The sequence below is a fragment of the Staurois parvus genome, unplaced genomic scaffold, assembly GCF_062004578.1.
Source record: "Staurois parvus isolate SC_StPar_1 unplaced genomic scaffold, SC_StPar_1.0 ptg001076l, whole genome shotgun sequence".
Classification (NCBI taxonomy): domain Eukaryota; kingdom Metazoa; phylum Chordata; class Amphibia; order Anura; family Ranidae; genus Staurois; species Staurois parvus.
Genome location: NW_028318872.1, coordinates 98246 through 170334, shown reverse-complemented (window position 1 = coordinate 170334; position 72089 = coordinate 98246). Strand labels below are relative to the sequence as shown.

At 50.3% G+C, this 72089-nt stretch overlaps 2 protein-coding genes and 1 pseudogene across 2 annotated transcripts; all 3 read left to right on the top strand.

The window, feature by feature from the left end:
- Window positions 1-2286: 2286 nt before the first annotated feature.
- Window positions 2287-5432, top strand: LOC149440529 (E3 ubiquitin/ISG15 ligase TRIM25-like). The gene has a single exon (XM_089658493.1). The coding sequence runs from the start codon at window positions 2287-2289 to the stop codon at window positions 4036-4038; it is 1752 nt and encodes a 583-aa protein (XP_089514619.1). The 3' UTR covers window positions 4039-5432.
- Window positions 5433-29511: 24079 nt separating this feature from the next.
- LOC149440528 (E3 ubiquitin-protein ligase MID1-like) lies at window positions 29512-30488 on the top strand. The gene has a single exon (XM_089658490.1). It carries the CDS (start codon window positions 29512-29514, stop codon window positions 30484-30486), a length of 975 nt encoding a protein of 324 aa, XP_089514616.1. The 3' UTR covers window positions 30487-30488.
- Window positions 30489-50503: 20015 nt separating this feature from the next.
- On the top strand, window positions 50504-62896 carry LOC149440527 (E3 ubiquitin-protein ligase TRIM39-like; annotated as a pseudogene).
- Window positions 62897-72089: the final 9193 nt, after the last annotated feature.

Genomic DNA, 72089 nt, shown 5'->3' with positions numbered 1-72089 from the left:
GCCGCCCCTCCCGGGGGCCCGATGCCTGTTGCCCCGCCTGGGGGCCCGATGCCTGTCGCCCCTCCCGGGGGCCCGATGCCTGTCGCCCCGCCTGGGGGCACGGTGCCTGTCGCCCCGCCTGGGGGCCCGGTGCCTGTCGCCCCGCCTGGGGGCCCGGTGCCTGTCGCCCCGCCCGGGGGCCCGGTGCCTGTCGCCCCGCCCGGGGGCCCGGTGCCTGCCGCCCCGCCCGGGGGCCCGGTGCCTGCTGATCCGCCCGGGGGCCCGGTGCCTGCTGCTCCGCCCGGTGGCCCGCTGCCTGCTGCTTCGCCTGGTAATCCGATGTGCCTCTGCCCGGAGTCCTGCCCGATGTGCCTCTGCCCGGAATCCTGCCCGATGTGCCTCTGCCCGGAATCCTGCCCGATGTGCCTCTGCCCGGAGTCCTGCCCGATGTGCCTCTGCCTGGAGTCCTGCCCGATGTGCCTCTGCCCGGAGTCCTGCCCGCTGTGCCTCTGCCTGGAGTCCTGCCCGATGTGCCTCTGCCCGGAGTCCTGCCCGCTGTGCCTCTGCCCGATGTGCCTCTGCCCGGAGTCCTGCCCGATGTGCCTCTGCTCGATGTGCCTCTGCCCGGAGTCCTGCCCGGTGTGCCAGTCTTTGATATCCCGCCAGTTGCCAGACCCGGGCGGTGGAACATTTTGCCCAGCTAGGACTGTTTGGAGCGTCCTGAGGCCGCTCCTTGAGGGGGGGGTACTGTTAGGAATGGACTGGCCAGCAATGGTGGGACTCACCTGCCTTTTGATCTGCAGTACCAGGGCTGGCCAGCGGGTGCTCCCAGCAATCAGAGACTCAACCTCTCAGCCAGCTAACACCTGGAACTGATGATACTGGGGTATTTAAGGGATGGCCAGACTTGCAGACTCTGCCTTGGTGTTGTGTTTGTCCTGGGCCCTGTATCTGTCCTGCATCCTGTTTCTGTTCCTTTGCTGACTTCTCCTGCTCTGATCCTGGCTTGTGACCCTGACCATCCCTCTGTCTGACCCTCTGTACTACGCTGCTTGCTACCTGTTCTGATCCCTGGCTTGTGACCCTGACCATCCCTCTGTCTGACCCTCTGTACTACGCTGCTTGCTACCTGTTCTGATCCCTGGCTTGTGACCCGGACCATCCCTCTGCCTGACCCTCTGTACTATGCTGCTTGCTACCTGCTGAACCTGGCCTGTGACCCCGACCATTCTCCGCTTGCTCCCCCTGTACCTACCTGCCCAATTGATATTGACCCGGCCTGCCTGACGACGCTTGCTTGAATATACTGTTATCTGTGGGTGGTTTGGTTTGGTTTGTTTGCACTGTGTTATGTTTTAGTATTGCACTGCGTTTATGTTTGTATTGTTAGTGTTAATAAATTATATTGTTTATAACATATCTGAGGTCTGCGTTTCCCTGCATCAGTCACACACTTCTGGTCATACCTGGGAGCCCTGACATACACCCACTGGGCCAGATACGGAGATAGAGCATTCTGGTGGAAAACCTGATTGGCTCCTCCTCTGGGACTGCTTTCATATAAAGTAGCAGCTTCTGGGTCCCCTTGCCCAGGAATTCCCTTGGGCAGCTGGTTGAAGTGGAGGATTCATCTGGGGTCTGAGGTGGCACTTCAGGAGGGCTGGGGAGCTTTCCAACAAAGAGACTTTGCTGTCTAATGGACTTGCACATGGTTGCTAAGGAGTTTGTCCTCAGTTCACAGTTTCCTTGGGCATCCCATATATACTTCATCTCCATCCAATTGCAATACCCCTAAGAAAACCTAAAAAGAAGATCAAGGACTGTTTACTGTCACTAAAATGCAAGTCTGGAAGGAAATGCCTGTTGCGTGGCTGTGCAGGACTATAGGGGGGCCCATTACTTCAGCAACTCCTAAGGGGGTAGTGCTACAAATGTATATCAGAAATGTGAACTAAGTCACACGATTGGACATGCACATGCATGTTTGTATCTTTGAAAGTTCACAAGTTGAATGTTCGTATGTAGAGGATTCACTGTACTAGACTTTGTACATTGCTTTCCATCCTAATAAATAAGCCAGATGGGCTATACTTCTCACGTTTCTCTTCTGCTCTCACTGATGGTCTCTTCTCATTGGAAAGAGGGTCTGAAATGTTCCGTATGTCTGAACATTTAAATGTGGCCATATTCCTATGACTACGTGTCTCAGTCTCAGCCTCGCCTTGAGGCGGAGTATACAGAACTGGCCACACTGGTTAATAAATGTTAGGGACTTATTGCCGTCATTTCTCTCTTCTGCTCTCAGCGATGGCGTCTGCTGATCTGAGGAAGGATTTGGAATGTTCTGTCTGTCTGAATATTTATACAGATCCCGTAACCCTGAAATGTGGACACAACTTCTGCCGGATCTGTATTGATCGTGTGCTGGAAACACAGGAGGAGACTGGAGGTTATTCCTGTCCTGAATGCAGAGTAACATTCAGGAGACGTCCTGTCCTTCAGAAGAACATTACTCTGTGTAAGATATCAGAGAACCTCCAGACTACACAGGGTGCTCAGGCCAAAACCAGAGTCTTCTGCACTTACTGTATTCACACTCCCGTACCGGCTGTGAAATCCTGTCTGCTGTGTGAAGCTTCTCTGTGTGACAACCACCTGAAAGTCCACAGCAAGTCACCAGAACACATCTTATGTGATCCCACCACTTCCCTGAAGGACAGGAAATGCTCCGTCCATAAGAAGACCCTGGAGTATTACTGCACTGAGGACTCCACCTGTATCTGTATGTCCTGCAGTCTGGTTGGAGAACATCGGGGACACCAGATGGAGACTCTGGAGGAGGCCTCTGAGAAGAGGAAGAAGAAACAGAGGAATGTTCTGCAGAAACTTATGACAGAGAGAGAGGAGACAGAGAAAAGAGTCCAGAGTCTGCGGGAACACAGGAGGAAAGTACAAAGAGATTTAGATTTTAAAAAGTCAGAAGTCACTGTCCTGTTCAGAGACCTCTGGAGACAGCTGAAAGACCTGGAGAAGAAAGTCCTGAGGGAGCTCTCCGGGAAGGCAGAGCGGGTCTCTCTCTCTCTGCTCGATGTGATCCGGGAGTTGGAAATAAAGAAGGAAGAGCTGTCCAGGAAGATGAGGGACATTGAGGAGCTGTGTAACATGACGGATCCACTGACTGTCCTACAGGAATCAGACACAGGTGACTTGTGTGATACTGAGAATGGAGATGATGAGGACAGAGAGAGACATGAGAACCTCCTCCATGATGGAGGGGATGTGGATGTGGTGGGGATCTCACACACATTATACACAATATTTGATGTAATGTCTGGGGTCAATGTACAGAAATCTACAGACGCACATGTCTCTCCACATTCTACTACAAAGGACAAAATTCACAAGCATGCTGAACCATCCAGGAGACATCTCCAACCCTCCCCCACCATACAACACTCACACCGCCAGGCTGGAGGACCAAATATTGGATCTGTACAGCAAACATGGGGGGTGTCGGGGGTTACAGACATATTATTGGATGTGAGGACAGCTGGTCATCATCTACACATATCAGGTGACAGGAAAACTGTATTATATTTATATTATAGCCAGAATTACCCAGAAACCCCAGAGAGATTTCAGGGTCCTCAGGTGATGAGCAGTCAGAGTTTCTCCTCCGGTAGACATTACTGGGAAGTGGATGTTGAGCGGTCAGGAAACTGTAGAGTCGGGATGTGTTACCCCAATATGCTCCAGAGTGGAGGTCAGTCAATGATTGGAGACAATAAGAAGTCCTGGTGTTTGCGGAGGAGGTGGGGGGGTAATCAGTACTCAGTGATACATGACAGTAATAAGACCCCATTACCCAGCAATGTCTCCAGTAACAGAGTCAGGATAGATCTGGATTATGAGGCCGGGCGGATCTCCTTCTATGATCTGTGTGACCCGATCCGACACCTCCACACCTTCACCACCACCTTCACTCAGCCCCTCCATGCCGGGGTATGGGTAGGGAAAGGGGGAGGTTGTGTAAAGATATGTGGGAGGGGCCATATGTGATAAATCTGCCTACAAACCGATGACATCACAGAGCGCAGAATCTGATGGGGACAATTCTTGGCAAATAAGATGAAACAATAGACAAGCAACATGACTGATTTATTTTTAAAGCTGAAGATTCCGGGGCCGTCATCTTCATCCTAAACCTCACTTCATTACCTAGCGTGTCACTGACCAGGGACAAGCATGCTTGAATTCAGATTTTTCAGGCTTCACTAGCTGCATGCTTGTTCCAGTTCACTGAAATGTTAGGTATTGTAGGTAGGATGGGGGATGGTATCCCTATAACTTGCACCTTTAAAGTGGATCCATAGGATTAGAACTATTGTCAGCTTTTCACTGCTATCTGGGGCTCTTAGAGATTCCCCCACTTCTGGTCTGGTAAGAAGAACTGGAACACCAACAGAAACACAGAGAAATATCAATGAATTCCTTTATTAGAGAGAGCACGCAGGGCCAGGACAAGGGGTGGGCAGGAGGGGCGGCTGCCCCGGGGCGCAATGGTTTACTATAGGATAGGGGTGATTTCCTTCTGTTACATGGCTGACAGGGGCAATGAGTTTGATGAGAGAGTGACTTCTGGGTGACAAGAAAGTGACTTCTGGGCGATGAGAGGGTGACTTCCCCTAAGCCTGCACATCATAAATGGGGGGAGGTGCAGTTTGGCATCTTTGCCCTGGGCACCGGATGACCTGTTCCTGGCACTGCCAGCACCCTACTGAAGTTTGGATGCCAACTCAGAGGGAACTGAATCTTAGAAGCCAATTCTGGCCATTTTCCAACCCATGGACATCCACACCGAGGCCCATGGGCCACATCTGGCCCGCTTCTATGTCTTCTCCAGCCCCATTCATCTGATAAAGAGAAATCATTCTGATGTGATTACTAATGATGGAATGACAGGACTAAGTGCTTATATGCTAATGTTGGGTTCTGTCTATAATAACAGCTTCTCTGTCTAGAATGACTTTACAGAAAGATGTTATTAGAACAAATTGCTGATCTCCGGATCCTTGGAAGGTCTTGTTGTGGAACATAGAGACAGTTGGTCTCCTTCTTCTACAATGAGGGATTTGGGAGTCTGGAGGTGGGACAAGCTGATCAGGTGTTCAGAGAGAACACAAATGAATGTCTCTTGTGATGAATGATGAGCTGCTTGTACAAATTCTTCACTGAATGATTTCATCTGTAAAATGTTGATGTTTGGGACGCTCCTCCATGACAACTGTCCAGGATTGGAGGGGCCTCGCCTCCGGTTGGATGAAGAGGTCAGATCCTTGGTCCACCTGCCATGTCTAAGGATCTCCGCACACCTTCATCTCTCTACTTTCTAATCTTGACTTTTACTTTGTAACTCTTCTCTTCTCAATAAACTTCCAGAACCTTCCCCGTCATCAGAGTTTGTTGTTTCTTTTTCACTAGCGATGATCTGGACTGCCCTGGGTCTGATGTGGTACAGATTCAGAAAACTTCAAATACAGTCAGGTCCATAAATATTGGGACATGGACACAATTCTAACATTTTTGGCTCTATACACCACCACAATGGATTTGAAATGAAACGAACAAGATGTGCTTTAACTGCAGACTGTCAGCTTTAATTTGAGGGTATTTACATCCAAATCAGGTGAACGGTGTAGGAATGACAACAGTTTGCATATGTGCCTCCCACTTGTTAAGGGACCAAAAGTAATGGGACAATTGGCTTCCCAGCTGTTCCATGGCCAGGTGTGTGTTATTCCCTCATTATCCCAATTACAATGAGCAGATAAAAGGTCCAGAGTTCATTTCAAGTGTGCTATTTGCATTTGGAATCTGTTGCTGTCAACTCTCAAGATGAGATCCAAAGAGCTGTCACTATCAGTGAAGCCATCATTAGGCTGAAAAAACAAAACAAACCCATCAGAGAGATAGCAAAAACATTAGGCGTGGCCAAAACAACTGTTTGGAACATTCTTAAAAAGAAGGAACGCACCGGTGAGCTCAGCAACACCAAAAGACACCAACACCACTGTGACCTCCAGCAAGGGGAAAAAGGGTGACCTGATTGCCAAAGGTCAAACCAGGAGGTGGTAAAAAGAAAAATGAAAGAGGCTCGAGGGAAAAAGAGAGCAGGAAAGAAATAGGAAGGAATTGAGACTAGTCTAGATGAAGGACCACCCTGTTGGGGTATCCAGTTTGGGTACCTGATGTCAAATATGGACTCTTGTGAAAGGACTTTCTTATCCAGAAGGTATGAACTGGTCGGCCTAAGCTAGGATGAACTAAGCTACGTATGGAAGGATCTTGTGAGAGATTGTGTCATATCAGTTCTATAGCTGCTAGAATTCCAAGGAAAAGTTCTCAAAGTTATCAAGTGCCTGGTCTGCCGTTTCTACTAAAGGGGTGCATGTATGGTGTATGAATGGAGAGGGCTTTGTACTAAAAGGGGATGAAGGGGAGAGTCATCAAGAAAGGGTTAATCGTGCTGTGGAGTTGGTGGGAGATGCTGTTGCCATGGGTAACTAGTGAAGTGGTGAAGAATGTTACAGCAGCCAGCCAGCAGAACATTAGTGCCTTGGCATGAGAGATGGTAACCCTGGTAGAGGTTGGTGAGCCTGACCCCCTTCCTTGCATTTGGTACCCCATACTCTGGATGGATATTGTGGCACAGGTGGACCTAGCCTGGAGGTACGAGAGGAGAGAGAGAAGTGGATCTAAACAAGGTAAGACTTGAGGACTGCGCTGTGAATGGCCTGATCCTAATGTAGCACCCTCCTAGTTACACTAACCTGATGGCTAGTGAGGAGCTGATTAGCAGCTCATGTGACATAGTCAGAGGGGTCACATTTTGGTCAGGAATGAGAGACTCTGCAGGCCAGCCCCTCTTGAATTTCCCCCTGTTCTGAGGCTTTCAGAGCAGGGCCTTGGAGGCAGTGGGTTGATCTGAGGAGTGGTTGGATGCACCTTTGAGGGACCTCAGCCAATCCCCAACAGGAGGCTTGGCAAGGGGCTGGACTCCCTTAAAGGTGTTAGGGTCTGCTCAGTAGCAGGAGTAGGAGTGGAGGAGAGGAGAGGATTTGGAGAGGAGTGTGGAGCAGGAAGATGTGAGGCTGGAGGAAGAAGGCTTCTAGGAGGCCTGCTGGGATGGGACCTTCATGTGAGCCTGGAGTCAGAGAGGAGGAAAGCTCAGGACTTACTGGTTCCCTGAAAAAGGACCACCTGTATGACAGGGAAGGATCTGCCCAGCTGATAGGTCTGGAAGCAGCAACCATTCCACAAGCTGTACAGGAAAGGATCTGAGTGAGTACACCTACACCCCCTGGCCGGATAGGGGAAGGGGCACTCTGGTGGGAAACCAGATTAGCCCCCTACTAGTGACTGTGCACATTCATTGAAGGTACAGGAGCCAGATCCCTTGCTCAGGAAGGAAAACCTACAGATTGCTGGGTGAAGAGGAGTTCATCTGGGGTCTGGGGTACTACAACATGAGTTGCTGGCTAGCACTCCAACAGAGACTGTGTGTCAGAGAAAAGAAGCTGGTTCTGGAAATTGTCCTCAGATTTTATTTCCCTTGGGCATCCTATACCCCCCTTACCCCATCCAAGTTCTAATCCCCTCAATAAAACAACAAAACAAATGCACAAGGACTGTTTTCTGCCTATGAATGAGAGCTTGTATGGGAAAATGCTAATGACTGGCTGTGTAGGACTATAAGGGGACCCAACTCAACAGCAACCCCTAAGAGGGTAGTGCTACACTAACATTGTCCCTGGGAGCGAGGTGGCAATTATGGCTGTGCTGGGGAGGCTCCATGGTGTCCCCCCTTCGGTAGAAGGTGTACAGTTAGACGGGATGAGTGCTTAACAAGTGAAGTTCTCAATGTACAAAGTGAACTGTGCGATAGCTCGCCTCTAAATTGGGGTTGCTGATTTTTGCATGACCGTGCCTTCTGTGTCTGTGCCCCGGGCATTACTGAGCACATTCTTGAGGGACTCCATTTGGGCACATGAAGCCCCACCCACATGCTTCCCCAGAGTCTTTCCATAGGCTCATGTAATAGGCTCTGTAGGCTGCCACGACTGTAGATACATCACTTCCTTGAATGATATAATTGGTGCCTTATTGGTGTGTGTGTGGGGGGGGGACATTAATCATAATAAAAGGCATATTAAGGAAGTCAAAGAGCGATGATGATAAGCAAAGTCTAGAATATGCAGGTGCAAATCATCTTCCCAAAGCATGAAGACCGCCCACTCAGGTCTCTCGTATTTTGGTTGGAACATTGAGGAACATTGTAAGAAATGCGGATCCATGGATGATATTTGTATTTCCAAAATATCTGTTTTTAGGAAAAGGTAGGCCCAGAGCAAAAAAAATAAAAAAAATAGGCACAGGGACGACATGACTGGGGGAATAGAGGGACAACATATAGGGTTAAAATAAGGGTTGGAAGGTTTGGGATTATGGCTTACATGATTGGATGGGAATGTTGGGGAGGGTCCACAGGAAGGAAAAAGAGGGTCCGGCCTCAGGAAGTCCAGTGGGGAAGTTGGAAGAAGAAGAAGCTTCCCACCCTCCCTCCCCTTTGTGCTTTGGTTTGGATTGTCACGGCAGCCTTGGCGGTGGTTGGAGACGGAAAAAATTCTGTATGGAGACAGGTTCAGGATCCACCAGTGGTATGGGGACCTCGGTATATTCCGGTTAACAAGAGGTTAACTCGGAATAGGTAGAATGGTGGTCACTGCGGATAAGTAGGATTGTCCCAGAGCCAGTGGGTTGCGGCTGTGGATAAGTAGGATTGTCCCCGAGCCGGAAGGTTGCGGCTGTGGATAAGTAGGATTGTCCCCGAGCTGGTGGATTGCGGCTGTGGATAAGTAGGATTGTCCCCGTGCCTGTGGGTTGCGGCTGGGGATAAGTAGGATTGTCCCTGAGCCGGTGGGTTGCGGCTAGAGATAAGTAGGATTGTCCCCGAGTCGGTGAGTTACGGCTGGGGATAAGTAGGATTGTCCCTGAGCCGGTGGGTTGCGGCTAGAGATAAGTAGGATTGTCCCCGAGTCGGTGAGTTACGGCTGGGGATAAGTAGGATTGTCCCCGAGCCGGTGGGTTGCGGCTGGGGGGCCTAAGTTGAAGGAATACCCTCCACAAAAGTGAAGTTAGATTTATGGCCCTCAAATGACCACATTTTTCCTATGTTTATAATTTGGAATGTTATGTTATTTATGTTGAAATAATTTATTGGTTAATAAAACCTGCTATGGCCATTTTGACTCCAGAAACTTGGTTGGAATATTTTGTATAACTGGGACGGTGGAGGGTATGGGACGGTGGAGGGGATGGAATAGTGGAGGGGATGGAATGGTGGAGGGTATGGGACGGTGGAGGGTATGGGACGGTAGAGGGTATGGAATGGTGAAGGTTATGGGACGGTGGAGGGTATGGGATGGTGGAGGGTATGGGACAGTGGAGGGTATGGGATGGTGGAGGGTATGGGACAGTGGAGGGTATGGAATGGTGGAGGGTATGGGACGGTAGAGGGTATGGAATGGTGAAGGTTATGGGACGGTGGAGGGTATGGGATGGTGGAGGGTATGGGACAGTGGAGGGTATGGGATGGTGGAGGGTATGGGATGGTGGAGGGTATGGGACAGTGGAGGGTATGGAATGGTGGAGGGTATGGGACGGTGGAGGGTATGGAAAGGTGTAGGGTATGGGACGGTGGAGGGTATGGAATGGTGGAGGGGATGGAATGGTGGAGGGTATGGGACAGTGGAGGCTATGGAATGGTGGAGGGTATGGAATGGTGGAGGGTATGGGACGGTGGAGGGTATGGAATGGTGGAGGGGATGGAATGGTGGAGGGTATGGGACAGTGGAGGGTATGGAATGGTGGAGGGTATGGAATGGTGGAGGGTATGGGACGGTGGAGGGTATGGAATGGTGGAGGGTATGGGACAGTGGAGGGTATGGAATGGTGGAGGGTATGGAATGGTGGAGGGTATGGGACGGTGGAGGGTATGGAATGGTGGAGTTGATGGAATGGTGGAGGGTATGGGACAGTGGAGGGTATGGAATGGTGGAGGGTATGGAATGGTGGAGTTGATGGAATGGTGGAGGGTATGGGACAGTGGAGGGGATGGAATGGTGGAGGGTATGGAATGGTGGAGGGTATGGAATGGTGGAGTTGATGGAATGGTGGAGGGTATGGGACAGTGGAGGGGATGGAATGGTGGAGGGTATGGAATGGTGGAGGGTATGGGACGGTGGAGGGTATGGAATGGTGGAGGGGATGGAATGGTGGAGGGTATGGGACAGTGGAGGGTATGGAATGGTGGAGGGTATGGGACAGTGGAGGGTATGGAATGGTGGAGGGTATGGAATGGTGGAGGGTATGGGACGGTGGAGGGTATGGGATGGTAGAGGGGATGGCCTAGCAGGCTTGGTGAGGTTGGAAGGCGTATATTCTACCCTTGTCATGTATTTTATGAACTTTGCAGTGTGTACTGAGAGCTTTGTTGGTGCTTGTGACAGTTTATGACAGCTTGTGACAGTTTGTGACAGTTGGTGAATGCCTATGACAGTTGGTGACAGCTGGTGACAGTTGGTGACAGCTTGTGACAGTTTATGACAGTGTATGACAGTTGGTGACAGTTGGTGACAGTTGGTCACAGTTTGTGACAGCTTGTGACAGCAGTATGGGGAAAGAGAGTACAGTTTGTGGCAGCTTGAGACAGTGGGTGACAGTTTGTGACAGCTTGTGACAGTTTATGACAGTTTGTGACAGTTGGTGACAGTTTGTGACAGTTTGTGACATCTTGTGACAGTTTGTGACAGTTGGTGACAGTTTATGACAGTTGGTGACAGTTGGTGACAGTTCGCGACAGTTTGTGACATCTTGTGACATCTTGAGACAGTTTGTGACATCTGGTGACATCTTGTGACAGTTGGTGACAGTTTATGACAGTTTGTGACAGTTGGTGGCAGTTTGTGACAGTTTATGACAGTTTGTGACATCTTGTGACAGTTGGTGACAGTTTATGACAGTTTGTGACATCTTGTGACAGTTGGTGACAGTTTGTGACAGTTTGTGACATCTTGTGACAGTTTGTGACAGTTGGTGACAGTTTATGACAGTTGGTGACAGTTGGTGACAGTTCGCGACAGTTTGTGACATCTTGTGACATCTTGAGACAGTTTGTGACATCTGGTGACATCTTGTGACAGTTGGTGACAGTTTATGACAGTTTGTGACAGTTGGTGGCAGTTTGTGACAGTTTATGACAGTTTATGACAGTTTGTGACATCTTGTGACAGTTGGTGACAGTTTATGACAGTTTGTGACAGTTGGTGACAGTTTGTGACAGTTTGTGACATCTTGTGACATCCTGAGACAGTTTGTGATATCTGGTGACATCTTGTGACAGGTGGTGACATCTTGTGACAGGTGGTGACATCTTGTGACAGTTGGTGACAGTTGGTGACATCTTGTGACAGTTGGTGACATCTTGTGACAGTTGGTGACAGTTGGTGACATCTTGTGACAGTTGGTGACAGTTGGTGACAGTAGGTTCAGCCAGTTGTTGGAGAAAGCACAAGCCATAAAAAATAAGTATTACACGAGATCAGAGAGCGATGATGATAAGCTGAGTGTAGAGATTGTAGATATAATAATAAAGTTTTCTCTTCCTTTATTTCCAGCAGCCTGTAGATCAATGGGGACACCTGATGTAAAGGGGGACTCTAATGGGGACACCTGATGTAAGGGGGGACTCTGATGGGGACACCTGATGTAAGGGGGGACTCTAATGGGGACACCTGATGTAAGGGGGGACTCTAATGGGGACACCTGATGTAAGGGGGGACTCTGATGGGGACACCTGATGTAAGGGGGGACCCTGATGGGGACACCTGATGTAAGGGGGGACCCTGATGGGGACACCTGATGTAAAGGGGGACCCTGATGGGGACACCTGATGTAAAGGGGGACTCTGATGGGGACACCTGATGTAAAGGGGGACCCTGATGGGGACACCTGATGTAAAGGGGGGACTCTGATGGGGACACCTGATGTAAAGGGGGACCCTGATGGGGACACTTATTTTCCTTTTATGTTTACATTGCTTTATGTTAGTCTTGTAAAGTTATTGTTAATATTCATTTTTGTAACTTTATTCTACATAAAACATTTAACAGCATCATTTCATGAGATAATTCACAAGGGCATTTAGGGGTGGAATTGGGGGCGGGGCACGGTAGGGGTTGGGTGGGGCAATCAGTGGCCAGTAACTCTTAAGGCCTGGCTAGTAGTTCAGGACTTGACATTTTGAGTTCATCAATACATCCTGCTCTATGTATGTGTTCCTCGAACAACCACGGGCGAATACTGCTGGGCAAAATGGGAGCAAATGGTTTGTTTGGAAATCCAGAACCTGAATCTAAAGAATCAACTGGTAACTGCGGAGCATTACTAACATGGAGAAGAGATTGGACCCATTAGGTGCTGTCTGGGGCCAGTACAGGGGGGAGGGTAGAGTTTGGACCCATTAGGTGCTAGCTGGGGCTAGTATGGGGGAAGGGTAGAGTTTAGACCCATTAGGTGCTAGCTGGGGCCAGAACAGGAGGGTAGAGTAGAGTTTGGACCCATTAGATGCTGGCTGGGGCCAGTACGGGGGGGAGGGTAGAGTTTGGACCCATTAAGTGCTGGCTGGGGCCAGTATGGGGGAAGGGTAGAGTTTGGACCCATTAGGTGCTAGCTGGGGCCAGTACTGTGGGGAGGGTAGAGTTTGGATCCATTGGGTGCTGGCTAGGGCCAATACTGGGGGGAGGGTAGAGTTTGGACCCATGAGGTGCTGCCTAGGGCCAGCACCTAGGCAGCACCTCATGCTGTCTTTTTTTCTAATGTAATGGCAGCTATAGCAATAAGAGGGATAAATATGTGTTGCAAACAACTTTATTACACACACGTTCCTGAGCTACGAACACAGGCTCGAAAGGTCCTAGCAGAAGGTCATGAAATATACTTCCACAAAAAAAAACCTGGTTTAGAGAAGGGTTGGCAGCCTATGGCCGTAGAATTGCACACTAGAATTTTGCTTCTGTCTGATCTTCCTCATGCACTGTGGAAGGGTGGGCAACCATAGGGTTTATCCCCCGAAGTTCTGCCTGCAGTGACCATTAGAAAATGCAACAAAGAGGTTCTCTCAGATTGCGTCCTCAAATGGGGCATGTTGGGCTCCCTCTGGGATGGTGGCAGTGGATCCTCCAGATGTTCTCCTTGAATTGGGTGAAATGTTCCTTTGAATTTCCTCTTCACCACCAGTACCCCAACCCTTCTCCACCACACTACCATCGCACCAATCCTCCTCCTCATCATCAGAACCCCACCCTTCTCCTCACTGCCAACACCCCAACAATCTTCCTTCTCACCATTCTCACCAGAAGTGCATATTACATTTGCCTCAATGCTAGCACCCCAACCATCCTGCTCCTTGTATTTCTCCTCTGCCACATGCTGGGGAGGGCAGAGATGGCCTTCTGGGCTGAGTAACATGACCTTCATGGCTAAATAATGGCAGCTGAGTACAGGAGTGTATTTATAATTTGTGCTGCCCTAGGCAACACAAAAAGATCTGCCGGCCCCCGCCACTTGCCGTCCACCAGCCACCCATCTGAGACTCCCCCGCAGACCACGGCCTCTGTGACCCACCCCCAATATCTTCCGGAGAGAGACTCACCATCACAGTAGCTCCCTTCCCAGAGTCTCACGGCTCCCCTCACTCTGCTCTGCCACCCAGCCCAAGTGCCCAGAAGAACCAACATTCCTTCATCCTGGGGGGCGGCGCTCCGTTCACTATGCTCTGCCACCTGAGACTCCCCTGCACACCACGGCCTCCGTGACCCACCCCCAATATCCTCCGGAGATAGACTCACCATCACAATAGCTCCCTTCCCAGAGTCTCACAGCTCCCCTCACTCTGCTCGGCCACCCAGCCCAAGTGCCCAGAAGAACCAACATTCCTTCATCCTGGGGGGCGGCGCTCCCTTCACTATGCTCTGCCACCTGAGACTCCCCTGCACACCACGGCCTCCCTTCACTATGCTCTGCTACTTAGCTGCGGTGCCCAGGAGAACCAGTGTCCTTTCTTCTCCAGTATCCCAGGAGAACCAGTGGAGAAGAAGAACCAGGAGAACCAGTGTCCCTTCTTCTCCAGTGTCCCATCCCCTTAAAAATTGCCACCCAAGGCAAACACCTTGTTTGCCTCATGGCAAATACGCCCCTGCTGAGTACCTGACACAATGCTGTAGAATAAAAAGGGTAAAAAGGATGTTTGGAAAATCTGGCATGAAAATTCTATAATTGGGCTGATTTGGGGATATTTTTTTTTCTAGCCATCCTCAGCAGCACTGTAGAGGTCTGTGAACTGGCCTTGAGGATAGCATCTTAGAAAATTCTGTTGACTCCATCCCAGGGGCAGACTGACAACTCATGGGGCCCCCGGGCAATAGGGGATCATGGGGCCTCTGTGTCCTCACCCACATTCAAACCACACCCAAAAAAGCCTATGAAAGGTACCAGGGGTATCTCATGGGGCCCCGTACAGTACCCAAGTGCCCGAATGGTCAGTCCGCCCCTGCTCCATCCAACAAGCTTATCCAGTATTACCACTCCCATTGGAATAACAATATCTGAAGTCTAACTTAAGACCCCTCTATGCGCCTGTTCAAGTGCCCCTCTGTAAAATCTCCCCCTCAGTCAGGTCTCCTCTGCCATTATTATCCTTGATTGATCCAGATTGCATCATATATTTTTCATGAAAGTGATTGGATGGAACTCAAGCCCTCTCTGCTATGAATCAAAGGAGAATTCCTGCCTGCAGTCATGATGTCTGCAGATTGCTTTGAAGATCTCCAAGTTCATTAAATGCTATTTTTTTGACATCACACATGGACCTTTCGGCCATCAGAGTTACCCAGTCAGCATACAAAGATGCACTGTCTGTTAACTGGTCCCCATTAACTGGTCCCCATTAACTGGTCCCCACCTTATTCACCTTAACATATGGCTTTAGCATACTAATAAAGGCACAACAGGTAGCACCCTCTTCCTCAGAGCCAAGGAATTTGGAAGAAGGTGCTACCCTTGAAACCCGTAAGCCAGTTGGGATCCAGGTGGTATCCTCCCAAGCCTAGGAGGACGCAGAGTGGACGGAGTACTCTGACACTTTGACAAGCTTTGTCTATCACAGCATTTGTGAGTAGATTTATTTTCCTTGACCAGGGGACTAAAGATGGTTTGTAAGTCCCACTAAACCAATACCTACCCCCCATCCTTAACCTAAGTAACCACACTGACAACAAATGGAGTTAATGGCCCAAAACCGGCCTTTTATTACAACCATCAATAAATAACATTTTTTAAATAACAGAAAACACAATATAACGTACGTTCTTTCAATGTCCCAATAGGCATAAAAAAAACAAATACCTGCGTCCTGCTTAACTAGGCCTCCAGCCGCAACATCACCAACTCGGAGACACCACCGTAGATACCCCCACCAGAACTGGAAGCCGTACCTCAGACGGGTTCCTACAAAGTGCCTTTTCTTGTGCTAACATTAACCGAGGACCTTGCACCCCGCCGGACGTCTCCCAGCACCAATATGGCACAACCACCACCAAGACAAACCATCAAACAACGGGCGGGAGGGAGGGAGGTTTGCCTTGTGAAAACTCTCTTCAGACTGAAAAAAACCCTGCCACACCCTGTAAGACCACCCCTGCCACACCCTGTAAGACCACCCCTTCTGGCTCCCCCCACTCCTTCCTTAACTATTTTTAACTCCCCCTTATGCTAATGGGACTCTGCCTCTCCCAACCCCCTTTAACCCCTGTCATGCCGTCCCTTCGTTCAGGTCTTCTTTCTTCTTACTGCGGGTCTTCCTTTATCAATAAATATTATATTGGGATAATGCGCTTGGCTGGTGCTCCCTCTCTATCTCGTGTATTTATGGTATGCGTCTAGGGCTTCCCCAGTCCTGAGAGGGCAGCAAAGCATGGCATGTCCATATTTCCCTCCAAGAAGATGCGTATGAAGAATTGATGTCAGACCACTACACTCATGCCCAGGAGGGATTTTATCTTGTTTTGGTTATCAAAGGTCACAATTCTGGGGTGAAGGACAATGGTGAGCTTGGTATGCCAGGTTGGAGAAGTCCTCAGTATTTCCTCAAGGAAGGATGTGATTCACTGGGACCCAGCTGAGGGTGAGCCCCAAGATTGGACAAGAAGCCTTGGTGTGATTAAAAAAAGAGTAATTGTGTGTTAGCCTAGAGAAGACCCCTTTTTGTAACCTTCCATTTATAAACCCAACATTATTTTAAGACAGTGGTCTCCAAACTGCAGTCTGTGGGCCAGATTTGGCCTTTGCTTGCTTTTATCTGGCCCTTGGGACACTATTTCATCCACTGATACCATTAATGGGACATAATTTGGAGGGGAACAATTCCTCCCAATGACACCAACAATGGGATACAAATTTTCCCAATGATATACAACAATGGGGCCCAATGACACCAACAATGGGGCACAATTTATCCCAATGACATATGTTACGGGAGTGACTTTTGGGGGTGGGGGGACCCCTGTATCAGCTCCCCAGAGTCCTCTTATGTGTAACCCACCCTGTGCCTGTTAGGGGTACAGGGTGGTTTGTCCTGATATTGTGTGGACATGTATAGGTTGGGTGTGGGGGTTGTCCATTCACTGCCACATGGTTGCCCATTGTTTTATTGTGTCTTGCTTGCCAGCAAACTATTATGGGATGTATGTGTTCCCCTATTGTCTACTGCCAAGTGGTGTATCCCATTGTTCTATTGTGTGTCTTGGTTTGGTGGGGGGTGTTTCCAGAAGCTCTTCCCTCCTGATGGGATGACCTGCTGATGTGTCTCCTGTTCCTGGTTGTATTTCCCCGCCCTGTGTATATAAAGCAGTCCACTTCCTGTCTTAAGAGAGTCTGGTGCTGTCTATTTCCTGTATGATCAGCGGTGGGATTGTGGATCTGTGTTCGGACAGGGAAGCGGGAGTCTATCGGAAATACCCTGGTGCAGTCGGGGTCCGGTTCCGTTACAACATACAACAGTGGGGCACAATTCCTCTCACTGACACCAAAGCAGGGGCATTTTTTATTTCCTACTGACTTCAGGACCTTTTCTCTACTCCCATTGGCCACAGTCCAGCCATCTTAAGTGTGAAGGACAGTAAACTGGCCCTTTGTTTAGAAAGTTTGGAGAGCCCTGATTTAAGATCTAGTTGTCCTTCATTAGAATCAAGGTATCTCCATTTTTTTTTTTTCAATTGCTGTCCCCCCGAGCAGTGCACAACTCCCAAGGCCTTTTATATAACAATCTTTTAACTATTAGTACTGAAAAAATTCAGAATGCATTTTCAAGATTTGCTTCCAGTAGACTTCAGGGGCATTTAGCTTTAAGTTTGGTATGTTTGGACTTTATGATGGTGTGATGGACCGCCTGTCACCCCGATCGGGTGATTCCATCAGAGAACTGGTTCCTCTCTGCGGAGACACACGACCAAGGTATTATAGCCGGGCATCGCACCCAAGACTAGGCGACGGTAGCTTAGGTGCAAAAACTGGAACTCTTTATTGAACAGAAATGCAGCTATTATACACTTCAGAAATAGGGGAAGTCCCCACATGAACAATAAAACAAATATTGCACATCAGGATAAACATTTCACACTGATTAGGTATGAGCTTGATCTCATTAACCTAAACAGTGCAAACAGTAAAAAGTACAGCCAACAGCTAACAGTGATCTAATTAACAGCCAGACACCCAAACCAGCCAAGGAGCCCACCCCAGACAGCCTGGCACCTCCAACCCTGAATACAAGTCCATTACACAGGCTGCCTTTCAGGTGTTTCCTTGTATAATCCGTCCATCGTAAGACAAAACTCATACAATATTTCAACAGTCTGAAAAAGTGGAATTCATCTATCATAGATTTCTTGAGGGAGATTGTTGATAAATATTTCTGTCCCAGGTGGAGGAGCTTCTCCACCCCAGTCTGCAGGAGGGCCGCCATATTTCCTCTGACCATTAACCTGTACAAGATTATTATTACACCTTTCCATCCACTCCAGAAGGGAAGCTGTATTGTCTTTACTCAGAGAATTAATCCAAGCCTCGCTCTCGGCGTTCATCATGTTTAGAGATGAGCGAAGTATTCAAAAATTCGATTCGACTGATTCGGCGAATTCGTAGAAAAATTTTGATTCGAGTCGAATATATTCGCTGTGAATTTAACTTAAAAAAGGGTTTTTCTAGGCTTCAGAGAGACTTAATATTAGTGCAGAACACTGTACCTTTAATTTAAATGCCCTTGGAGTCTGCTGGGGAAGAGAAATAATACTGTCAGTCAGTATGACATGCAGATGAGTGCCGTCGATCTTAGAATCACCGCACACTTCACTCATTTGGCCAGTCACGGGGCCAAAACCAGAGTGTGGAGCCACAGTGTGGCGGTGGAGGCAGCAGCAATGGGAGGCCATACAGCACCCTATGACAAAAATGGAACCCACCAGCAGTGTGAGGAGACCTGAAAGTGGCACATGGCAGAGTGTGGCGATAGAGACAGCAGCAATGGGAGGCCGTACAGGGACCCATGACACACTCTGGACCTGGCTGCAGCATGAGGAGGCGGTACAGGGGCCCATGGCAGATTACGGGCCTGGCAGCAGCATGAGGAGTCGGTACGGGGGCCCATGGCAGATTACGGGCCTGGCAGCAGCATGAGGAGTCGGTACGGGGGCCCATGGCAGATTACAGGCCTGGCAGCAGCAATGGGAGGCCGTACAGGGACCCATGACACAATCTGGACGTGGCAGCAGCATGGGGAGGCGGTACAGGGGCCCATGACAGATTACGGGCCTGGCAGCAGCATTTGGAGTCGGTACGGGGGCCCATGACACACTCTGGACCTGGCAGCAGCATGAGGAGGCGGTACAGGGGCGCATGACAGATTACGAGCCTGGCAGCAGCAACTTGGACAGGAGGACGTTCAGTTTCTGCACCGTCTGGTGCGTGCTCGCAAACTGTTGTCTCTTGGAAACGGATTCCAAGAAAGACTGCTGACGGAATCCGTGAAGAGGAGTAGCAGGAGAAGGAGCATCTGAACGAGCGGAATATGCCAACAAGCGACAACAGGGGCCCATGACAGATTACGGGCCTGGCAGCAGCTATGGGAGGCCCGTAATCTGCCAGCACCCTATGACAAAAAATGGAACCCACCAGCAGTGTGAGGAGACCTGAAAGTGGCACATGGCAGAGTGTGGCGATGGAGACAGCAGCAATGGGAGGCCGTACAGGGACCCATGACAGACTCTGGACCTGGCAGCAGCATGAGGAAGCGGTATATAGGGGCCTATGGCAGATTAGGGGCCTGGCAGCAGCTATGGGAGGCCCATAATCTGCCAGCACCCTATGTCAAAAAATTCTACACACCAGCAGTGTGTGAGGAGACCTGAAAGTGGCACATGGCAGAGTGTGGCGATGGAGACAGCAGCAATGGGAGGCCGTACAGGGACCCATGACAGACTCTGGACCTGGCAGCAGCATGAGGAAGCGGTATATAGGGGCCTATGGCAGATTAGGGGCCTGGCAGCAGCTATGGGAGGCCCATAATCTGCCAGCACCCTATGTCAAAAAATTCTACACACCAGCAGTGTGTGAGGAGACCTGAAAGTGGCACATGGCAGAGTGTGGCGATGGAGACAGCAGCAATGGGAGGCCGTACAGGGACCCATGAGAGACTCTGGAACCTGGCAGCAGCATGAGGAAGCGGTATATAGGGGCCTATGGCAGATTAGGGGCCTGGCAGCAGCTATGGGAGGCCCATAATCTGCCAGCACCCTATGTCAAAAAATTCTACACACCAGCAGTGTGTGAGGAGACCTGAAAGTGGCACATGGCAGAGTGTGGCGATGGAGACAGCAGCAATGGGAGGCCGTACAGGGACCCATGAGAGACTCTGGACCTGGCAGCAGCATGAGGAAGCGGTATATAGGGGCCTATGGCAGATTAGGGGCCTGGCAGCAGCTATGGGAGGCCCATAATCTGCCAGCACCCTATGTCAAAAAATTCTACACACCAGCAGTGTGTGAGGAGACCTGAAAGTGGCACATGGCAGAGTGTGGCGATGGAGACAGCAGCAATGGGAGGCCGTACAGGGACCCATGAGAGACTCTGGACCTGACAGCAGCATGAGGAAGCGGTATATAGGGGCCTATGGCAGATTAGGGGCCTGGCAGCAGCTATGGGAGGCCCATAATCTGCCAGCACCCTATGTCAAAAAATTCTACACACCAGCAGTGTGTGAGGAGACCTGAAAGTGGCACATGGCAGAGTGTGGCGATGGAGACAGCAGCAATGGGAGGCCGTACAGGGACCCATGAGAGACTCTGGACCTGGCAGCAGCATGAGGAAGCGGTATATAGGGGCCTATGGCAGATTAGGGGCCTGGCAGCAGCTATGGGAGGCCCATAATCTGCCAGCACCCTATGTCAAAAAATTCAACACACCAGCAGTGTGTGAGGAGACCTCAAAGTGGCACATGTTTGAGGCATGATTTATGGCGGATTTAGTCAGTTGTGTCAGGAACTGGTGGTTTGAAATCCAGACTAATCCACGCCTGATTCATTTTCACAAACGTGAGTCTCTCCACACTTTGGGTGGACAGTCGTGTCCTCCGCGGAGTTACAATACCTCCTGCCGCACTAAACACGCGCTCCGATGCCACGCTACTGGCCGGGCATGACAGCCTTTCAAGGGCAAATTCAGCTAGTTGGGGCCAAAGGTCAAGTTTCGTTGCCCAGTAGTCAAGGGGATTGTCTACCTCGGTTGGCAGGGTGCTGTCCAAGTAGGCCCAAGCCTGTTGTTTGAGGTCCTGCTCCAGGTCCACCTGATGCTGCTGCTGCTGCTGCGGCTGGTTAGTAGTTTCCTCACTGCGCTGGTGAAGAAAGCTACTCATCATCGACTGCAGACTGAGGCAGCCGCTGCTGGTGGAGCTGCCACTGCTCCTACCACCCCACCCCTCCCCTGCTGCCATGGCAGCGGAACGCGAGCGCACAGGGCCCACAGTGTCTGAGGATGGACGTTGGCGCACAAAGGCAGAGACCAACTGACTACATAGGTGGTTTTTATAGTACGTTATTTTGGCCTCCCTCTCAGCAGGTGTGAAAAAGGCCACCATTTTGGAACGGTAGCGAGGGTCCAACAAGGTGGACAGCCAAAAGTCATCCCTCTGTCTGATGGTTATTATTCGGCTGTCGCTACGCAAGCAACCGAGCATGCTATGGGCCATTTGTGCCAAGGAATGCGAGGGACTCCCTGCCTCCATCTCCACAGCATACTGCCACGGTGCGTCTGGGTCCTCTGTCTCCTCCTCCTCCTCCTCTACCAGATGCTCCTGCTCCTCCACTCCTGTCCGCTGAGTGGAAAAACCACCCATTTCACTCAATAATTCCTGAGCACAAATGTCCTCCTCTACCTCCTCCTCTTCTTCCTGTCCTGCCCCCACAGGGGTCATGTGGCGTTGAGATCTGTGCGCCACGTCTACCACACCCTGACCAGCCATTGTTAACAGCATTTGTTCCAGGACGTGCAACAGAGGAATGACGTCGTTCATCCCATAGTCCTGCCGACTCACGAATAGCGTGGCCTCCTCAAAGGGCCTGAGCAAGCGGCAGGTGTCACGCATGAGCTGCCAATGGCTGACATCGAAGTTACACAGGGAGTACCTTTATCCGCTTGTAACATCAGGAAATCGGTGATGGCCTTTCGCTGCTCGTAAAGGCGGTCTAACATGTGTAGGGTTGAATTCCACCTTGTTGCAACGTCGCAGATCAGGCGATGCTGTGGAATTCCGTTCTGCCGCTGCAGCTCAAGGAGGGTGTGCTTTGCGGTGTAGGAATGGCTGAAATGCATGCAAAGTTTACGTGACATTTTAAGGATGTCTTGCAGTGGGATGGTGGATTTTAAGAACCGCTTGACAACCAGATTGAACACGTGAGCCATGCATGGCGCATGGCACAACCTTCCTTGACGCAGAGCAGACACCATGTTCTTTCCGTTGTCGGTCAACATGGTTCAGATTTTCAGTTTGCGCGGAGACAGCCATCTGTCGATTTCTCTGTTCATTACACTGAGAAGTTCCTCCCCTGTGTGACTACGTTCGCCAAGGCATACCAGGTGCAGAACAGCGCGACACCGTTGCGCCCTGCACATGTGATATGCCGGTCGGGTAATGGGACTTGGCACGGGGGTGGCGGCTGAGGACACGGCGGAAGAAGAGGTGGTAGAGGCGGACATCTTTGCCGGACCAAGGACGTGCAAACGTGGAGGCAAAAGCGGCGTGACCTGTCCAAGTTGCTGGTGCGGCTGTGACGGCACCACGTTCACCCAGTGGGCCGTAAATGACATGTACTGTCCCTGACCGTAGTTACAGCTCCACACGTCGGCGCTGCCGTGCACTTTGGCAGAGACCGACATGCTCAAAGACTGGCCCACCATGTCTTCTACATGTGAATGCAGGGCTGGCACTGCCTTTTTGGCGAAGAAATGACGGCTTGGCACTCTCCACCGCGGCGCGGCACAAGCCATCATTTCTCTGAAAGGTGCTGAGTCCACCACTTGGAAAGGGAGGGACTGCAGCACCAGCAACTTGGACAGGAGGACGTTCAGCTTTTGCACCGTCGGGTGCGTGCTCGCAAACTGTTGTCTCTTGGAAACGGATTCCAAGAAAGACTGCTGACGGAATCCGTGAAGAGGAGTAGCAGGAGAAGGAGCATCTGAACGAGTGGAAGATGCCAATGAGCGACAACTCCCCTCAGCAGAGGTGTTGGAGCCTTGACTGGCTGATGGAGGGCGATTGACGTCGGGTGACGGAGCAAGTAACGGAGCGGGTGATGGAGCGGGGGCTGGGGCGGGCAGAACCGCCGTATCTTTATCACGGTTTTCCCAGGCCACCAAATGGCGACGCTGCATATGCTGCCGCAACGCTGTAGTCCCAACATGGGCCCCCTGGCCACGCTTGACTTTCTGGCCACATAGTCGACATACGGCTACGTTTACTTCCTCGGGCGACTTGACGAAAAATTGCCACACCGCCGAGTAGGAAACTTTGCCCCCGCTACTCCTCACTGGCTGACTGCTACTTCCTCCGTGCACACCGGCACCACTACTGGCCGTGGTGGTAGGCTGCAGTGGAGCTGGTGCTCTACTCCGTGGCCGTTTGGCTCCACTGACACTGCTGCGACCCTGCTGCTGTCTCCTGGGCAACCCACCGACTGTTTTGCTCGCTGCCAAGCTGCCACCCTCTTCTCCTGATGATGCGGAAGAAATTGCCTGATGACGACGAGGCTGCCAAGTGCGATCAACCTCCTCATCATCAAGTAGGGTCCCCGCCTCACTACTAGCCCCCTCGGCTGCGTCTGGGTCAGGAGACAGACCTGTCTCTAGACCGGCTACCGAGCCACTCTCCTCGCCACTACTTCTTCGCCTGGCTGCTGAAAAGGCGGATGTCTCCCCCCGTTCCTGACCGCCCTCTGTTAGCTCTTCCTCACTGTACAGTGGGGCTGAGCCCACAGCATGCGATACTTCGCTTGGTGAGGGAACACCAAAGGACAGGGGCAGGTAGAGGACACGTGATTTCAGTGAGCTTGGTCCCGGGCCATGCCAACTAACGGTTGTGTCTGACGTACCCACCGACCGTTGGCTGTAGGTGTCAGAGGTGACCTGGGAAGAGGAAGACGACCGAGCCAACCAATCGACGACGGCAGGGTTGTCGGTGGAGACACGACCGCTGGATGACACCGGGAGCACTGGCCTCTGGCTGCGAATAGTGCTGCCTCGACCCCTTCCTCTGCTGCCACGTCTGCTCGCTCCTAAAACATTGCCTCCTCTGCCACTCCTCTGCATGTTGTCTGACATACTCTTTAATTAAACGATTATGTGTCCCTGAGTAACAATTCTGTGTCCCTGAGTAACAATTCTGTGTCTGTGCGAGTAACAATTCTGTGGCCCTAAGTAACAGTTCTGTGGCCCTCAGTAACAATTCTGTGTCCCTGATTAACGTTTCTGTGGCCCCAAGTAACAGTTCTGTGGCCCTCAGTAACAATTCTGTGTCTGTGCGAGTAACAATTCTGTGTCTGTGCGAGTAACAATTCTGTGGCCCTAAGTAAAGTTTCTGTGGCCCTAAGTAACAATTCTCTGGCACTCAGTAACAATTCTGTCTGTCCCTGAGTAACAATTCTCTGGCACTCAGTAACAATTCTGTCTGTCCCTGAGTAAAAATTCTGTGGCCCTAATTAAAGTTTCTGTGGCCCTAAGTAACAATTCTCTGGCACTCAGTAACAATTCTGTCTGTCCCTGAGTAACAATTCTCTGGCACTCCGTAACAATTCTGTCTGTCCCTGAGTAACAATTCTCTGGCACTCAGTAACAATTCTGTCTGTCCCTGAGTAAAAATTCTGTGGCCCTAAGTAAAGTTTCTGTGGCCCTGAGTAACAATTCTCTGGCACTCCGTAACAATTCTGTCTGTCCCTGAGTATGAATTCCGTGGCCCTAACTAGCGTTTCTTTGTCCCTAAGTAAAGTTTCTGTGGCCCTCAGTAACAGTTCTGTGTCTGTGCGAGTAACAATTCTGTGTCTGTGCGAGTAACAATTCTGTGGCCCTAAGTAAAGTTTCTGTGGCCCTAAGTAACAATTCTCTGGCACTCCGTAACAATTCTGTCTGTCCCTGAGTAACAATTCTCTGGCACTCAGTAACAATTCTGTCTGTCCCTGAGTAAAAATTCTGTGGCCCTAAGTAAAGTTTCTGTGGCCCTGAGTAACAATTCTCTGGCACTCCGTAACAATTCTGTCTGTCCCTGAGTAACAATTCTCTGGCACTCCGTAACAATTCTGTCTGTCCCTGAGTATGAATTCTGTGGCCCTAACTAGCGTTTCTTTGTCCCTAAGTAACAGTTCTGTGGCCCTGAGTAACAATTCTGTGTCTGTGCGAGTAACAATTCTGTGGCCCTAAGTAACAGTTCTGTGGCCCTCAGTAACAGTTCTGTGTCTGTGCGAGTAACAATTCTGTGTCTGTGCGAGTAACAATTCTGTGGCCCTAAGTAACAGTTCTGTGGCCTTCAGTAACAATTCTGTGTCTGTGCGAGTAACAATTCTGTGGCCCTAAGTAAAGTTTCTGTGGCCCTAAGTAACAATTCTCTGGCACTCAGTAACAATTCTGTCTGTCCCTGAGTAACAATTCTCTGGCACTCAGTAACAATTCTGTCTGTCCCTGAGTAAAAATTCTGTGGCCCTAAGTAAAGTTTCTGTGGCCCTAAGTAACAATTCTCTGGCACTCCGTAACAATTCTGTCTGTCCCTGAGTATGAATTCCGTGGCCCTAACTAGCGTTTCTTTGTCCCTAAGTAAAGTTTCTGTGGCCCTCAGTAACAGTTCTGTGTCTGTGCGAGTAACAATTCTGTGTCTGTGCGAGTAACAATTCTGTGGCCCTAAGTAAAGTTTCTGTGGCCCTCAGTAACAGTTCTGTGTCTGTGCGAGTAACAATTCTGTGTCTGTGCGAGTAACAATTCTGTGGCCCTAAGTAAAGTTTCTGTGGCCCTAAGTAACAATTCTCTGGCACTCCGTAACAATTCTGTCTGTCCCTGAGTAACAATTCTCTGGCACTCAGTAACAATTCTGTCTGTCCCTGAGTAAAAATTCTGTGGCCCTAAGTAAAGTTTCTGTGGCCCTAAGTAACAATTCTCTGGCACTCCGTAACAATTCTGTCTGTCCCTGAGTATGAATTCTGTGGCCCTAACTAGCGTTTCTTTGTCCCTAAGTAACAGTTCTGTGGCCCTGAGTAACAATTCTGTGTCTGTGCGAGTAACAATTCTGTGGCCCTAAGTAACAGTTCTGTGGCCCTCAGTAACAGTTCTGTGTCTGTGCGAGTAACAATTCTGTGTCTGTGCGAGTAACAATTCTGTGGCCCTAAGTAAAGTTTCTGTGGCCCTAAGTAACAATTCTCTGGCACTCAGTAACAATTCTGTCTGTCCCTGAGTAAAAATTCTGTGGCCCTAATTAAAGTTTCTGTGGCCCTAAGTAACAATTCTCTGGCACTCAGTAACAATTCTGTCTGTCCCTGAGTAACAATTCTGTGGCCCTAATAACGTTTCTGTGGCCCTAAGTAACAATTCTCTGGCACTGAGTAACAATTCTGTCTGTCCCTGATTATGAATTCTGTGGCCCTAACTAGCGTTTCTTTGTCCCTAAATAACGATTCTGTGGCCCTCATTAACAAGTCTGTGTCCCTGAGTAATGGTTCTCTGTCCCTAAGTAACTTTTCTCTGTCCCCAATTCTCGTTTCTGTGGCCCTAACTCTGTCCCTGTCCCTAATACAGAGCGGTCTGCCTCTGTTCAATAACTGCAGGCAAATGAAGAATTCCAAAATGGCCGCTATTTATAGCTCGACCATTACACAGTGCTGGCTGGCTGGCTGCTGATAGGCTGATGCGATCACATGTAGTTGAGGAATGCATTATGGGGCAGCGCGCCTTGTCTGCGTGCCTTCCCAGACATCCCCGCTCCGTCGCCGCACATGTCAGCCGCCATTTTCTGAAAAATTTCGATTCGCGCGTCCGAATTAGGCTATTTTTCGGATTCGGCACGAATCGAAATTTTTCCGATATTCGACTCGAATTCCACTTCGGATACTTTGATTCGCTCATCTCTAATCATGTTATCATCCATCGTCACAGACTGATCCGCTCATGTTGTCATCCATCGTCACAGACTGATCCGCTCATGTTATCATCCATCGTCACAGACTGATCCGCTCACGTTGTCATCCATCGTCACAGACTGATCCGCTCACGTTGTCATCCATCGTCACAGACTGATCCGCTCACGTTATCATCCATCGTCACGCACTGATCCGCTCACGTTATCATCCATCGTCACAGACTGATCCGCTCATGTTATCATCCATCGTCACAGACTGATCCGCTCATGTTATCATCCATCGTCACAGACTGATCCGCTCATGTTATCATCCATCGTCACAGACTGATCCGCTCACGTTATCATCCATCGTCACAGACTGATCCGCTCATGTTATCATCCATCGTCACAGACTGATCCGCTCATGTTATCATCCATCGTCACAGACTGATCCGCTCACGTTGTCATCCATCGTCACAGACTGATCCGCTCATGTTATCATCCATCGTCACAGACTGATCCGCTCATGTTATCATCCATCGTCACAGACTGATCCGCTCATGTTATCATCCATCGTCACAGACTGATCCGCTCATGTTATCATCCATCGTCACAGACTGATCCGCTCACGTTATCATCCATCGTCACAGACTGATCCGCTCATGTTGTCATCCATCGTCACAGACTGATCCGCTCACGTTATCATCCATCGTCACAGACTGATCCGCTCATGTTGTCATCCATCGTCACAGACTGATCCGCTCATGTTATCATCCATCGTCACAGACTGATCCGCTCACGTTGTCATCCATCGTCACAGACTGATCCGCTCACGTTGTCATCCATCGTCACAGACTGATCCGCTCACGTTGTCATCCATCGTCACAGACTGATCCGCTCACGTTATCATCCATCGTCACAGACTGATCCGCTCACGTTATCATCCATCGTCACAGACTGATCCGCTCATGTTATCATCCATCGTCACAGACTGATCCGCTCACGTTATCATCCATCGTCACAGACTGATCCGCTCATGTTATCATCCATCGTCACAGACTGATCCGCTCACGTTGTCATCCATCGTCACAGACTGATCCGCTCACGTTATCATCCATCGTCACAGACTGATCCGCTCATGTTATCATCCATCGTCACAGACTGATCCGCTCACGTTATCATCCATCGTCACAGACTGATCCGTTCATGTTATCATCCATCGTCACAGACTGATCCGCTCATGTTGTCATCCATCGTCACAGACTGATCCGCTCATGTTATCATCCATCGTCACAGACTGATCCGCTCATGTTATCATCCATCGTCACAGACTGATCCGCTCATGTTGTCATCCATCGTCACAGACTGATCCGCTCATGTTGTCATCCATCGTCACAGACTGATCCGCTCATGTTATCATCCATCGTCACAGACTGATCCGCTCATGTTGTCATCCATCGTCACAGACTGATCCGCTCATGTTGTCATCCATCGTCACAGACTGATCCGCTCATGTTATCATCCATCGTCACAGACTGATCCGCTCATGTTATCATCCATCGTCACAGACTGATCCGCTCATGTTGTCATCCATCGTCACAGACTGATCCGCTCACGTTATCATCCATCGTCACAGACTGATCCGCTCATGTTGTCATCCATCGTCACAGACTGATCCGCTCACGTTATCATCCATCGTCACAGACTGATCCGCTCACGTTATCATCCATCGTCACAGACTGATCCGCTCATGTTATCATCCATCGTCACAGACTGATCCGCTCTCTCCATGTGACCAGAGGCTGAACTGAGCTCTTTTCCATGCTCTGACCTGAAGAAACAGACAAAATCCCCAGTCTCCTCCATGGGTCACAATCAGTGGGTAGAAGGCTAGCCCCTAGTCCTCTCCAAAAGCCCCTGCCCCGGTTGGGTCTGTCACAGATGGGTTTGACAAACGCCCTCCAGACCAAACCAAGACATAGTCCTTCTGCATAAGGATTCCTGTGAATACAAGTCTCCCTCCCAGCCTTTACGTATGTAGGAATGTACAGAACGGGTCACACTGGTATTGGGTGTTACAGACTTTTACTTTGTATTTCTGCCTTCTGCTCTCAGCGATGGCGTCTTCTGATCTCAGGAAGGAGCTGGAATGTTCCATCTGTCTGAACATTTATACAGATCCTGTGATCCTGAAATGTGGACACAACTTCTGCCGGGTCTGTATTGAAGATGTGTTGGATACACAGGAGGAGACTGGAGGATATTCCTGTCCTGAATGCAGAGAAGAGCACCAGGAACGACCTGCACTGATCAGGAATATAACACTACGTAACATAACTGAGAATTGTCTATCTGCTCAGCCAGGCCAGGAGGACACCGGGATCTTCTGTACTCACTGCATTCACACTCCTGTACCGGCTGTGAAATCCTGTGTGATGTGTGAAGCTTCTCTGTGTGACAACCACCTGAGAGTCCACAGCAAGTCACCAGAACACGTCTTATGTGACCCCACCACTTCCCTGAAGACCAGGAAATGCTCCATCCATAAGAAGATCCTGGAGTATTACTGCACTGAGGACTCCACCTGTATCTGTATGTCCTGCAGGGTGGATGGAGAACATCAGGGACACCAGATGGAGACTCTGGAGGAGGCCTCTGAGAAGAAGAAGAAAAAACTGAGGAATGTTCTGCAGAAACTGGTGACAGAGAGAGAGGAGATGGAGAAAAGAGTCCAGAGTCTGCAGGAATGCAGGAGGAATGAACAAAGAAAAGCGGATGGTGAAAAGAAGGAGGAGCTGTCTAGAAAGATCCGTCACATTGAGGAGCTGTGTAACATGATGGATCCACTGACTGTCCTACAGGAATCAGGTGACTTGTGTGATACTGAAGATGGAGATGATGAAGACAGAGAGAGACATGAGAACCTCCTCCATGATGGAGGGGATGTAGATGTGGCTGAGACCTCACACACAGGTTTATCTGATATCCTGTCTGGGGAATGTACAGGCACACATGTCTATCCACAGTCTAGTACAAAGGATGGAGATCACACCAATGCTGAACTATCTGGGCCACACCAACCACCCACCTTCACCGAACAACACTTGCACCACCAGGCTGGAGGAGCAAATATTGGAGCTCTACAGCAAACACAGGGGCTGTCGGGGCTTACAGACATATCTCTAGATGTCAACACAGCTGGTAATTATCTACATATATCAGTTGAGAAGAAAACTGCATCCGGGACATTACATAGCCAGAATCTCTCCGAAACACCAAAGAGATTCCAGGGTCCTCAGGTGATGAGCAGTCAGAGTTTCTCCTCCGGGAGACATCACTGGGAAGTAGATGTTGAGGGGTCAGGGTACTGGAGTGTCGGGATGTGTTACCCCAATATAGACAGGAGAGGAGGTCGGTCAGTGATTGGATATAATGAGAAGTCCTGGTGTTTGGGGAGGTGGGGGGGTAATCACTACTCAGTGATACATGACAGTAATAAGATCCCATTACCCAGCAATGTCTCCATCAACAGAATCCGGATAGAACTGTATTATGAGGCCGGGTGGATCTCCTTTTATGATCTGTGTGACCCGATCCGACACCTCCACACCTTCACCACCACCTTCACTCAGCCCCTCCATGCTGTGCTACGTGTATGGAATGGTTCTATGAGGATATCTGGGGGAAAGTAGATGTGAGAACTCTACCCAGAGACTGGTGGTGTCATAGGAAGGAGAATCTGATTGATGGGGGCTCAGTTATATATGGCAGTATGAGGGATTCTGGTACCATGGAAGTAGGGAGGGATTCTGGTCCCATGGCAGTAGGGAGGGATTCTGGTCCCATGGCAGTAGGGAGGGATTCTGGTCCCATGGAAGTAGGGAGGGATTCTGGTCCCATGGCAGTAAGGAGGGATTCTGGTACCATGGAAGTAGGGAGGGATTCTGGTCCCATGGCAGTAGGGAGGGATTCTGGTCCCATGGCAGTAGGGAGGGATTCTGGTCCCATGGAAGTAGGGAGGGATTCTGGTCCCATGGCAGTAAGGAGGGATTCTGGTACCATGGAAGTAGGGAGGGATTCTGGTCCCATGGCAGTAGGGAGGGATTCTGGTCACATGGCAGTGGGGAGGGATTCTGGTCACATGGCAGTGGGAGGGATTCTGGACTGATGGTGGCAATGGGGGGGATTTTGGTCACTTAACACGGGGGGGATTCTGGTCACTTGGCAGTACGGAGGGATTCTGGTCACATGGCAGTGGGAGGGATTCTGGTCTCATGGTGGCAGTGGGGGGGGGGGATTTTGGTCACTTGACACGGGGGGATTCTGGTCGCTTGGCGGTAGGGAGGGATTCTGGTCACATGGCAGTGGGGAGGGATTCTGGTCACATGGCAGTAGGAAGGTATTCTGGTCACATGGCAGTGGGGAGGGATTCTGGTCACATGACAGCAGGGGGGGGGGTTCTGGTCACCATACTGCTCTATATACAGAATTATCGGGGGCGTTGCTTTTCTTACACTATGACATATTTTACTGACATGTATATTTACTTAGATGTCCCCTCAATGGGCTTCACTGTAATAATTTGCTTCATAAAAATGTCTTCCAAAAAATAGTATTTTGTTGGTTTTGCTGTTATTTTGTGTTTGGTAAGAAGAGATGACGGCAGAGATGTGTGCGGTGTGGAAATGTAACATTTGTAACTTCTGTGAACACAGACATGTTAATCAGAATCAAAAGATATATAAAATAATTGTTGGGCCCCCGGAGCCCCCGCTACCCCGTGTAGCTCTGCTAAATGAACCGCTGGAGGGGGGGGCCCCGCTCGACTCAAAGACTGATCTCATTTGTGTTCTTAGCCGCCAAGCTCACCATATCTCGCTCATGGAAACGATCTTCTCTCTCTCGTAAGGTGTCCTGGATCATGCCTGACGAACACCTTGCTAGCGAACTTAATGACACCTCAAACCGATTTGAGCGGATTTGGAGTCTATGGGCGGACTATGTTCATATCGATTTTTAGGGAGTGATAAGGTGACCAGTCCCCCCCCCCCCCCTTAGCTTTGGGGTCCATAGGCCTCATTGTTGTCACCCCAGGTTTCCTCTCCCTTCTCCCTCCTTCTCCTCTCCCAGCTTTCTTTCTTTTCCTACTTCCTCCTTCTCTTTACTTTCTCTCTTCTTGTTTTCCTCAATTTTCTTTATGACATTATAGTTATGCCTTCATGATTTATATTATGTGGTAGCAAATAGTACTGCTGTGCAGAAGTTACTGTCTATAAACTCATTTGAATATGTGATGGATATAGTGCAGATATTCTCCTCTTTAGTGTAGCACCCTGCTAGTCAGCTAGGGGGAGCTAGACTCCAATTGTTAGCCAGGAGGGCTGAGTAGCAGCCTGGGTGGGGTGGCTAGCAGGGGTCAAATTGTGGTCAGGAGCCGAGAGGCTCTGCAGACTAGCTCTCTGGAATTTCCTTCTGCTCTAGGACTTTGAAGAAAGATTTAGAAGCAGTGGGTAAATGTGAGGAGTGGCTAGTCTGTATTCTTAGAGGATCCTGGCCAATCCCCAACAGGAGGCTTGGCAAGGGGCCAGGACAACCTTTAAGAGTAACCTAGCCTGCTCAGCAGCAGGAGAGTTGGAGGAGAGTTTGGTTGGAAGAGGACAATGTGAGGCCAGAAGACAGGAGCCTGGGAGGAGGCCCAGATGGAGAGGGGCTCACCTACAAGCAGAGGATTTTGGAAGGAGGAAAACTTGGGACTGCACCAGCCCCCTGAGAGAGGACACATGTGAGGCAGGGAAGTTTAAAAGGCCTGTTTACAGCCACCAACTCACCAGCAGCACAGGAGAAGGACTGAGTGAGTAGACCTGCACCAACTGGGCCAGATAGGGGAAGGAGCTCTCTGGTGGGAAACCAGATTAGCAACTACCCAGGATTGCCTTCTTTTAAAGTGACTGGCATTGGATCCCCTGCTCTAGGCAGCCAGACAACGGAGTATCTGGGGTCTGGGGTGGTACATTAGGAGACACTGGCTAGCTCCCCGAGAAGAGGATTTTTGTGTAAAAACTTGTATGTAGTTCCAGGAAGTTGTCCTCAGTTCCACAGTTCCATTGGGCGTCCCATACACCCCAAACCCTATCTCAGTTTAAACCCCCCCAATAAAACTTCAAAACAAAGCTCAAGGACTGGTTACTGTCTCCTGGATGCATGTTATTGTGGAAATGCGTTTTGCCTGGCTGTACAGGACTATAGGGGGACCCAAACCGTCAGCGACTCCTAAGGGGGTAGTGATACATGAGAATAGACTATCCTGATTTTTTTATGTGCGGTTGACCATAGATCTTATGTTGCTTTGGTGTTTATGGGTCCTTCTTTGTTTCGTACTGCACCAATGAGACCTATTTCTATGATACCTGGTCAAGGCTTTGGCCTTACTTTTGTATGTAATCTGTTACCCAACTCTTTCAAAATAATAAAAAGATTGAAAGAAAAAATAAATAATTGTCATTGGTTGTGTGACATCAATATACTGTAGGTCGACAAGCGGCATGAAGATGGTATCAAGTTGTCGATGTGGACGGAGCCTGTGTGCAGTTGATGATTGTTGTGTCACCAGCCATGTCAGGGATAGGAAAAGTGATACATGGATGGAGACCGTGCTGATTTGAGCACCACAGGTCTGGAAAGATGATTATCCAAGGACTACTTCAACATTGTCAACATCCACATGGAACAAGAATATCTTTCTCACACCACAGACTCCAGCTCTCGGAAACTCCCATACCTACTGAATAAACCTGGCTACATAGAGGGATTCCGAAAGAGTACAAAAATTTGGGGTAAATGTTGGGGTATGGAAAAGTTAATAATCAGGTTCCTCTTTCATCAATGTTATAAGCATGTTTGGAGCATAGAGATTGGAGCCCCAATCAACATTTTTGAGTTCTAACTCATATTTCCTGGAGGCTACGAACTTAAAGCTTCAACCAACTCCAGACATACCTGTGAAAATTAGCCTAATGTGTAAATTGTGGCCTCTCCCATGTCACTGGACACGATGGGGGGGGGTTAACCTTGCTTTGATCTCAGACCCTATAAAGTTGAGATGTACTGTAAGATCTAATCATCAATCGCATTTTAAGGTCCAGGGCTCTGACCATGTAGGGCAGGGGTCTCCAAACTTTCTAAACAAAGGGCTAGTTTATTGTCCTTCAAACTTTAGATGGGCCGGACTGTGGCCAGCAGGAGTGGAAATTTCCCTGTCATCGGTGGGAGTAAACATTGCCACATTTGGTAGTAGAAGGAGGAACAGTGTCCTATCATTGGGAGGAAGAGTGCCCCATTACTGCTGTCAATGAAAAAAATGGTGCCCCATTGTTGGTGTCAGTTGGTACAACAGTGTCTTGTATCAGTGGGAGGAACAGTGCCCCAAGGGCCGGATAAAGGCAAGCAAAGGGCCACAGTTTGGAGACCACTGGTGTAAGGGATGTCAAATTTGGATAACCACTAAATAAAATGCTAATCTGCTCCTAGTTACAACAAACTAGAATAGTACTTGAGGCAACAGAGAGAAGACATTGTAGCGCTGGAAGTGAAAGTGGGAATAACATGGAGGTGGGAACTTCCTTCCAGTTACCATCTGTCTACATCCAACTCCAAATGAGAGAAGAGGAACCGCTCACTATATAAAAGCCTCCAAACAATTTTATTGTATCTTCCAAAACGTAGACTAGTCCATTGGGTATGCAAACCCTCCTAGGACCCTATGAGTAGGCGCCTGACTTGGTGAAATGCGTAAAGGGAGTTTGTATATCCAATGGACTAATCTGTGTGTTGGAAGATGCGTGAGGATTTATTACGGTGAGTAGTTCCTCCGATCTCCTTTGAAGTTGGACATAGACTGGGCTAGTGACCACTGACTATGGGAACTGGCTCCCAGTGTCGGCGGCAGTCTGGGGATCCTGTGCCTGAGTGGAACATCAATTCTTTTTCACAAAAAGAAAAAAATAGTGAAGCGCTTATATCACATGAATAAATAAAAAGTGCATTCAAAAAAATGATTAGAAATGTGATATTCTTTTGTGACAAATCTATATAATACACACTAATAGCTCCCTCTGGTGGGAGAAAAACATAGTGCAAGCAAATGTAATGAAACTTTAGTGGTTCAACACACACAATAAAGAGACCTATTATACCGCGCATAGAATTAGGAATTCCAATACGTATCAAAATGTGAATAAATTAGTGAATATGAAATTAATTATCCACATAAAATAGTGCCTAATTCATACACATTTCATATACATCATAAGTGAAAAAAAGAAAAATGTCCATGCATGTGACTCTGCTTTTTGGAAAACACACGTGACCTCCACTTCTAGGTGCAAATTACATCCTCCAAATGGCAGCAATGCCTGCTCACCTCCCCTCCTTGACCCACACAGGGCCCCAAAGCAGTTTCCACCTGTCGGAGATCGCCGCGCCGCTGGGCTCGGCGCAGGCGCAGTACACCGCCCTGTGCAGGGACGCGGGTGCCAGGACTTGGCCGACCGCGGCAACCAGGTTCGCGCATGCGCAGTAGAGACCACGGGCGCGCGCCTGGCACCAATGACAGCGCAGGGCGGGATATTTAAATGGCCCTGAGCTGTCATTCAGTGCCTTTTGGTCTTTCTGAATCCTGTGAACCTGTTTCTAGTAAGTTGCTGACCCGGATTGTGCCCTGACCTGCTGTTTTCTCCTGTTCTTGACCCTTGCTTGCCTGACCTCTCTCCTGAATGCCCCCTATTGGATCTGACCTGCTGTTGCTGACCTGGCGTGTGACCCGACTATTCTTTGCCCGCTGCTCTGTACTGCACCGTCCCCATAGTTACCAACCCGGCTTGTATGACCTTGCACTTGCTCAGCCATCCATCCATCCATCCATCCCTCTCAACGGGGTCTCCAGACCTCCTCATACCTGGCTCTCTCCTGTGGGAGCCCCTGGCGAATACCCCTACCACTGACGGGTGTCCTCAGTAGTCACGACCTGGTCCCAGGGTACTCCAAGTCCATCCCCACCATCAGGGGCCCTGGTGAACAAGTACTCTGGGGCTTAGACTCCGTACGCTGGGAACGGCCGATCAGTGGAGTGCTAGTGGTACCGCCGGACGGTCCCTTACACCACCTCAGTGGTGTATCTCCTCTGGCAGACCCTATTCCTCCTCCTCTCTTATTCAGACTCATAGAAAGACATAAAACTTTCCATAGTGAAGTATATTTATTTAGAAAGGGTAAAACACCACAAATAATACACTCACATGGTCCTCTTGGTTAACAGGCGTTTTTACCACAACCTATGGGGAAATCTGCATGCACTGGGGAATCCAATATGGCCGCGGCGTCCGGACATGCGTCACCAGGAATGACGAACCGACGCGTTGCGTCACGTGCGTCGCGACTTCATCAGGGACCCTGCCATTTGGCATCGCTGCCATTTGGAGGATGTAATTTGCACCTAGAAGTGGAGGTCACGTGTGTTTTTCAAAAAGCAGAGTCACATGCATGGACATTTTTCTTTTTTTCACTTATGATGTATGTGCTGCCTTGTATTACACAAGGCATTCTTTAGCATTCAGCAGTGTCTGTCCCCTTTAAGGCCAGGGAGTTCCTGTTTGCTAACTTGGGAGGAAGTGACCTCATCTCTTCAGACTGAAGAAATTCTACTATGCAAGTAGATGTGGGATGCTGTTCTCTCTTCATATATGGGCTTGATTAGACCCCTAAAGTCTGTAAGTACCCTTCCTATGTACTGTGGAATGTTATGCACATAGCTAGGAAGTTAGATATGTACTCATGTTTGTTTATTCTGTTTGTATTTCAGTTTTACCTTTTATTCATTCATTCTCACATTCACATTTCATGTACTATGTTCACATGTTATCAGTAAAAGATCATCGGTTATCAATCATCGACTCGTTACTGTGTGGATATCAAAGGTTATACTGCCTGTTACCCTCTGTAACCCTTTCATAACTGCAGAGAAGGCAGGACAATGTATATGAAATGTGTATGAATTAGGCACTCTTTTATGTGGATAATTCATTTTATATTCACTAATTTATTCACATTTTGATACGTATTGGAATCTCTAATTCTATGCGCGGTATAATAGGTCTCTTTATCCTGTGTGTTGAACCACTAAAGTTTCATTACATTTGCTTGCACTCTGTTTTTCTCCCACCAGAGGGAGGTATTAGTGTGTATTATATAGATTTGTCACACAAGAATATCGGATTTATTATCATTTTTTTGAATGCACTTTTTATTCATTCATGAGATATAAGCGCTTCACTGTTTTTTTCTTTTTGTTTGGACTTGTTGGTATTAAGTGACAGCAGCTGTATAATAATAATCATTCCATTGAGCGCAGGAGGATTTTTTACATTTGAATTCTTTTTCACAGGTACCATGTGTGTCCCATTGGGTGGAATCATATTGCCTTCCTGTCTTGTTGACACAACAGGAAGTGAGAGGAATGAAGGGCCTTCCAGTTCTTACCACAGCAAGTGTCCCCTTTGGAAAATGATTCTGGAGATATATTGAGAGTGGTTGTCTCTCCAGCATGGACAGCAATACAGACCTGGAAGGGTTCTACCATTTCCTACTCCATCCAAAACCACAAAACATCTAGACTTTCCCTCCCACTGTGAAGTATATTGCATCCGTGTCAGTCAGAAGGTCATTCTGAGCCTCTACATGGGTGCTACCCGGAGCCTCTGCAACCCCCCAACCCCCGAACCCCGGAAATCCACTCCTCCATGGCTACATCTTCAGATGGACAATGAATAACTGTGAAAGGCTGCGTTGTATGTATGTGTGTGGTGGGGGGCTGCGTTGTATGTATGTGTGTGGTGGGGGGCTGCGTTGTATGTATGTGTGTGGTGGGGGGCTGCGTTGTACGTATGTGTGTGGTGGGGGGCTGCGTTGTATGTATGTGTGTGCTGGGGGGCTGCGTTGTATGTATGTGTGTGGTGGGGGGCTGCGTTGTATGTATGTGTGTGCTGGGGGGCTGCGTTGTACGTATGTGTGTGGTGGGGGGCTGCGTTGTACGTATGTGTGTGGTGGGGGGCTGCGTTGTACGTATGTGTGTGGTGGGGGGCTGCGTTGTATGTGTGTGTGTGGTGGGGGGCTGCGTTGTATGTATGTGGTGGGGGGCTGCGTTGTATGTATGTGTGTGGTGGGGGGCTGCGTTGTATGTATGTATGTGGTGAGGGGCTGCGTTGTATGTATGTATGTGTGTGGTGGGGGGCTGCGTTGTATGTATGTGTGTGGTGGGGGGATGCGTTGTATGTATGTGTGTGGTGGGGGGCTGCGTTGTATGTATGTGGTGGGGGGCTGCGTTGTACGTATGTGTGTGGTGGGGGGCTGCGTTGTACGTGTGTGTGTGGTGGGGGGCTGCGTTGTATGTATGTGTGGTGGGGGGCTGCGTTGTATGTATGTGTGGTGGGGGGATGCATTGTACGTATGTGTGTGGTGGGGGGCTGCGTTGTACGTGTGTGTGTGGTGGGGGGCTGCGTTGTATGTATGTGTGGTGGGGGGCTGCGTTGTATGTATGTGTGTGGTGGGGGGCTGCGTTGTATGTATGTGTGTGGTGGGGGATGCATTGTATGGATGTGTGTGGTGGGGGGCTGCGTTGTATGTATGTGTGTGGTGGGGGGCTGCGTTGTATGTATGTGTGGTGGGGGGCTGCGTTGTATGTATGTGTGTGGTGGGGGGCTGCGTTGTATGTATGTGTGTGGTGGGGGGCTGCATTGTATGTATGTGTGTGGTGGGGGGCTGCGTTGTATGTATGTGTGGTGGGGGGCTGCGTTGTATGGATGTGTGGTGAGGGGCTGCGTTGTATGGATGTGTGGTGAGGGGCTGCGTTGTATGTATGTGTGTGCTGGGGGGCTGCGTTGTATGTGTGTGTGTGGTGGGGGGCTGTGTTGTATGTATGTGTGGTGAGGGGCTGCGTTGTATGTATGTGTGTGCTGGGGGGCTGCGTTGTATGTATGTGTGTGGTGGGGGGCTGCGTTGTATGTATGTGTGTGGTGGGGGGCTGCGTTGTATGTGTGTGTGTGGTGGGGGGCTGCGTTGTATGTATGTGTGGTGAGGGGCTGCGTTGTATGTATGTGTGTGCTGGGGGGCTGCGTTGTATGTGTGTGTGTGGTGGGGGGCTGTGTTGTATGTATGTGTGTGTGTGGTGGGGGGCTGCGTTGTATGTATGTGTGTGCTGGGGGGCTGCGTTGTATGTATGTGTGTGGTGGGGGGCTGCGTTGTATGTGTGTGTGTGGTGGGGGGCTGCGTTGTATGTGTGTGTGTGGTGGGGGGCTGCGTTGTATGTATGTGTGGTGGGGGGCTGTGTTGTATGTATGTATGTGTGTGCTGGGGGGCTGCGTTGTATGTGTGTGTGTGGTGGGGGGCTGTGTTGTATGTATGTGTGTGTGTGGTGGGGGGCTGCGTTGTATGTATGTGTGTGCTGGGGGGCTGCGTTGTATGTATGTGTGTGGTGGGGGGCTGCGTTGTATGTGTGTGTGTGGTGGGGGGCTGCGTTGTATGTGTGTGTGTGGTGGGGGGCTGCGTTGTATGTATGTGTGGTGGGGGGCTGCGTTGTATGTATGTGTGTGGTGGGGGGCTGCGTTGTATGGATGTGTGTGGTGGGGGGCTGCGTTGTATGGATGTGTGTGGTGGGGGGCTGCGTTGTATGTATGTGTGGTGGGGGGCTGCGTTGTATGTATGTGTGGTGGGGGGCTGCGTTGTATGTATGTGTGGTGGGGGGCTGCGTTGTATGTATGTGTGGTGGGGGGCTGCGTTGTATGTATGTGTGTGGTGGGGGACTGCGTTGTATGTGTGTGTGTGGTGGGGGGATGCGTTGTATGTATGTGTGTGGTGGGGGGCTGCGTTGTATGTATGTGTGTGGTGGGGGGATGCGTTGTATGTATGTGTGTGGTGGGGGGCTGCGTTGTATGTGTATGTGTGGTGGGGGGCTGCGTTGTATGTGTGTGTGTGGTGGGGGGCTGCGTTGTATGTATGTGTGTGGTGGGGGGCTGCGTTGTATGTATGTGTGTGGTGGGGGGCTGCGTTGTATGTATGTGTGTGGTGGGGGGCTGCGTTGTATGTATGTGTGTGGTGGGGGGCTGCGTTGTATGTATGTGTGTGGTGGGGGGCTGCGTTGTATGTATGTGTGTGGTGGGGGGATGCGTTGTATGTGTGTGTGTGGTGGGGGGCTGCGTTGTATGCGTGTGTGTGGTGGGGGGCTGCGTTGTATGCGTGTGTGTGGTGGGGGGCTGCGTTGTATGCGTGTGTGTGGTGGGGGGCTGCGTTGTATGCGTGTGTGTGGTGGGGGGCTGCGTTGTATGCGTGTGTGTGGTGGGGGGCTGCGTTGTATGTGTGTGTGTGGTGGGGGGCTGCGTTGTATGTGTGTGTGTGGTGGGGGGCTGCGTTGTATGTGTGTGTGTGCTGGGGGGCTGCGTTGTATGTGTGTGTGTGGTGGGGGGCTGCGTTGTATGTGTGTGTGTGGTGGGGGGCTGCGTTGTATGTGTGTGTGTGGTGGGGGGCTGCGTTGTATGTGTGTGTGTGGTGGGGGGCTGCGTTGTATGTATGTGTGTGGTGGGGGGCTGCGTTGTATGTATGTGTGTGGTGGGGGGCTGCGTTGTATGTATGTGTGTGGTGGGGGGATGCGTTGTATGTATGTGTGTGGTGGGGGCTGCGTTGTATGTATGTTGAAGGACGGAGGGGGGGATGCATTGTATGTATGTTGAAGGACGGAGGGGGGGATGCATTGTATGTATGTGTAAGGAGGGAGGTGGGGGGATGCATTGTATGTATGTTGAAGGACGGAGGGGGGGATGCATTGTATGTATGTGTAAGGAGGGAGGTGGGGGGATGCATTGTATGTATGTTGAAGGACGGAGGGGGGGATGCATTGTATGTATGTGTAAGGACGGAGGGGGGGATGCATTGTATGTATGTGTAAGGACGGAGGGGGGGATGCATTGTATGTATGTTGAAGGACGGAGGGGGGGATGCATTGTATGTATGTTGAAGAACGGAGGGGGGGATGCATTGTATGTATGTTGAAGGACGGAGGGGGGGATGCATTGTATGTATGTTGAAGGAGGAAGGGGGGGATGCATTGTATGTATGTTGAAGGAGGGAGGGGGGGATGCATTGTATGTATGTGTGTGGTGGGGGACTGCATTGTATGTATGTTGAAGGAGGAAGGGGGGGATGCATTGTATGTATGTTGAAGGAGGGAGGGGGGGATGCATTGTATGTATGTGTGTGGTGGGGGATGCATTGTATGTATGTTGAAGGACGGAGGGGGGGATGCATTGTATGTATGTTGAAGGACGGAGGGGGGGATGCATTGTATGTATGTTGAAGGACGGAGGGGGGGATGCATTGTATGTATGTTGAAGGACGGAGGGGGGGATGCATTGTATGTATGTTGAAGGACGGAGGGGGGGATGCATTGTATGTATGTTGAAGGACGGAGGGGGGGATGCATTGTATGTATGTTGAAGGACGGAGGGGGGGATGCATTGTATGTATGTGTAAGGAAGGAGGGGGGGATGCATTGTATGTATGTTGAAGGACGGAGGGGGGGATGCATTGTATGTATGTTGAAGGACGGAGGGGGGGATGCATTGTATGTATGTTGAAGGACGGAGGGGGGGATGCATTGTATGTATGTTGAAGGACGGAGGGGGGGATGCATTGTATGCATGTTGAAGGACGGAGGGGGGGATGCATTGTATGTATGTTGAAGGACGGAGGGGGGGATGCATTGTATGTATGTTGAAGGACGGAGGGGGGGATGCATTGTATGTATGTTGAAGGACGGAGGGGGGGATGCATTGTATGTATGTTGAAGGACGGAGGGGGGGATGCATTGTATGTATGTGGAAGGACGGAGGGGGGGATGCATTGTATGTATGTGGAAGGACGGAGGGGGGGATGCATTGTATGTATGTTGAAGGACGGAGGGGGGGATGCATTGTATGTATGTTGAAGGACGGAGGGGGGGATGCATTGTATGTATGTATGTATGTCCAGATTAAATTTTCCAAGGGGTAGGAGAGTGAATATCTCCACATACTCACCGTTCCAAATTTTTTCTTGGACTTCAGGCCTCAAGTCTGCACTAAGTGGGCCCTCAAAACAAACATAAACCTCACACTTAGCTGAGTTGGCGAGGCGTGCTGCTTCTGACCGCTTGGTGCCATCCCCCGCCATCATCGTCCCCTAGGCAACACCGTCCGATGCAGGCACCTGATCAGGGGCACCCCTAGTGGCTGACCCAGATGTCGTGGGGGGCACGTCAACCACTACCGGATCTCCCACAGATCTGGAGACCCGCCTACCCCCACTGCTCCGCCATCAGTAAGAACCCGCCACAGGCGCAGAGCAGACATTGCTGCACCAATTCCCCAAAACCACAAAGTAAGTCCCTCAAACTGGCATCTGACCCCGAAGTGGCGGTGCTTCCACCCGCCACCAGAGGGGCAGAAACCATCCCTGAACCTGGACCAGTCGCAGCTCCACCCCCAACAGATCCCGTTAGCAGCATGAAAAGACACAGAAGACATATCAGCAGATCAGTCACCAGGCTGCCCAGGAGGGATCCCGCCAGCCGCAGTTCCAGACTCCACCACTGCAGAGCGGCCACGTGGCTCCTCCATCTCTGCACCAGAAAGCTCACCTTCGGATCTTCCGACTTCCACCTGTTGATCCACCTCTGGAAGCACCCAAAGAGCCGCAGGCCTGGATGCTGAGGATCTGTGCAGCCTGTAGCATCGCCCACTTGTACCACATCTGTCCACCGATTTCCTGGCCTTCTTGGTGGAGCACCCAGAGCCCTCGATGTGTGCCTGTCTGAGCTTCTCCTCCTCCTGATCGCAGCCACAGGGGAACCCAGAAACTTGGGGAAGCCACCAGCCACAGATGTGAAGAGCCTGGTGTCCACAACTGATCTGCTCCCACGTCATACCTCCTCCCTGACAGTCTCATCACCAGAGGGGGAGTCTGTAAGGTTCCAATAGCACCACCGGCAGGCAGGGGAGAGACACAGACAAACCCGGGCACCCCACCCCCCGAGCTCCGCCGATGCTGAGGATTCCTTCCAGCTGCACCACCAGCAGAGGCAGACGAGCGCCATGCTGGTGTGCCTGAAGGGTCCCTGTCAGGGCTCCTACCGTGGGGACCAGACCTTGGGGAGGACTCCGGGCTGAAGCACTCCGGTGGCTAAGACCTCTGAACTTGTGGGAACTCCTGCCCCCCCTGCCACTGTCCCAGAGACCCACAGTTGTGGAAAAGAGGCCTTTGACCCCATGTGTCAGGAATGGACTCGCCAATAGTGGTGGGACTCACCTGCCTTGTGGGTGGCAGTACCAGGGCTGGCCAGCGGGTGCTCTCAGCAACCAGAGGCTCATTCCTGCAGTCAGCCAAAACACCTGAGGCTGATTGCAGGAGGTGCATATAAGGCATGACCAGGCCTGTGATCTGGGCCTTGGTGTATGTTTCCCATGAGCCCCTGTACAGTGTATCCTGTGTTCCTGTTCTGCTGACGATCTGATTTGTTGCCGACCCTGCCTGATCCTGACCTCTGCTGACTTCTCCTGTTGAACCCCTGGCTTGCCTGACCATCCTTCTGCCTGATCCTCAGTACCGCGCTGCCCGCTACCTGCTGAACCTGGCTTGTGACCCCGACCATTCTCTGCTTGCTCCTCCTGTACCACGCTGCCCGCACGATACCGACCCGGCCTGTCTGACTACGCTTACTTCACCCGACGATCCATCCATCCCGCGTGGATCACCTTTGGTAAGTCTGCCTGCCTCTTCCCATCAGACTCTGTTCCCGCACTCCCCTGCCAGTACTCTCTACCACAGCCGGACGCACTCAGGGGTCGCGACCTGGTTCCAGTCTGCACCAAGTCCATCCCCACCATCAGGGTCCCTGGTGAATAGCAGGCTGGGACTTAGACCCCGCGCCCTGAGGAAATCCATGCTGTGGGCTGCTAAAGACACTGCCAGGTGGCACCTGACAGTACCTTACGGCCTGCCTGACCATTTCACCTCTCCAGCCTGACTACACCTGTGTTCTTGAAGCCGGCTACTTCCCTGCGTCAGTCCACACATTTCTGGTCATACCCGGATCCCTAACAAGGTCTCCCCAAAGCACCCCCCATATTGAGGCATGAGGCCTGGTATGGTTCAGGAGGGGGGTTCTTGCTCTCCCCCCCCCCCCTTTCCTGACTTGCTGGGCTGCATGCTCGGATAAGGGTCTGGTATGGATTTTTGGGGGGACCCCTACGCCATTTTTTTTAGTTTTGGCAAGGGGAATCCCCTCAAAATCCATACCAGACCTGAAGGGGTCTTTTGTCATTTTTATTTAGTTGCCGGGCAATGCCAGCGGTTCTTTTACATTCAGAATGTTTTTAGTAGCTGTGCGACATCTTACTGCGTACTCCAATGTGGTAAGATACCACTTAGTGATTTTGCTCCCCTCTGTTCGAAGTTCATGGTCAATCTTTCACTATGTTTGATAGGGGTGTTTGGACCATCACTACTCCCTAGCACCAGAGGGGTTAAAGTAGCACAGAATCTTTTAGGGTTGTCTGTACTCATAAGGTCTGAGAGCAGCTGGAGGCCTTCCTCCGTGATACCAGACCAGATCTTCAGTAGAGGGCCCTTCAGTCAGCTCTAATAAAACCTGGATCTCAGCATTCAGGTCCTCAGGTCTCCCACCTGAGGTCGCATGTCAACAGTTGCCTTGGAGGGCAGTGTGATCTCTCTAGGCTGCACCAATCCTATTCAGAAAAAGATCCAGAGCCCAGTGTGCTCACTGAATATATACAGTTACCCAGCATGCCATCTCTGGGATCGGACATTCCTCCCACTGACCCCCAATGTAAGGGACATTCCTCCCACTGACCACCAATGTAAGGGACATTCCTCCCACTGACCACCAATGTAAGGGACATTCCTCCCACTGACCCCCAATGTAAGGGACATTCCTCCCACTGACCACCAATGTAAGGGACATTCCTCCCACTGACCACCAATGTAAGGGACATTCTTCCCACTGACCACCAATGTAAGGGACATTCTTCCCACTGACCACCAATGTAAGGGACATTCTTCCCACTGACCCCCAATGTAAGGGACATTCTTCCCACTGACCACCAATGTAAGGGACATTCTTCCCACTGATCCCCAATGTAAGGGACATTCTTCCTATTGACCACCAATGTAAGAGACATTCTTCCCACTGACCTCCAATGTAAGGGACATTCTTCCCACTGACCCCCCAATGTAAGGGACATTCTTCCCACTGACCCCCAATGTAAGGGACATTCTTCCCACTGATCCCCCAATGTAAGGGACATTCTTCCCACTGACCCCCCAATGTAAGGGACATTCTTCCCACTGACCCCCCAATGTAAGGGACATTCTTCCCACTGACCCCCCAATGTAAGGGACGTTCTTCCCATTGACCCCCAATGTAAGGGACATTCTTCCCACTGACCACCAATGTAAGGGACATTCTTCCCACTGACCACCAATGTAAGGGACATTCTTCCCACTGACCCCCCAATGTAAGGGACATTCTTCCCACTGACCCCCCAATGTAAGGGACATTCTTCCCACTGACCACCAATGTAAGGGACGTTCTTCCCACTGACCCCCCAATGTAAGGGACGTTCTTCCCACTGACCACCAATGTAAGGGGCATTCTTCCCACTGACCCCCAATGTAAGGGATATTCTTCCCACTGGCCCCCAATGTAAGGGACATTCTTCCCACTGACCCCCAATGTAAGGGACATTCTTCAAACTGATCACCAATGTAAGGGACATTCTTCCCACTGACCCCCAATGTAAGGGACATTCTTCCCACTGGCCCCCAATGTAAGGGACATTCTTCCCACTGACCCCCAATGTAAGGGACATTCTTCAAACTGATCACCGATGTGTTTTTCCACTTTCTCCCAGTGCGTTGGGTTTACCAAAACCTAAAACTGATTTTATTCGTTTCTTTGAGGTAAACAAGTTGAGAAAGGCTGGTCTAGTATATAAATCACATTTTCAGTACATTTAGTGTGTTCATTAATACCCCGGAGAACACTGGAGTCTAGAACTAAGAGCTGGTTGACCTATAACTCACCTGGAAATGTTGCCAGACTTGTGTAGACATATCTGGTGACTCAGTAATTCTGGTTATTGGAGAGAAAGAGATTGCTAAAGGAGTGGTGATGGTGATAAATACTTTATAGTCCAGGAACGATGCCAAGGAGAGCAGAAGACAAAGACGTCCTTCTGATGATGATATAGTGATGGCGCTACGTATGTAGAAGGTGGAATCCACCAAGACAACATGTGGCTGAGCTGCTTATACAGTAACAGTACAAAATGGTTTACTGACCCCCACAGTGAATAAACCTCGGCCCAGAACCTACATGTCTCAGCAGTGATGACCTAAACCAGATTACAATACCCCCCTCCATCACCCAACAATATAAATGGCTGTGGAGGTCTACAGACTTTTATTATTATAGCTCCTTGTCTGACCATAGTGTATTCTACATTCTCAATTCCAAGGCTACTAAAAAATAAAAAATAAAGAGGGCGCACCGGCCTAGTGCAATATTCTCACAAACGTGAATAAAAACAGCTCATCGAGCTACTCATCCGTAGCCTAGTAGTCCATACGACTTAACAACCTCCAGAGCCCAGAGGGACCAAAGGATCTCAACTGGCTGATATACCTTCTTCATCAGAGACAAACTATAAAAATTCTTTTATCTAAAAGAAACGAGCGCTAGATCTATGTAGTGGAGCAGCTACAAGAGAAGGTGAAACCTCAGAAAACCTCTTAGAATGACACGTATGTATAAAACAAACCTGCAGAGCTCCCATCAATGTTATAAATGTAGAGATATGTATACTACTCAGAAAATGATACTGAGCATATATAAATGCAAGACTGTGTATAGCGCACACAACTATGGGTCACCGTGCATAGATGAGTTCATAAATTCATTTCCAAAATAGAAACGTGAAGGTGGGTGACGGTCTATATATAGCGAACGGACAATATTCGTGACATCAATGGTGGGGAAATGAGAATAGTTGGCACTAACCAGACAGCGCTATGTTAAGCGCATGTAGATGATGAGATCATCTGGGTGAGAGCATCTGGGTGAGAACATCTGGGTGTGAGCATCTGGGTGAGAGCATCTGGGTGTGAGCATCTGGGTGTGAGCATCTGGGTGTGAGCATCTGGGTGAGAGCATCTGGACCCGGGTGTTCTGACTGGTGGCATCTATCACAGAATTTCAAGAAGGTTTCTGAATGGCAGAGTTCTGATTGGAGACCACCAGAGGGAGCCAGCAACCAGGATCTCTTCAGACCAGGTATCCCACAGTGTATGATGTATTCACCGACCACCAGAGGGAGATGGAGCTCTGGAGCAGCGTTTTTCAACCACTGTGCCGCGGCACACTAGTGTGCCGTGAGATATTGTCTGGTGTGCCGTGGGAAAAATTCCAATTTCATCTGTAACATGTGGCTTCGGCTCACAAATAGACCAATCATTAGAATCTAATGATTCAGTGGTCGGCAAGCCGCGGCTCGCGAGCCACATGCGGCTCTTTACCCAGTCTAATGCGGCTCTTCTGTGTGCCGGGCGCCTGCTCCCCTCCCTCCTCTCGGTCGGCCGCTCCCCTGCCTCCTCTCGGTTGGCAGCCCCAAAAGTCCGCGCGGACCTTTTAATCCGGCTTGCGGATGTGGCTGTCAGGATGTGTGTAGGCGGGGCAGCGTGCCGAACGTGAGGGGAGGGGAGCTAGGCTCCTCTCACAGTCCGCCCTGAAGACCCGAACGGCGCGGGAAGACAGCGAGAGGAACGCAAAAGGTAAGTGAATTGACACGGGGGACTTGGCTTACTAGAAGGGGGGGGGGGGAATAGTACTGTGGGGGATGAAATACTATATGAGGGATGAATTACTTTATGAGGGATGAAATACTATATGGGGGGATGAAATACTATATGGGGGATGAATTACTATATCAGGGATGAATTACTATATGAGGGATGAAATACTATATGGGGGGATGAAATACTATATGGGGGGATGAAATACTATATGGGGGGATGAATTACTATATGAGGGATGAAATACTATATGGGGGGATGAAATACTATATGAGGGATGAAATACTATATGGGGGATGAATTACTATATGAGGGATGAATTACTGTATGAGGGATGAAATACTATATGGGGGGATGAAATACTATATGAGGGATGAAATACTATATGAGGGGATGAAATACTATATGGGGGGATGAAATACTATATGGGGGATGAAATACTATATGAGGGATGAAATACTATATGAGGGATGAAATACTATATGAGGGATGAATTACTATATGAGGGATGAAATACTATATGGGGGGATGAAATACTATATGGGGGGATGAAATACTATATGGGGGGATGAAATACTATATGAGGGATGAATTACTATGGGGGATGAATTACTATATGGAGGATGAATTACTATATGGGGGATTAATTACTATGCTTACTATGGGGGAATATTACTATACTTACTATGGATGACACATACACATCATTCATCTACTCTTGGTCCGGCCCCCGGGTCCAATTATAAAATACTTTATTATTTCATAATAAAGTAATTATAAAATAATTTCTTTGTGTTTGATTCCTATTCAAGAGAATTACTTTATATATAGTCAATATAGGCACAGAGGTAAATTTTTTTAACATTTTCTAATGGTGGTGTGCCTCGTGATTTTTTTCATGAAAAAAGTGTGCCTTTGCACAAAAAAGGTTGAAAAACACTGCTCTGGAGGGTGTCCAGCGATTTCCTTGGGGAAAATTGGCTCAAGAAAAAAAGAGCCAGAGAACAAAAATATCTAAGTGCAACATTGCTTTATTCAAATGCGGAGAAATGGTAAAAAATACAACTCACATGATATGCAAAAGGCCTGTTGGCCAGACAGAAGTCCACGTGGATAGAAAGTCGCTGAGACCAGCTTTCTGACATGTTTCGTGCCACGCACGTTCTCAAAGAAAGCTGGCCTCCTCAACTTTTTCCTCCTTCCTGGAGATCGGGGAAGAGAGCCGGAGCTGAGAACTCACCTCAGTGCGGGAGATGAGGGAGGAGCTGCCTTCATTACCGGTGGGAACAGCATTTGTGATCTGTGAAAACAAGGGAAAAGGGAGGTCCTGTGATAGGAACACCTAATGTTTGGGGACACTGTAATGGAGACATCTGATGTGTGGGGACACAGTGATGGAGACGCCTGATCTATGGGGACACCTGATGTATGTGGACACAGTGATGGAGATGCCTGATCTATGGGGACATCTGATGTATGTGGACACTGTGATGGAGACACCTGATCTATGGGGACACCTGATGTATGTGGACACTGTGATGGGGACACCTGATCTATGGGGACACCTGAAGTATGTGGACACTGTGATGTGGACACCTGATGGATGCAGACACTGTGATGGGGACACCTCATGTAAGGAGACACTGTGATGTGGACATTGTGATGGGGACACCTGATGTAAGGGGACACTGTGATGGGGACACCTGATGTATGGGGACACTGTGATGGGGACACTGTGATAGGGATGCCCGATGTATGGGGACACCTGATGGATGTAGACACTGTTTTGGGGACACCTAATGTAAGGAGACACTGTGATGTGGACATTGTGATAGGGATGCCCAATGTATGGGGACACCTGATGTATGGGGACACTGTGATGGGGACACCTGATCTATGAGGGCACTATGATGGAGACACCTCATCTTTGGGGACACCTGATGTATGTGGACACTGTGATGGGGACACCTGATGTAAGGAGATACTGTGATGGGGATACCTGATGTATGGGGACACTGTGATGGGGACACCTGATGTATGGGGACACTGTGATGGGGACACCTGATGTATGGGGACACTGTGATGGGGATACCTGATGTATGGGAATACTGTGATGGGGACACCTGATGTATGGAATACTGTGATGGGGACACCTGATGTATGGGGACACGGTGATGGGGACACCTGATGTAAAGGCACACTGTGATGAGGACACCTGATGTATGGGGACACATGATGTATGGGAATACTGTGATGGGGACATTGTGATGGGGATGCCTGATGTATGGGGACACTATGATGGGGACATTGTGATGGGGATGCCTGATGTATGGGGACACTGTGATGGGGACATTGTGATGGGGATGCCTGATGTATGGGGACACCTGATGTATGGGGACATTGTGATGGGGATATTGTGATGGGGATGCCTGATGTATGGGGACACTGTGATGGGGACATTGTGATGGAGATGCCTGATGTATGGGGACACTATGATGAGAACACAATATTTCTGCAGAGAACAGTGGTGCGGTGTCTGATGATTGTATGGTTACACCTCTCTGTGTAAATAAACACGGAACACACCCTTTGTTCTCTGTTTTAACACAAAGTGCAGTAAACCCATCAACCAATCACACTGCAGGAAGTGAGAAGGGAATTGTGTGACTGTTAGCATTGCTGACCTTCGTACATTGTTTTCCATCTTATATATAACCTGACAGGGTTTAATCGTCTCACTTTCCTCTTCTGCTGTCAGCGATGGCGTCTCTGAATGATGATCTGGAATGTTCCGTCTGTCTGAACATTTATACGGATCCCGTAACCCTGAGATGTGGACACAACTTCTGCCGGGTCTGTATTGGCCGTGTGTTGGATACACAGGAGGAGTCTGGAGGTTATTCCTGTCCTGAATGTAAAGAAGATTTCCAAGAACTGCCTTCATGGCAGAGGAATGTGAAACTACGTAACATAGTGGAGAACTTCCAGTCTACCCATCCAGATCAGGAGGACATTCGGGTCTTCTGTACTTACTGTATTCACACTCCTGTACCGGCTGTGAAATCCTGTCTGATGTGTGAAGCTTCTCTGTGTGACAACCACTTGAGAGTCCACAGCAAGTCACCAGAACACGTCCTATGTGACCCCACCACTTCCCTGAAGGACAGGAAATGCTCCGTCCATAAGAAGACCCTGGAGTATTACTGCACCGAGGACTCCACCTGTATCTGTATGTCCTGCAGTTTGGCCGGAGAACATCGGGGAAACCAGATGGAAACCGTGGATGAGGTCTCTGAGAAGAAGAAAAACTTGAAAAATGTTTTACAAAAACTGATGGTGGAGAGAGAGGAGATGGAGAAAAGAGTCAAGTGTCTGGAGGAACACAAGAGGAACGTACAAGGAAAAGTAGATGATGAAATAGAGAGAGTCACTGCCCTGTTCAGAGACCACATGAGGGGTCCACTGACTGTCCTACAGGAATCAGACACAGGTGACTTGTGTGATAGTGAGGATGGAGATGATGAGGACAGAGAGAGACATGAGAACCTCCTCCATGATGGAGGGGATGTGGATGTGGTGGGGATCTCACACACATTACACACGGGTCTATCTGATATCATGTCTGGGGTCAATGTACAGAAATGTACAGGCACACATGTCTCTCCACAGTCTACTACAAAGGGCAAAGGTCCCATCAATGCTCCACCATCCAGGCCAGACCCCCAACCCTCCCCCACCGTACCACACTCACATCACCAGGCTGGGGGACCAAATATTGGGGCTGTACAGCAAACATGGGGGGTGTCGGGGGTTACAGACGTATCACTGGATGAGAGGACAGCTGGTCATCATCTACATATATCAGGTGATGGGAAAACTGCCTCCTGGTCAGATGAGAACCAGATTCGCCCAGAAACACCAGAAAGATTTCTGTGTTCTCAGGTGATCAGCTATCAGAGTTTCTCCTCAGGACGACATTACTGGAGATTGGATGTTGGGGGGTCACAAAACTGGATAGTGGGGATGTGTTACCCCAGTATAGACAGGAAAGGAGGACTTCAGTCACTGATTGGACATAATGAGAAGTCCTGGGGTCTGAGGAGGTATTGTAATCAGTACTCGGCGATGCATGATGGTAATAAGACCCCATTCCCCGGCGGTGTCTCCAGTACCAGAGTCAGGATAGTTCTGGATTATGAGGCCGGGCGGATCTCCTTCTATGATCTGTGTGACCCGATCCGACACCTCCACACCTTCACCACCACCTTCACTCAGCCCCTCCATGCCGGGGTATGGGTAGGGAGAGTGGGAGGTTGTGTAAAGATATCTTGGGGGTATTAGATGTAAGAAATCTACCCAGAGACGGGTGACATCACGGGAAAGATTCCGATTGGTTGAATGTTCAGCCAATGAGAAGCAATGGAGAACATTACTGAGTTATTTTAAGGCTGTAGGTTCCCGGGGCCGTCATCTTCATCCTAAACCTCACTTCATTGCCTAGGGTGTCACTGACCAGGGACAAGCATGCAGGAGGTCAGATTGTGCAATCTTCTCTGGCTGCATGCTTGTTCTGGGTCATTGAAACACAAGGTGGTGTAGCCAGGACTGGGGTGACAGCCCTGCACCTTATGAAGCTTCTATAGCCAGAAAAAAGGGGTGTAGTCTACACCAGGGGTGTCAAACTGGTGGCCCTCCAGGTGTTGCCAAACTACAAGTCCCATGAGGCATTGCGAGATTGAGTTACAAGCATGACTCCCAAAGGCAGAGGCATGATGGGACTTGTAGTTTCCCAACAGCTGGAGGGCCGCCAGTTTGACACCCCTGGTCTAGATCATGGGTGCTCAACCTGTGGCCCTCCAGGTGTTGAAGTGCTACAGATCCAAGTGAGGCATTGCAAGGTTGACAGTTACAAGCATGACTCCCAAAGGCAGGGGCATGATGGGACTTGTAGTTCTGCAACAGCTGGAGGGCCACAGGTTGAACACCCCTGGTCTAGATCACACACTTTAATATTTAATATGGACAATGAGAATTCCTAAATCTCTGTACTCACAGGTTGCTTTACATGACAAATCAATGGATCTCTGATTGCTCCTCCCCCTCACTGTAATTGGCTGTGATGATTGCCACTATGAATACAGCCTGTGCTAGTCTTGTTCCTATTGGTTATGATATAGAGGGGGCGGGGATTGATGAGTGATGATTCTGGCTGTGTTGGGTGTGGGGCACTGCCCGAGGGCCCGGGGTCAGTAGGGGGCCTCATGAAATGCCCCTGGTACCTTTTTATAGGCTTTTTTGAGTGTGGGCAAGGACACAGGGGCCCCATGATCCCCTATTGCCCGGGGGCCCCATGAGTTGTCAGTCCGCCCCTGGTGTGGGGTATTGTGGACAGGTGACGGGGGTATACAGTCTCAGAAAGTGGAAATCCTTGGTTCTGTATGTAGGAATTGTTCCGTGTTCACATCATTGTGCTGAGTAGGGAGCCATCTATTGTGCATTCACTGCAATTGTACTCTTTTTTTTGTACTTTTGTCAATAAAGAACAGGAAGTGTCTCAAGCTTGTTAAAAATAAAGATGTCCCATCTACCACTGCACTTCCACTTTAGCTTCCAGAAACACACACCAGTGAAGGCTTTCCTTCCCCCTGTGACACACATATGCCTAAGTTCTATCACTGTGCTTGTCAAAGTCATATATATATATATATATGTGTGTGTGTGTATATATTTATTGGATTTCAATATATTTAATGTGATTTGTAGGTAGCTATCTGTAAGAAATATGTTCATTGTACACATTTGTGAGAGACATGCATGCAAGCATATTCTAACCTCAGTTTATGCGATTGTATTGCAGTTTTACATAACTATTCGCAGAAGTAAATTCAGTTCAGTGGGGGTGCAGTAAACAAATGTCAGGGGGGCAGAGGATGGAAGGTCAGCAAGGCAGAGGACAGGGGTCACTGCTGGCAGGGCAGAGGACAGAGGTACAGCTCTTTCTCCCATCCCTGCACTGCACACAGCCTGGGCACAGGCAGCAGAGCTCCTCCCCCCCACACAACACATATCTGAGATCAGTATACTATCAGTTAAGAACAGTATTGTGTCAAACTAGGGCGGTAAAATATCAGATTAGGGTGGTATTTTGTCAATTTAGGGCAGCATAGCATAGGGCAGCGGGGCCTCAGAGGTGACGTCACCACGTATGCACGAGCTGCCATTGTCTGCATAGACCGGAGCTATACCTAATCGATCGATGTCTGATGCTTGTGATGCTACTGCCGGCTCTGACACTGACTAATGTGAGTGGTTATAACACCTTTTTGCATGGAATAAAGCCTGGCTGGTTGTACACTCTGTGGATTCCTTTTCTTCTTCCTTCATGTCCCAGTCTGACTATATGAGGAGCCAATTGCTATGTGAAGGACTTCTATCAGCTGGGGTGTGTTGCTGCAGATCGTCGCTCCCAGAGCACAAGCGGTTATAGCTGGTTTAGAATCTTACCAGCGTGGAGATCTGGTGAGTGGATCCAATCCATGTGACGGTGGAATTTCACGCGGTTTTGATTCACATTATATGAGAAGTTTAACCCCTAGACGCCGAGCGCACGTAAATATGCGTCCTCTCTGTATCTGGGCCTTGACGCCGAGCGCACGTAAATATGTGTCCTCTCTGTATCTGGGCCTTGACGCCGAGCGCACGTAAATATGCGTCCTCTCTGTATCTGGGCCTTGACGCCGAGCGCACGTAAATATGCGTCCTCTCTGTATCTGGGCCTTGACGCCGAGCGCACGTAAATATGTGTCCTCTCTGTATCTGGGCCTTGACGCCGAGCGCACGTGTATATGCGTCCTCTCTGTATCTGGGCCTTGACGCCGAGCGCACGTGTATATGCGTCCTCTCTGTATCTGGGCCTTGACGCTGAGCGCACGTAAATATGCGTCCTCTCTGTATCTGGGCCTTGACGCCGAGCGCACGTAAATATGCGTCCTCTCTGTATCTGGGCCTTGACGCCGAGCGCACGTAAATATGTGTCCTCTCTGTATCTGGGCCTTGACGCCGAGCGCACGTAAATGTGTCCTCTCTGTATCTGGGCCTTGACGCCGAGCGCACGTGTATATGCGTCCTCTCTGTATCTGGGCCTTGACGCCGAGCGCACGTGTATATGCGTCCTCTCTGTATCTGGGCCTTGACGCCGAGCGCACGTAAATATGCGTCCTCTCTGTATCTGGGCCTTGACGCCGAGCGCACGTAAATATGCGACCTCTCTGTATCTGGGCCTTGACGCCGAGCGCACGTAAATATGCGTCCTCTCTGTATCTGGGCCTTGACGCCGAGCGCACGTAAATATGCGTCCTCTCTGTATCTGGGCCTTGACGCCGAGCGCACGTAAATATGCGTCCTATCTGTATCTGGGCCTTGACGCCGAGTGTACGTAAATATGCGTCCTCTCTGTATCTGGGCCTTGACGCCGAGCGCACGTAAATATGTGTCCTCTCTGTATCTGGGCCTTGACGCCGAGCGCACGTAAATATGTGTCCTCTCTGTATCTGGGCCTTGACGCCGAGCGCACGTAAATATGTGTCCTCTCTGTATCTGGGCCTTGACGCCGAGCGCACGTGTATATGCGTCCTCTCTGTATCTGGGCCTTGACGCCGAGCGCACGTGTATATGCGTCCTCTCTGTATCTGGGCCTTGACGCCGAGCGCACGTAAATATGCGTCCTCTCTGTATCTGGGCCTTGACGCCGAGCGCACGTAAATATGCGACCTCTCTGTATCTGGGCCTTGACGCCGAGCGCACGTAAATATGCGTCCTCTCTGTATCTGGGCCTTGACGCCGAGCGCACGTAAATATGCGTCCTCTCTGTATCTGGGCCTTGACGCGGAGCGCACGTGTATATGCGTCCTCTCTGTATCTGGGCCTTGACGCCGAGCGCACGTGTATATGCGTCCTCTCTGTATCTGGGCCTTGACGCCGAGCGCACGTAAATATGTGTCCTCTCTGTATCTGGGCCTTGACGCCGAGCGCACGTAAATATGTGTCCTCTCTGTATCTGGGCCTTGACGCCGAGCGCACGTAAATATGTGTCCTCTCTGTATCTGGGCCTTGACGCCGAGCGCACGTAAATATGTGTCCTCTCTGTATCTGGGCCTTGACGCCGAGCGCACGGAATTATGTGTCCTCTCTGTATCTGGGCCTTGAAGCCGAGCGCACGTAAATATGTGTCCTCTCTGTATCTGGGCCTTGACGCGGAGCGCACGTAAATATGCGACCTCTCTGTATCTGGGCCTTGACGCCGAGCGCACGTAAATATGTGTCCTCTCTGTATCTGGGCCTTGAAGCCGAGCGGCCGCATATTTGCGTACCATTAGAACAGGGGTGGCTAACCTGTGGCTCTCCAGCTGTTGTGGAACTACATTTCCCATGAGGCATTGCAAAGATGGGAAGTTACTGACTTGCAGAGGCATGATGGAACTTGTAGTCCTGCAGCAGCTGGAGAGCCGCAGGTTGGCCACCCCTGCATTAGAACATACATATGTGCTGAGAGCGTGCGCCCTGCGTTCTCCCAGCACATGTGTCTGTGACTCCCGGAAAGGTCCCGATCTCCCCTTGCGATCGAGACCTTTTCTGATCATGTGACCGCTGTGAAGGCAAATCACGGCGGTCACGTGACCCTAAAACCCCGCCTGCCTCCCGGTTTCTGAAACTCTTAAAGGGCCGGGAGGCGCCGGTGCAAAGGGGTTAAAGAAGAATTACCGGTTCATGAACACGGATTTTTGCACATTTTTTATTATTTATATAGTTTATAGACTTTTTGTTGGACACTTATTTATAGATTTTTTTCACTGATTTGAAAAAAACATTTTATTCGTATTGATTTGTCACATTCATCTGATATTATTTGGTATACGAGTTATTTACATTATATATATCGTTTTTTTAAATTTGCTTATCTGGAGATATATTGTATCGAAGAGCGCTGTCCCTTTTTCTGTGTTTTGGAGATTTGTTCCACGGGGTTCAGGGGTGAGGTAGCGGCTCTTCCTAATATATCTTATGTTATATATACAGTGAAGGAAATGTGTATTTGCTCCCCGGCTGATGCTGAATGTTCGCCCCTCACACAGAAATGATCGGTCTAACAATGGAATGTTCGCCCCTCACACAGAAATGATCGGTCTAACAATGGAATGTTCGCCCCTCACACAGAAACGATCGGTCTAACAATGGAATGTTCGCCCCTCACACAGAAATGATCGGTCTAACAATGGAATGTTCGCCCCTCACACAGAAATGATCGGTCTAACAATGGAATGTTCGCCCCTCACACAGAAATGATCGGTCTAACAATGGAATGTTCGCCCCTCACACAGAAACGATCGGTCTAACAATGGAATGTTCGCCCCTCACACAGAAACGATCGGTCTAACAATGGAATGTTCGCCCCTCACACAGAAACGATCGGTCTAACAATGGAATGTTCGCCCCTCACACAGAAACGATCGGTCTAACAATGGAATGTTCGCCCCTCACACAGAAATGATCGGTCTAACAATGGAATGTTCGCCCCCTCACACAGAAACGATCGGTCTAACAATGGAATGTTCGCCCCTCACACAGAAACGATCGGTCTAACAATGGAATGCTCGCCCCTCACACAGAAATGATCGGTCTAACAATGGAATGCTCGCCCCTCACACAGAAATGATCGGTCTAACAATGGAATGTTCGCCCCTCACACAGAAATGATCGGTCTAACAATGGAATGTTCGCCCCTCACACAGAAATGATCGGTCTAACAATGGAATGTTCGGTGTAACACTGAGAGACAGAATACAACAACAAATTCAGCAGAAATGCGTCTAACAAATGATGACGGATCTGCATGTTCATGAGGGAAAGAAGGATTTGATCCCCTATCATTCAGCAGGATTTCTGGCTACCAGGTGTCTCTCATACAGGTAACAAGCTGAGATTAGAAGCAGTCTCTTAAAGGGAGTGCTGCTAATCTCATTGTGTTACCTGTATAAAAGACACCTGTCCACAGGAGCAATCAAACCATCAGATTCCAAACTCTCCACCATGGCAAAGACCAAAGAGCTGTCCAAGGATGTCAGGGACAAGATGGTAGACCTACACAAGGCTGGACTGGGCTACCAAACTATGGCCAAGCAGCTTGGTGAGAAGGTGACAACAGTTGGTGCAATCATTCACAAATGGAAGAAACACAAAACAAGTGTCAGTCTCCCTAGGTCTGGTGCACCATGCAAGATCTCACCTCGTGGGGTGTCAATGATCATGAGAACAGTGAGGAATCATCCCAGAACTACACGTGAGGATCTTGTCAATGATCTCCAGGCAGCTGGGACCACAGTCACCAAGAAAACAATTGGTAACACACTACGCCGACAAGGACTGAAATCCTGCAGTGCCCGCACGGTCCCTCTGCTCAAGAAAGCCCATGTCCAGGCCCATCTGAAGTCTGCCACTGAACATCTGAATGATGGCGAGGAGGACTGGTGGGAAGTGTTGTGGTCAGAGGAGACCAAAATCCAGCTCTTTGGCATCAACTCAACTCGCCGTGTTTGGAGGAGGAATGCTGCCTATGACCCCAAGAACACCATCCCAACTGTGAAACATGGTGGTGGAAACATTCTGCTTTGGGGGTGTTTCTCTGCTAAGGGGACAGGACAACGGCACCGCATCAAAGTGACGATGGACGGGGCAATGTACCCTCAAATCTTGGGTGAGAACCTTCTTCCCTCAGCCAGGGCATTGAAAACGGGTCATGGATGGGTGTTCCAGCATGACAATGACCCAAAACACACGGCCAAGGCAACAAAGGAGCGGCTCAAGAAGGAGCACATTAAGGTCCTGGAGTGGCCTAGCCAGTCTCCACACCTTCATCCGATTGAAAATCTGTGGAGGAGCTGAAAGTTCGAGTTGCCAAACGTCAGCCACCAAACCATAATGACTTGGAGAGGATCTGCCAAGAGGAGTGGGCCAAAATCCTTCCTGAGATGTGCGTGAACCTGGGGGCCAACTCCAGGAAACGTCTGACCTCTGTGATTGCCAACAAAGGATCTGCCACCAAGTACTAAATCATGTTTTGTGAAGGGGATCAAATCCTTCTTTCCCTCATGAACATGCAGATCAGTCATCATTTGTTAGACGCATTTCTGCTGAATTTGTTGTTGTATTCTGTCTCTCAGTGTTACACCGAACATTCTATTGTTAGACCGATCGTTTCTGTGTGAGGGGCGAACATTCCATTGTTAGACCGATCGTTTCTGTGTGAGGGGCGAACATTCCATTGTTAGACCGATCGTTTCTGTGTGAGGGGCGAACATTCCATTGTTAGACCGATCGTTTCTGTGTGAGGGGCGAACATTCCATTGTTAGACCGATCATTTCTGTGTGAGGGGCGAACATTCCATTGTTAGACCGATCATTTCTGTGTGAGGGGCGAACATTCCATTGTTAGACCGATCATTTCTGTGTGAGGGGCGAACATTCCATTGTTAGACCGATCATTTCTGTGTGAGGGGCGAACATTCCATTGTTAGACCGATCATTTCTGTGTGAGGGGCGAACATTCACCATCAGCCGGGGATCAAATACTCATTTCCTGCACTGTATATCTCTTTTATGTGATATTGGTTCAGGGGTGCTGTCCCCATCTGATATCCATCATAGGGAGGGTATATGGCAGGCAGTAGAGCTGTATACAAGATATGAGGTGCACTCGATATGCGGGGACGTCTCACTTCTATACAACGTGTCTATTGACCTTCACAGGGTACACATGGAGCCAACGCATTTCAGCGGAAGGGACTCCGGTCCTCAGCAGTCTGGTCCTCAGCACTCTAGGCCTCAGGCTATGGCATCCAGCAGCAGAGATGTCCACTCTCTAGTCCCCCCGCCAGCAGGAGGACGTCTCTATTTCCCGGGAAAACTGCCTACTCTCCCTCCTCTTCAAGGTCTCTCTCTGGTAACTGTAGTCCGTTGCCCCATTCACTCTCATGGCAAGGTCCTTTCCCAGCCTACATCTCCCAGAGTTCAGTGTGGCCTGTACCAAGTCCTTCAGTTTCTCAGGTCCCACCAGCTCCCCCTGGTGAGTGGAGGCTGAACAGAGCTGAAAGCAGTATAGGAGTTGTGTTCCGGCACATGGGGCAGCTGCAGCGCGGTGTCTGCAGCGACTTTCTCTGCCAGCTAAGCACCTGGCTACACTAATACGGCTCATTTCTGTATGATGCCTCCATGTGCACTCTTCCTCCTCCATGTCCCCCCCACCATGCATCATTCTCCTTCATACTCCATGCATGGCCTTGTATGATGGTATCATATGTGCTCTACTGTGTGCATAGAACTAGTCCCCACCATTGCTCTGCAGTGTCTGGAAGATTACAAGTCTCAGCATTTCTGTCCACTGCCTGTAGCACTACAAATCCCAGCACTGCTATGTAAGCAGGCTCACTATGCAGTAATGGTAGGACTACAAATCCCAGAATTTCTGTGACGTGTTTGTAGGACTACAAGTCTGACCATATCTAGCCAGTGAGAGCTTCAAGTCCCAGCAGTGCTATCCAGCATTTGTAGGACTACAAGTCTCAACATTGCTTGTCAGTGTTTGTAGGACTACAAGTCTCAACACTGCTATTAAGTGTGTGTAGGATTGTACGTACCATCATTGCTCTGCAAGGTCTGCGGGCCTAGAAATCCCAGCATTGCTATCCAGTGTCTGTAGGACTACAAGTCACAGCATTGCCATCCAGTGTCTGTAGGACTACAAGTCACAGCATTTCCATCCAGTGTCTGTAGGACTACAAGTCCCAGCATTGCTATCCAGTGCATGTAGGACTACAAGTCTCAGCATTGCTATCCAGTGTCTGTAGGACTACAAGTCACAGCATTTCCATCCAGTGTCTGTAGGACTACAAGTCACAGCATTGCTATCCAGTGCATGTAGGACTACAAGTCTCAGCATTGCTATCCAGTGTCTGTAGGACTACAAGTCACAGCATTGCCATCCAGTGGCCGTAGGACTACAAGTCTCAGCATTGCTATCCAGTGGCCGTAGGACTACAAGTCTCAGCATTGCTTTTGATTGTCTGTAGGACAACAGGTCCAGTTATTGCTCTCCAGTGCCTGTTGGACTATAAGTCCCAGCATTGACCTTCTGTTACACTTTTACCTTCCTCTTCCCCGTAGATGTCATGGTCCCTACAGTGTTCCCCACCCGGAATATTCCCCGTGTTGAGCATCCCCTCCCCTGACTTCATGGATTCAATGATCACAAGGAGGTGGAATAGGAAACATTGGTCACGTCTATTCCTCATCTGCAACGTTCGCTGACACACCTTGGTTAGCCTTCAGTGGGCAGGGAAGGGCGTTCCGTACAAAGTCCTGTTCTTCTGCAGGTCTTCTCCAGGACTCACCCGAGTCACCCATTTCTCATTTGTCCTTTGCCTCTTCCTGAACGAGGATCTGCAACATTCCACCATTCTGAACATTTATACAGATCCTTCAATTCTGAGAACTGGACACAGCTTCTGCCGGGACTGTACCGGTCGTGTTCTGGATACACGGGACGGGTCTGGAGGTTATTCCTGTCCAGGAAGTCGTACAAAGTTCAGGAATCGTCCTTTTCTGTGGAAGAACTTAGTGAAGAATCTCCTGACTGCCCAACCAGGAGAAGATGGTGAGGTTCTGTACTTACTGTCTCCGCTTCCCTGAACGTGCCGTTAAATCCTGTCTGCTGTGTGAAGCCTATCTGTGCGCCGGTCACCTGGCAGTCCACAGCCAGGCACCAGAACATGTCCTATCTGACATCTACACCTCTATGGAAAAGAGAAAATGTTCCGTCCATACGGAACCGCTGAAATATTACTGCACTGATGACAACGCCTGTATCTGTGTGTCCTGCAGGCTGGATGGAGAACATCGGGGACACCAGGTGGAGACTCTGGAGGAGGCCTCTGAGAAGAGGAAGAAGAAGCTAAAGGAAGTTCTGGTGAAGCTGATGACAAAGAGAGAGGGGACGGAGGAAAGAGTCCAGAGTCTGCAGGAACATGGGAAAAAGGTACAAGAAAAGGCAGATGGAGAAACTGAGAGAGTCACCGTCCTGTTCAGAGACTTCAGGAAACATCTGGAAGACCTTGAGAAGAAAGTCCTGAGGGAAATCTCCAGGGAGGCAGAGAGGGCTTCCACCACGGTTCTGGATAGGATCCGGGAGCTGGAAAAGAAGAAGGAGGAGCTGTCCAGGAAGATGGAGGACATTGAGGAGCTGTGTAACACAACGGATCCACTGACTGTCCTACAGGAATCAGACACAGGTGACTTGTGGGATACAGAGGATGGAGATGATGAGGACAGAGAGAGACATGAGAAGCTCCTCCATGATGGAGGGGATGTGGATGTTGGGGGGATCTCACACACATTACACACGGGTTTACGGGATTTATTAATGTGGGTAAATGCGGGGATCCACATACAGAAACCTGCAGAGATAATACTGGACATAAACACGGCATGTAATAGTCTGCAGATATCAGATGACAGGAGATCTGCATCCTGGACACATATAAAACTGAACCGTAGAGACACCTGGGAGAGATTTCAGAATTTGCAGGTGATGAGCAGAGAGACCTTCTCTTCGGGGAGACATTATTGGGTGGTTGATTGTTCAGGCGGACATAACTGGATGGTGGGGATGTGTTACCCCAGTATAGACAGGAAAGGAGGACAATCGGGGATTGGGTGGAATAGTAAGTCCTGGGCTTTGCACAGACATAGTAATGTGTATTCCTTCAAGCATGATACAAAGACTGTCGAGTTTCCAACCACGTTCACCAGTGATAGATTCAAGATAGAACTGGATTATGAGGCCGGGAAGATCACATTTTATGATCTGAGTTACCCGATCCGACACCTCTACACCTTCACCACCACCTTCACTGAGCCCCTCCATGTTGCACTGCAACCAGGGAATGAATCTATCAAGATCTGTCGGTGGAGCCGGGAACCTGAGAAACCTGTCCAGAGATCGGTGACATCACAGTGAAGGGGGATTCTGACTTGGGGGAATGCTCAGCCAGTAGATGAACCGGTGGGCAGGGTTTCCAGCAGTCACTCTATTTCCAAGGGGTGGGCAGGAGGGGGTGGGCAGGGTTTCCAGCAGTCACTCTATTTCCAAGGGGTGGGCAGGAGGGGGTGGGCAGGGTTTCCAATCACTCTGCTATTTCCAAGGGGTAGGCAGGAGGGGGTGGGCAGGGTTTCCAATCACTCTGCTATTTCCAAGGGGTAGGCAGGAGGGGGTGGGCAGGGTTTCCAATCACTCTGCTATTTCCAAGGGGTGGGCAGGAGGGGGTGGGCAGGGTTTCCAATCACTCTTTCCAAGGGGTAGGCAGGAGGGGGTGGGCAGGGTTTCCAATCACTCTGCTATTTATAAGGGGTGGGCGGGGTTTCCAATCACTCTACTATTTCCAAGAGGTGGGCAGGAGGGGGTGGGCAGGGTTTCCAATCACTCTGCTATTTATAAGGGGTGGGCGGGGTTTCCAATCACTCTACTATTTCCAAGAGGTGGGCAGGAGGGGGTGGGCAGGGTTTCCAATCACTGCTATTTCCAAGGGGTAGGCAGGAGGGGGTGGGCAGGGTTTCCAGTAGTCTCTCTGCTATTTCCAAAGGGTGGGCAGGAGGCGTTGGGCAGGGTTTCCAATCACTCTGCTATTTCCAAGGGGTGGGCAGGAGGGGGTGGGCAGGGTTTCCAATCACTCTGCTATTTCCAAGGGGTGGGCAGGAGGGGGTGGGCAGGGTTTCCAATCACTCTATTTCCAAGGGGTGGGAGGGAGGGGGGGCTGCCCTGGGCGCCATGTAGTGATTCATTTTGATACAAGCCTGACAGTAGCATGGACAGCGGCATTACTACTCCTGTCAGCCTAGTGCTGGAAGCAGCCAGGAAAGAGCAGGGAGGAGGTGTGGGTTGTGCTCTCTCCCCCTTCTTCCTACCAGATCAGCACTGTATGTAAAGGAATACAGGCAGGAAGAAGAAGGGGGAGAAAACACAGCCTGCACCTCTTCCCTGCGCTCTCCTGGCCACTTCCTACACTGATAGGAGTAGTGATGCCGCTGTCACTAATCATGAAGGGGGGGCGGGGCAAGTTTGGCATCTTTGCCCCGGGCACTGGATGTCCTTGTCCCGGTACTGATTTCCATTATAATAATCATTTGATATTTTCATCTTCTTTCTAAATTACAAACTGTAATCACGTCTTTATCTGGGATCGCCCCAGGTGACCGGCTGGAGTAACTGTCACTCTGGGGAAATGTAGACTTCCATTGGTTGTGATTGTGAGGGACAGGGACCAGTGGTGTTGCTAGGGATGAGCACCCAGTACACATGCCCCTTTATCGCCTGTAGGGTGACCCCCGGGCCCCCAGTGTTGCCAACAACTACAGAGGTTGGCATTTCTGCCACCGGCTGCCTTTCAGAGTGATAAACGTCAGAGCCAATGGAAGCTGCCCCTAGGCTCCTCCTCACCTCTGATGTATCACATGACACAAGAGAAGGCGGAGCCTGGGAGGAAGAACATCCCCTCAGCCATCTGTCATGTGGTATCTGAGGTCTGAATGTTCAGGGAGGGAGGGATTATCAGACAGATTTGGGGGGACAAAGATTTTTACTTGGAGAAGAGGGTTTGTGCTGGGAGGGGGGATTTGTACAGGGAGGGAAGATTTTGAGGGGATTTGTGCTGGGAGGGGGGATTTGTGCAAGGAGGGAAGATTTTGAGGGGATTTGTGCTGGGAGGGGGGATTTGTGCAAAGAGGGAAGATTTGGGAGGATTTGTGCTGGGAGGGGGATTTGGAGGGGGGATTTCAGCTGGTGGAGGGTTGTGGAGGGACAAAAGGATTTGTGGTGGGAGATGGGGTTTTGGAGGGAAGAGGATTTGTATTAAGAGGGGGGATGTGGATAGAAGAGAATTTGGTGCTGGGAGGGATTGTATGAGGTTGGTTTGGTGGTACAAGGGACCATATTGGGGTGGGGAAAATTTGTGCTGGGGGATTTAGGGGGAGGGGGATTTGTGCTGGGGGATTTAGGGGAAGGGGGATTTGTGCTGGGGGAGTTAGGAGAAGGGGGATTTGTGCTGGGGGAGTTAGGAGAAGGGGGATTTGTGCTGGGGGAGTTAGGAGAAGGGGGATTTGTGCTGGGGGATTTAGGGGGAGGGGGATTTGTGCTGGGGGATTTAGGGGAAGGGGGATTTGTGCTGGGGGATTTAGGGGAAGGGGGATTTGTGCTGGGGGATTTAGGGGGAGGGGGATTTGTGCTGGGGGAGTTAGGAGAAGGGGGATTTGTGCTGGGGGAGTTAGGGGGAGGGGGATTTGTGCTGGGGGATTTAGGGGGAGGGGGATTTGTGCTGGGGGATTTAGGGGAAGGGGGATTTGTGCTGGGGGAGTTAGGAGGAGGGGGATTTGTGCTGGGGGATTTAGGGGGAGGGGGATTTGTGCTGGGGGATTTAGGGGGAGGGGGATTTGTGCTGGGGGATTTAGGGGAAGGGGGATTTGTGTTGGGGGATTTAGGGGGAGGGGGATTTGTGCTGGGAGATGGAATTTTAGGAGGAAGAAGAATTGTGCTGGGAGGGGGGATTTAGGGAAAAGGATTTGTGCTTGAAGGGGGGATTTGAGGTACAATTGGATTTGTCCTGGGGGTAGGATTTGTGCTAGGAAGGGGCTTTTGGAGGATTTGCTGGGAGGGGTAGCTGTGCTGGAAAGGGGATTGGGGGGTAGATGATTTGTATTGGAAGGGGATTTGAGGGGGGGGACCTGTATTTCCTGCTGGTGACACTGTGGTTCCTAGAGCAGAGGGATGTAGTTCCAGTGTCCACCAGCGGGCGTCTCCCAGCAGCCAGCAGATCCCAGTAATCAGTCCTCACCTGATGCTGGCTGCTGGGAGGGTATTTAGTTCCTCTACAGTCCCTTGCACTTCAGTGTTTTGCCCTGCTAGGAACATACTACTTACTGTTTAATCCTGAACCCGGTTCCACTTCCTGCTGGCTGCACACATATATGTGGCCTCTCAGCAGGTGGCCTTTACCAACACAGGGCTGCATACATGTGTCTATAGGTAAGCAGGTTCCTGTGCTGAGAGCATGCTCCCTGTGCGCTCCTAGGAGAGTAACCGATCTGCCACAGATTGCATGCTTGTGATCGGGAACCGTCATGTGACTGCTGTGACGGCCAATCACAGTGGTCACATGATTGGAATGCCAGCCTCCACCTCTTGGCATTTTGATCTACTTAAAAGGGTGGGAGGCGGCGGGGGGAAGGGCACATTGTGATTGGTAGGTTGCTGGTTAGGTATTTTGTCACTTCTAGATTACGGATGACATATTTGTTAACATTTGCTGTGTTTTCTGTTTCCTGGAGTTTGGATGGATTCTCATTCTCTGATAATAAACTTTCTTCAATCATGTAGTCTGGTCTCCCCTTCCTACGTCTAGCTACGCAGATCTCACCGTCCCTGCACCCGATATCCCTGACAAGAGGATTTGTACTGGGAAGGGGGATCTAGCAGAAGAGGATTTGTACTGGGAAGGGGGATATGTGCTGGGAAGGGGGTTTGGATGGGTAGATGATTTGTACTGGGAAGGGGGATCTAGCAGAAGAGGATTTGTACTGGGAAGGGGGATCTAGCATGGGGAAGGGGCACTATTCCTCCCACTGACACCAACGATGGGACGCTATTCCTCCCACTGACACCAACGATGGGGCACTATTCCTCCCACTGACACCAATGATGCGGCACTATTCCTCCCACTGACACCGATGATGGGGCACTATTCCTCCCACTGACACCAACGATGGGGCACTATTCCTCCCACTGACACCAATGATGGGACACTATTCCTCCCACTGACACCAACGATGGGGCACTATTCCTCCCACTGACACCAACGATGGGGCACTATTCCTCCCCACTGACACCAATGATGGGGCACTATTCCTCCCACTGACACCAACGATGGGGCACTATTCCTCCCACTGACACCAACGATGGGGCACTATTCCTCCCACTGACACCGACGATGGGGCACTATTCCTCCCACTGACACCGACGATGGGGCACTATTCCTCCCCACTGACACCAATGATGGGGCACTATTCCTCCCACTGACACCAACGATGGGGCACTATTCCTCCCACTGACACCAACGATGGGGCACTATTCCTCCCACTGATACCGACGATGGGGCACTATTCCTCCCACTGACACCGACGATGGGGCACTATTCCTCCCACTGATACCGACGATGGGTCACTATTCCTCCCACTGACACCGACGATGGGGCACTATTCCTCCCACTGACACCGACGATGGGGCACTATTCCTCCCACTGACACCGATGATGCGGCACTATTCCTCCCACTGACACCGATGATGGGGCACTATTCCTCCCACTGACACCAATGATGGGACACTATTCCTCCCACTGACACCAATGATGGGGCACTATTCCTCCCACTGACACCAATGATGGGGCACTATTCCTCCCACTGACACCAATGATGGGACACTATTCCCCCCACTGACACCAATGATGGGGCACTATTCCCCCCACTGACACCAATGATGGGACACTATTCCCCCCACTGACACCAATGATGGGGCACTATTCCCCCCACTGACACCAATGATGGGACACTATTCCCCCCACTGACACCGATGATGGGGCACTATTCCTCCACTGATACCGATGATGGGGCACTATTCCCCCCACTGACACCGATGATGGGGCACTATTCCTCCCACTGACACCGATGATGGGGCACTATTCCTCCCACTGACACCGATGATGGAGCACTATTCCTCCCACTGACACCGATGATGGGGCACTATTCCTCCACTGATACCGATGATGGGGCACTATTCCCCCCACTGACACCGATGATGGGGCACTATTCCCCCCACTGATACCAATGATGGGGCGCTATTCCTCCCACTGACACCGATGATGGGGCGCTATTCCTCCCACTGACACCAATGATGGGGCACTATTCCTCCCACTGACACCAATGATGGGGCACTATTCCTCCCACTGACACCGATGATGGGGCACTATTCCTCCCACTGATACCAATGATGGGGCACTATTCCTCCCACTGACACCAACGATGGGGCACTATTCCTCCCACTGACACCAACGATGGGGCACTATTCCTCCCACTGATACCAATGATGGGGCACTATTCCTCCCACTGACACCAATGATGGGGCACTATTCCTCCCACTGACACCAATGATGGGGCACTATTCCTCCCACTGATACCGATGATGCGGCACTATTCCTCCCACTGACATCAATGATGGGGCACTATTCCTCCCACTGACACCGATGATGGGGTACTATTCCTCCCACTGACACCGATGATGGGGCACTATTCCTCCCACTGACACCGATGATGGGGTACTATTCCTCCCACTGACACCGATGATGGGGCACTATTCCTCCCACTGACACCGATGACGGGGCACTATTCCTCCCACTGACACCGATGACGGGGTACTATTCCTCCCACTGACACCGATGATGGGGCACTATTCCTCCCACTGACACCGATGACGGGGCACTATTCCTCCCACTGACACCAATGACGGGACACTATTCCTCCCACTGACACCAATGATGGGGCACTATTCCTCCCACTGACACCAACGATGGGGCACTATTCCTCCCACTGACACCAACGATGGGGCACTATTCCTCCCACTGATACCAATGATGGGGCACTATTCCTCCCACTGACACCAATGATGGGGCACTATTCCTCCCACTGACACCAATGATGGGGCACTATTCCTCCCACTGATACCGATGATGCGGCACTATTCCTCCCACTGACATCAATGATGGGGCACTATTCCTCCCACTGACACCGATGATGGGGTACTATTCCTCCCACTGACACCGATGATGGGGCACTATTCCTCCCACTGACACCGATGATGGGGTACTATTCCTCCCACTGACACCGATGATGGGGCACTATTCCTCCCACTGACACCGATGACGGGGCACTATTCCTCCCACTGACACCGATGACGGGGTACTATTCCTCCCACTGACACCGATGATGGGGCACTATTCCTCCCACTGACACCGATGACGGGGCACTATTCCTCCCACTGACACCAATGACGGGACACTATTCCTCCCACTGACACCAATGATGGGGCACTATTCCTCCCACTGACACCGATGATGGAGCACTATTCCTCCCACTGACACCGATGATGGGACACTATTCCCCCCACTGACACCGATGATGGAGCACTATTCCTCCCACTGACACCGATGATGGGGCACTATTCCCCCCACTGACACCGATGATGGGGCACTATTCCTCCACTGATACCGATGATGGGGCACTATTCCTCCCACTGACACCGATGATGCGGCACTATTCCTCCCACTGACACCAATGATGGGGCACTATTCCTCCCACTGACACCGATGATGGAGCACTATTCCTCCCACTGACACCGATGATGGGGCACTATTCCTCCCACTGACACCGATGATGGGGCACTATTCCTCCCACTGACACCGATGATGGGGCACTATTCCTCCCACTGACACCGATGATGGGGCACTGTTCCTCCACTGACACCGATGATGGGGCACTATTCCTCCCACTGACACCGATGATGGGGCACTATTCCTCCCACTGATACCGATGATGGGGCACTATTCCTCCACTGACACCAATGATGGGACACTATTCCTCCACTGACACCAATGATGGGACACTATTCCTCCCACTGACACCAATGATGGGGCACTATTCCTCCCACTGATACCAATGATGGGACACTATTCCTCCCACTGACACCAATGATGGGGCACTATTCCCCCCACTGACACCAATGATGGGGCACTATTCCTCCCACTGACACCAATGATGGGACACTATTCCTCCCACTGACACCAATGATGGGGCACTATTCCTCCCACTGACACCGATGATGGGGCACTATTCCTCCCACTGATACCGATGATGGGGCACTATTCCTCCCACTGACACCGATGATGGGGCACTATTCCTCCCACTGACACCGATGATGGGGCACTATTCCTCCCACTGACACCAATGATGGGGCACTATTCCTCCCACTGACACCAATGATGGGGCACTATTCCTCCCACTGACACCAATGATGGGGCACTATTCCACCCACTGACACCAATGATGGGGCACTATTCCTCCCACTGACACCAATGATGGGGCACTATTCCCCCCACTGACACCAATGATGGGGCACTATTCCTCCCACTGACACCAATGATGGGACACTATTCCTCCCACTGACACCAATGATGGGGCACTATTCCTCCCACTGACACCAATGATGGGGCACTATTCCTCCCACTGACACCAATGATGGGGCACTATTCCTCCCACTGACACCGATGATGGGGCACTATTCCTCCCACTGACACCGATGATGGGGCACTATTCCTCCCACTGACACCGATGATGGGGCACTATTCCTCCCACTGACACCGATGATGGGGCACTATTCCTCCCACTGACACCGATGATGGAGCACTATTCCTCCCACTGATACCGATGATGGGGCACTATTCCTCCCACTGACACCGATGATGGGGCACTATTCCTCCCACTGACACCGATGATGGGGCACTATTCCTCCCACTGATACCGATGATGCGGCACTATTCCTCCCACTGACACCAATGATGGGGCACTATTCCACCCACTGATACCAATGATGGGGCACTATTCCTCCCACTGACACCAATGATGGGGCACTATTCCCCCCACTGACACCAATGATGGGGCACTATTCCTCCCACTGACACCAATGATGGGACACTATTCCTCCCACTGACACCAATGATGGGGCACTATTCCTCCCACTGACACCAATGATGGGGCACTATTCCTCCCACTGACACCAATGATGGGGCACTATTCCTCCCACTGACACCGATGATGGGGCACTATTCCTCCCACTGACACCGATGATGGGGCACTATTCCTCCCACTGACACCGATGATGGAGCACTATTCCTCCCACTGATACCGATGATGGGGCACTATTCCTCCCACTGACACCGATGATGGAGCACTATTCCTCCCACTGACACCGATGATGGGGCACTATTCCTCCCACTGATACCGATGATGCGGCACTATTCCTCCCACTGACACCGATGATGGGGCACTATTCCTCCCACTGACACCAATGACGGGGCACTATTCCTCCCACTGACACCTATGACGGGGCACTATTCCTCCCACTGACACCAATGGCGGGACACCATTCCTCCCACTGACACCAACGACGGGGCACCATTCCTCCCACTGACACCAACGACGGGGCACTATTCCTCCCACTGACACCAACGACGGGGCACTATTCCTCCCACTGACACCAACGACGGGGCACTATTCCTCCCACTGACACCAACGATGGGGCACTATTCCTCCCACTGACACCAATGATGGGACACTATTCCTCCCACTGACACCAATGATGGGGCACTATTCCTCCCACTGACACCAATGATGGGACACTATTCCTCCCACTGACACCAATGATGGGGCACTATTCCTCCCACTGACACCAATGATGGGGCACTATTCCTCCCACTGACACCAATGATGGGGCACTATTCCTCCCACTGACACCAATGATGGGGCACTACTCCTCCCACTGATACTAATGAATGATGTCTTAGAAGGGGAGAAGATGATTTGTACTGGGAGGGGGGATTTTGGGAGCAGAGGATTTGTGATGGGAGGTGGAAATCAAGTGAGGCAGAGAATTTGTGCTGTGAGGAGAATTTTGGAGACAAAGATTTGTACTAGGAGGGGGGATTTCCGCAGAGGGGAGGAATTGTACTGGGAGGGGGGATTTTTGGAGTGGCAGGATTTGTGTTGGCTCTATTACACATCGATGGGATAGCTCATCCTCTCCACCCTGAACCGTCTTCTCTGTTTCTTCCTGGAGAAGATCCGGTTTATGATGGAATCGGGTGAGGCCGCAAGGAAGGCAAAGTCCAAGCGGGGTGACAAACACGTCAACCTGAATCTCCCCCGAACTTGAACCTCCCCCGAACCTGAACCTCCCCCAAACCTGAACCTCCCCTGAACCTGAACCTCCCCCGAACCTGAACCTCCCCCAAACCTGAACCTCCCCCGAACCTCCCCCAAACCAGATCCTCCCCAAAACCTGGACCTCCCCCAAACCTCCCCCGAACCTGAACCTCCCCCAAACCTGAATCTTCACCAAACCTGAACCTCCCCCAAACCCGAATCT

What these genes read in the sequence shown, in the direction of transcription:
- LOC149440529 (XM_089658493.1), top strand. Translation starts at nt 2,287, where the DNA reads ATGGCGTCTGCTGATCTGAGGAAGGATTTGGAATGTTCTGTCTGTCTG.
- LOC149440528 (XM_089658490.1), top strand. Translation starts at nt 29,512, where the DNA reads ATGGAGAAAAGAGTCCAGAGTCTGCAGGAATGCAGGAGGAATGAACAA.